This window comes from Leuresthes tenuis, unplaced genomic scaffold, assembly GCF_036924035.1.
Source record: "Leuresthes tenuis unplaced genomic scaffold, fLeuTen1.0.hap1 SCAF_23, whole genome shotgun sequence".
Lineage (NCBI taxonomy): Eukaryota > Metazoa > Chordata > Actinopteri > Atheriniformes > Atherinopsidae > Leuresthes > Leuresthes tenuis.
In genome coordinates, this window is record NW_027325377.1 from 10,856,710 (window position 1) to 10,928,798 (window position 72,089).

Below are 72,089 nucleotides of genomic sequence, written 5' to 3' on the forward strand. Positions count from 1 at the left end.
CAGGAGTGGATGTGTTCGGCTACAAGAAGGTTTGAATGTCCGAGCATAGTTTGTAAAAAGCGGGTAAGAAAAGGTTCGAATGCCGGACCATTCATCATCAAAAGCGGGAGAAGAGGTGTTCGGCTGCAAGAAGCTGTGAATGTCCAGCCATAATTACTCAAAAACGGGTAAGAAAAGGTAGTATTGCCAGACCATAAATGATCAAAACAGGGAGCGGAGGTGTTCCGCTGTAAGAAGGTGTGAATGTCCGACCATAATTGGTAAAAGCTGGTAAGAAAAGGTTAAAATACCCGACTGTACACAATCAATAGCGGGAGCGGAGTTGTTTGGCTACTAAAAGGTGTGAAAGTCCAACCATGGTTTGTAAAAAGCGGGTAAGAAAAGGTGCGAATGCCCGACAATGTATGATCAGAAGAGGGAGCGGAGGTTTTCGGCTGCAAGAAGGTCTAAATGTCCAACCATAATTTGTAAAAACCGGGGAAGAAAAGGCTCGGAAGCCCGACTATACACCATCAAAAGCGGGAGCGGAGGTGTTCAGCTGCAAGAAGGTCTGAATGTCCATCAATAATTGCTAGAAAACATGAAAAAAAATTTTCGAATATCCAACCGCACATGATCATAAGTGGGACAGGAGGTGTTCAGCTGCAAGAAGGTGTGAATGTCCACCCATAATTCCTCAAAAATGGGTAAAAAAAAGGTGCAAATGCCCAACCATACATCATCAAAAGCAGGACTGGATGTGTTTGGCTACAAGAAGGTTTTAATGTCCGAGCATAGTTTGTAAAAAGCGGGTAAGAAAAGGTTCGAATGCCCGAACATACACCATCAAAAGAGGGAGCGGAGGTGTTCCGCCATAAGAAGGTGTGAATGTCCAACCGTAGTTGGTAAAAAGTGGGTGAGAAAAGGTTAAAATGGCCGACTGTACACAATCAATAGCGGGAAGGGATGTGTTTGGCTACAAGAAGGTGTGAAAGTCCGACCATGTTTTGTAAAAAGCGGTTATGAAAAGGTGCGACTGCCCGACAATGTATGATCAAAAGAGGGAGCGGAGGTTTTCGGCTGCAAGAAGGTCTGAATGTCCAACCATAATTTGTAAAAACCGGGGAAGAAAAGGCTCGAAAGCCCGACTATACACCATCAAAAGCGGGAGCAGAGGTGTTCAGCTGCAAGAAGGTCTCAATGTCCATCAATAATTGCTAGAAAACATGAAAGAAAATTTTCGAATATCCAACCGCACATGATCATATGCGGGAGAGGAGGTGTTCAGCTGCAAGAAGGTCTGAATGTCCACCCATAATTCCTGAAAAATGGGTAACAAAAGGTGCGAATGCCCAACCATACATCATCAAAAGCAGGTGTGAATGTGAGATCATAATTTGCAAAAACCTGATGAGAAATGGTGAGAATGCCTGACTATACACCATCAAATGCGGGAGCTGAGGTGTTCGGCTGTGAGTAGGTGTGAATGTCCGACCATACTTGCTGAAAAATATGACAAAGCAGTTTTCACTTGGTTTTAGGGAAGGAATTCATTTTATATCAAAATCCGAAATTATGTAGAACTCGTGGAAATAAGTTTATTCTCAGATTCCTAAAGGTTTAGTGTTATTCTTTGATATACTGCAAAATAATACTTTCTATTTTTTTGAAACCGATTCAGACATGGATAAATATGAAGGACAAAGCAGTTTTAACTTGGTTTGAGTTAAGGAATTCATTTTATGTCAAAACCCGAAATTGTGTAGAACTGGTGAAAAGAAGCTTATTCTCGGATTCCTAAAGGTTTAGTGTTGTTCTTTGGTATACTGCAAAGTAATACTTTCTTTTTTGTTGAAACCGATTCAGACATGGATAAATATGAAGGACAAAGCAGTTTTAACTTGGATTGAGTGAAGGAATTCATTTAATATCAAAATCCGAAATTGTGTAGAACTCGTCAATCGACGCTTATTCTCGGATTCCTGAAAAGGTTTAGATTTGTTTTCTTTCCTATCCTGCAACGTACAACGTTCTTTTTTTGTTTAAAGCTATTTAGACATGGATAAATATGAAGGACAAAGCAGTTTTAACTTGGTTTGAGTGAAGGAATTCATTTTATATCAAAATCCGAAATTGTGTAGAACTCGTGAAAATAAGATTATTCTTGGATTCCTAAAGGTTTAGTGTTGTTCTTTCCTATCCTGCAAAGTACAACGTTCTTTTTTGTTTAAAGCTATTATGACATGGATGAATATGAAGGACAAAGCAGTTTTAACTTGGTTTGAGTGAAGGAATTCATTTTATATCAAAATCCAGAGTTGTGCATTATGGCAGCAGAATTGTAGTCTGAATACCTTTTATGCCAAACAGATTTGCCTTGCCAAGGGAAGTTTTATAAATGTTTATTGTTTATGTTTAAAATATATAAACTAGCAGAATAATTAATTCATCCTCCTGGTCCCTCCCACCCCGGAGAGGGCAGCCAGAGACTGGCTGCAATAGGCATCCCCGCAACCTGGGACCCAACACAGGGCAGGAGGGCCTTATGTCCACCAGGCTCAGGGCTTGCAGTCACCATATTCCGGGAGCTACTGTACCCACAGAAGGAACTGCTTTGTCCTTCATATTTATCCATGTCTAAATAGCTTTAAACAAAAAATGAACGTTGTACTTTGCAGGATAGGAAAGAACAACTAAAAACCTTTTCAGGAATCCGAGAATAAGCGTCGATTGACGAGTTCTACAAAATTTCGGATTTTGATATAAAATGAATTCCTTCACTCAAACCAAGTTAAAACTACTTTGTCCTTCATATTTATCCATGTCTGAATCGGTTTCAACAAAATAGAAAGTATTACTTTGCAGTATACCAAAGAACAACACTAAACCTTTAGGAATCCGAGAATAAACTTATTTCCACGAGTTCTACATAATTTCGGATTTTGATATAAAATGAATTCCTTCACTCAAACCAAGTGAAAACTGCTTTGTCATATTTTTCAGCAAGTATGGTCGGACATTCAGACCTACTCACAGCCGAACACCTCCGCTCCCGCATTTGATGGTGTATAGTCGGGCATTCTCACCATTTCTCATCAGGTTTTTGCAAATTATGATCTGACATTCACACCTGCTTTTGATGATGTATGGTTGGGCATTCACACCTTTTTTTACCCATTTTTCAGGAATTATGGGTGGACATTCACACCTTCTTGCAGCTGAACACCTCCTTTCCCGCATATGATCATGTGCGGTTTGATATTCGAAAATTTTCTTTCATGTTTTTTAGCAATTATTGATGGACATTGAGACCTTCTTGCAGCTGAACACCTCTTCTCCCGCTTTTGATGGTTTATAGTCGGGCTTTCGAGCCTTTTCTTCCCCGGTTTTTACAAATTATGGTTGGACATTCAGACCTTCTTGCAGCCGAAAACCTCTGCTCCCTCTTTTGATCATACATTGTCGGGCATTCGCACCTTTTCTTAACCGCTTTTTACAAAACATGGTCGGACTTTCACACCTTCTTGTAGCCGAACACATCCCTTCCCGCTATTGAATGTGTAGAGTCGGCCATTTAAACCTTTTCTTACCCGCTTTTTACCAACTACGGTCGGACATTCACACCTTATGGCGGAACACCTCCGCTCCCTCTTTTGATGGTGTATGTTCGGGCATTCAAACCTTTTCTTAACCGCTTTTTACAAACTATGCTCGGACATTAAAACCTTCTTGTAGCCGAACACATCCAGTCCTGCTTTTGATGATGTATGGTTGGGCATTTGCACCTTTTTTTGTACCCATTTTTGAGGAATTATGGGTGGACATTCACACCTTCTTGCAGCTGAACACCGCCGCTCCCACTTATGATCATGTGCGGTTTGATATTCGAAAATTTTCTTTCATTTTTCTAGCAATTATTGATGGACATTCAGACCTTCTTGCAGCTGAACCCCTCTGCTCCCGCTTTTGATGGTGTATAGTCGGGCTTTCGAGCCTTTTCTTCCCCGGTTTTTACAAATTATGGTTGGACATTAAGACCTTCTTTTAGCCGAAAACCTCCGCTCCCTCTTTTGATCATACATTGTCGGGCATTCGCACCTTTTCTTACCCGCCATTTACAAAACATGGTCGGACTTTCACACCTTCTTGTAGCCGAACACATTCGCTCCCGCTATTGATTGTGTACAGTCGGGTATTTTAACCTTTTCTTACCCACTTTTTACCAACTACGGTCGGACATTCACACCTTCTTATGGCGCAACACCTCCGCTCCCTCTTTTAATCATGTATGGTTGGGCATTCGAACCTTTTCTTACCCGCTTTTTACAAACTATGCTCGGACATTCAAACCTTCTTGTAGCCGAACACATCTAGTCCTAATTTTGATGATGTATGGTTGGGCATTCGCAACTTTTTTTTTACCCATTTTTGAGGAATTATGGGTGGACATTCACACCTTCTTGCAGCTGAACACCTCCTCTCCCACTTATGATCATGTGCGGTTGGATATTGGAAAATTTTTTTTCATGTTTTCTAGTAATTATTGATGGACATTGAGACCTTCTTGCAGCTGAACACCTCCGCTCCCGCTTTTGATGGTGTATAGTCGGGCTTCCGAGCCTTTTCTTCCCCGGTTTTTACAAATTATGGTTGGACATTTAGACCTTCTTGCAGCCGAAAACCTCCGCTCCCTCTTCTGATCATACATTGTCGGGCATTCGCACCTTTTCTTACACGCTTTTTACAAACCATGGTTGGACTTTCACACCTTTTAGTAGCCAAACAACTCCGCTCCCGCTATTGATTGTGTACAGTCGGGTATTTTAACCTTTTCTTACCAGCTTTTTACCAATTATGGTCGGACATTCACACCTTCTTACAGCGGAACACCTCCGCTCCCTGTTTTGATCATTTATGGTCTGGCAATACTACCTTTTCTTACCCGTTTTTGAGTAATTATGGCTGGACATTCACAGCTTCTTGCAGCCGAACACCTCTTCTCCCGCTTTTGATGATGAATGGTCCGGCATTCTTACCTTTTCTAACACATTTTCCAGCAATTATTGTCGGTCATTCACACCTTTCTCATCAGCTTTTTGCAAATTATGATCTGACATTCACACCTACTTGCAGCCGAACACCTCGGCTTCCGCTTTTGATGGTGTATATTTTGGCATTCGAACCTTTTCTTACCCGCTTTTTACAAACCATGGTCGGACTTTCACACCTTCTTTTAGACGAAAAACTCCGCTCCCGCTATTGATTGTGTAGAGTCGGGTATTTTAACCTTTTCTTACCCGCTTTTTACCAACTATGGTCGGACATTCACACCTTCTTACAGCGGAACACCTCCGCTCCCTCTTTTGATGGTGTATGTTCTGGCATTCGAACCTTTTCTTACCCACTTTTTACAAACTATGCTCGGACATTCACACCTTGCAGCGAAACACCTCCGCTCCCTCTTTTGATTGTGTATGTTCGGGCATTCGAACCTTTTCTTACCCGCCTTTTACAAACTATGGTCGGACATTCAAACCTTCTTGAGGCCGAACACATCCACTTCTGCTTTTGATGATGTATAGTTGGGCATTCACACCTTTTCTTACCCATTTTTCAGTAATTATTGGTGGACATTCAGACCTTCTTCCAGCTGAACACCTCTTCTCCCGCTTTTGATGGTGTATAGTCGGGCTTTCGAGGCTTTTCTTCAACGGTGTTTAAAAATTATGGTTGGAAATTCAGACCTTGCAGCCGAACACCTCCGCTCCCTCTTTTGATCATACATTGTCGGGCATTCGCACCTTGTCTTACCCGCGTTTTACAAACCATGGTCGGACCTTCACACCTTCTTGTAGCCGAACAACTCCACTCCCGCTATTGATTGTGTACAGTCGGGTATTTTAACCTTTTCTTACCCGCTTTTTACTAATTATGGTCGGACATTCACACCGTCTTACAGTGGAACACCTCCGCTCCCTCTTTTGATGGTGTATGTTCGGGCATTCGAACTTTTTCTTACCCACTTTTTACAAACTATGGTCGGACATTCAAACCTTCTTGTAGCAGAACACATCCACTTCTTCTTTTGATGATTTATGGTTGGGCATTCGCACCTTTTCTTACCCATTTTTCAGGAATTATGGGTGGACATTCACACCTACTTGCAGCCGAAAACCTCTGCTCCCTCTTTTGATCATACATTGTCGGGCATTCGCACCTTTTCTTAACCGCTTTTTACAAAACATGGTCGGACTTTCACACCTTCTTGTAGCCGAACACATCCCTTCCCGCTATTGATTGTGTAGAGTCGGCCATTTAAACCTTTTCTTACCCGCTTTTTATCAACTACGGTCGGACATTCACACCTTATGGCGGAACACCTCCGCTCCCTCTTTTGATGGTGTATGTTCGGGCATTCAAACCTTTTCTTAACCGCTTTTTACAAACTATGCTCGGACATTAAAACCTTCTTGTAGCCGAACACATCCAGTCCTGCTTTTGATGATGTATGGTTGGGCATTTGCACCTTTTTTAGTACCCATTTTTGAGGAATTATGGGTGGACATTCACACCTTCTTGCAGCTGAACACCTCCGCTCCCACTTATGATCATGTGCGGTTTGATATTCGAAAATTTTCTTTCATTTTTCTAGCAATTATTGATGGACATTCAGACCTTCTTGCAGCTGAACCCCTCTGCTCCCGCTTTTGATGGTGTATAGTCGGGCTTTCGAGCCTTTTCTTCCCCGGTTTTTACAAATTATGGTTGGACATTAAGACCTTCTTTTAGCCGAAAACCTCCGCTCCCTCTTTTGATCATACATTGTCGGGCATTCGCACCTTTTCTTACCCGCCATTTACAAAACATGGTCGGACTTTCACACCTTCTTGTAGCCGAACACATTCGCTCCCGCTATTGATTGTGTACAGTCGGGTATTTTAACCTTTTCTTACCCACTTTTTACCAACTACGGTCGGACATTCACACCTTCTTATGGCGCAACACCTCCGCTCCCTCTTTTGATCATACATTGTCGGGCATTCGCACCTTGTCTTACCCGCGTTTTACAAACCATGGTCGGACTTTCACACCTTCTTGTAGCCGAACAACTCCGCTCCCGCTATTGATTGTGTACAGTCGGGTATTTTAACCTTTTCTTACCCGCTTTTTACCAATTATGGTCGGACATTCACAAAGTCTTACAGTGGAACACCTCCGCTCCCTCTTTTGATGGTGTATGTTCGGGCATTCGAACTTTTTCTTACCCACTTTTTACAAACTATGGTCGGACATTCAAACCTTCTTGTAGCAGAACACATCCACTTCTTCTTTTGATGATTTATGGTTGGGCATTCGCACCTTTTCTTACCCATTTTTCAGGAATTATGGGTGGACATTCACACCTACTTGCAGCCGAAAACCTCTGCTCCCTCTTTTGATCATACATTGTCGGGCATTCGCACCTTTTCTTAACCGCTTTTTACAAAACATGGTTTGACTTTCACACCTTCTTGTAGCCGAACACATCCCTTCCCGCTATTGATTGTGTAGAGTCGGCCATTTAAACCTTTTCTTACCCGCTTTTTATCAACTACGGTCGGACATTCACACCTTATGGCGGAACACCTCCGCTCCCTCTTTTGATGGTGTATGTTCGGGCATTCAAACCTTTTCTTAACCGCTTTTTACAAACTATGCTCGGACATTAAAACCTTCTTGTAGCCGAACACATCCAGTCCTGCTTTTGATGATGTATGGTTGGGCATTTGCACCTTTTTTTGTACCCATTTTTGAGGAATTATGGGTGGACATTCACACCTTCTTGCAGCTGAACACCTCCGCTCCCACTTATGATCATGTGCGGTTTGATATTCGAAAATTTTCTTTCATTTTTCTAGCAATTATTGATGGACATTCAGACCTTCTTGCAGCTGAACCCCTCTGCTCCCGCTTTTGATGGTGTATAGTCGGGCTTTCGAGCCTTTTCTTCCCCGGTTTTTACAAATTATGGTTGGACATTAAGACCTTTTTTTAGCCGAAAACCTCCGCTCCCTCTTTTGATCATACATTGTCGGGCATTCGCACCTTTTCTTACCCGCCATTTACAAAACATGGTCGGACTTTCACACCTTCTTGTAGCCGAACACATTCACTCCCGCTATTGATTGTGTACAGTCGGGTATTTTAACCTTTTCTTACCCACTTTTTACCAACTACGGTCGGACATTCACACCTTCTTATGGCGCAACACCTCCGCTCCCTCTTTTGATCATGTATGGTTGGGCATTCGAACCTTTTCTTACCCGCGTTTTACAAACTATGCTCGGACATTCAAACCTTCTTGTAGCCGAACACATCTAGTCCTAATTTTGATGATGTATGGTTGGGCATTCGCAACTTTTTTTTTACCCATTTTTGAGGAATTATGGGTGGACATTCACACCTTCTTGCAGCTGAACACCTCCTCTCCCACTTATGATCATGTGCGGTTGGATATTGGAAAATTTTTTTTCATGTTTTCTAGTAATTATTGATGGACATTGAGACCTTCTTGCAGCTGAACACCTCCGCTCCCGCTTTTGATGGTGTATAGTCGGGCTTCCGAGCCTTTTCTTCCCCGGTTTTTACAAATTATGGTTGGACATTTAGACCTTCTTGCAGCCGAAAACCTCCGTTCCCTCTTTTGATCATACATTGTCCGGCATTCGCACCTTTTCTTACCTGCTTTTTACAAACCATGGTCCGACTTTCACACCTTTTAGTAGGCAAACAACTCCGCTCCCGCTATTGATTGTGTACAGTCGGGTATTTTAACCTTTTCTTACCCGCTTTTTACCAATTATGGTCGGACATTCACACCTTCTTACAGCTGAACACCTCCGCTCCCTGTTTTGATCATTTATGGTCTGGCAATACTACCTTTTCTTACCCGTTTTTGAGTAATTATGGCTGGACATTCACAGCTTCTTGCAGCCGAACACCTCTTCTCCCGCTTTTGATGATGAATGGTCCGGCATTCTTACCTTTTCTAACACATTTTTCAGCAATTATTGTCGGTCATTCACACCTTTCTCATCAGCTTTTTGCAAATTATGATCTGACATTCACACCTACTTGCAGCCGAACACCTCGGCTTCCGCTTTTGATGGTGTATATTTTGGCATTCGAACCTTTTCTTACCCGCTTTTTACAAACCATGGTCGGACTTTCACACCTTCTTTTAGCCGAAAAACTCCGCTCCCGCTATTGATTGTGTAGAGTCGGGTATTTTAACCTTTTCTTACCCGCTTTTTACCAACTATGGTCGGACATTCACACCTTCTTACAGCGGAACACCTCCGCTCCCTCTTTTGATGGTGTATGTTCTGGCATTCGAACCTTTTCTTACCCACTTTTTACAAACTATGCTCGGACATTCACACCTTGCAGCGAAACACCTCCGCTCCCTCTTTTGATTGTGTATGTTCGGGCATTCGAACCTTTTCTTACCCGCCTTTTACAAACTATGGTCGGACATTCAAACCTTCTTGAGGCCGAACACATCCACTTCTGCTTTTGATGATGTATAGTTGGGCATTCACACCTTTTCTTACCCATTTTTCAGTAATTATTGGTGGACATTCAGACCTTCTTCCAGCTGAACACCTCTGCTCCCGCTTTTGATGGTGTATAGTCGGGCTTTCGAGGCTTTTCTTCAACGGTGTTTAAAAATTATGGTTGGAAATTCAGACCTTGCAGCCGAACACCTCCGCTCCCTCTTTTGATCATACATTGTCGGGCATTCGCACCTTGTCTTACCCGCGTTTTACAAACCATGGTCGGACTTTCACACCTTCTTGTAGCCGTACAACTCCGCTCCCGCTATTGATTGTGTACAGTCGGGTATTTTAACCTTTTCTTACCCGCTTTTTACCAATTATGGTCGGACATTCACACCGTCTTACAGTGGAACACCTCCGCTCCCTCTTTTGATGGTGTATGTTCGGGCATTCGAACTTTTTCTTACCCACTTTTTACAAACTATGGTCGGACATTCAAACCTTCTTGTAGCAGAACACATCCACTTCTTCTTTTGATGATTTATGGTTGGGCATTCGCACCTTTTCTTACCCATTTTTCAGGAATTATGGGTGGACATTCACACCTACTTGCAGCCGAAAACCTCCACTCCCTCTTTTGATCATACATTGTCGGGCATTCGCACCTTTTCTTACCCGCTTTTTACAAACTATGCTCGGACATTAAAACCTTCTTGTAGCCGAACACATCCACTCCTGCTTTTGTTGATGTATGGTTGGGCATTCGAACCTACTTGTTGCCCGCTTTTCATTAATTATGGGTGGACATTCACACCTTGTCGCAGCCAAACACCTCCGCTCCCTGTTTTGATCATGTATGGTCCGACATTCGCACCTTTTCTCACCCGCTTTTTACAAACTATGGTCGGCCATTCACAGCTTCCTCTCCACCATACTTGTATGGTGGGATATTCACACCCACTTGCATCCGAAGACCTCCGCCCCCACTTTTGTTGATATTTAGTCGGTCATTCGCACTTATCCTTTTTCAACTCCTATTAATAAAAATCCATTTAATATGTAGTCCTCGCATAGAGGACATATCAGACATTAAACAGATAAGAACAGATACTACACTTGATCTTAGCCAAAAGGCCGAGAAGCGATAACTGTCCACTGGTTCACGTCCGAGGGCCCTTCCTGGCACAATGCGCACTTGTAGCGGTGTTCTTTTTATGGCCATAGTGTCACTTTGCACCTCCGCCCACCCGCTGCACTGAGCACTCTTCAGCCATTTTAAATGGTGATATGAGCTCATCAAATTAAATAAAATGTCCATTTTAGATTATATGTTCCAGATGTTTGATTCCTTTGATCTTCCACAGAGTAAAGTTTAGCATTTTTTTATTTTTCAGGATGTCAGGATTGTTCCAGATGGGTGTAAGCTTACACGGGACAAGTGAAGACTTTGTTATTTTAAGAATGTCCCACCAGGCTGTCAGAGAGGTGCTGATGTTAATGCTTTTGAAACATTTGTGATTTTTTACGTTTTGACTAATAAGTGGCAGGTCAGAGATTTCCAGATTATCACACAATGCTTGTTCTATATTTATCCATGGTTCATCTATTGGGCTAGGTTTAAACCATTTTGATATATACCGTAACCTATTGGCTAAGGAATAGTGCTGAAAATTAGGTAAATCTAATCCACCACTGTCCTTGGTCTTCTGTAGGGTTTTTAAACTAATACGTGGTGGTTTGTTTTTCCACAGAAATTTGGAGATGCATGAATCTAGTGACTTAAACCAAGTAGCAGGTGGTTTTATGGGGATCATTGAGAACAAATAGTTAACTTTTGGTAGTATCATCATTTTAATGGTTGTAACTCTCCCCATAAGTGATATAGGTAAGGACTTCCAACGAGAGAGATCGTCCTCTACTGATCGTCCTCTACTGTCTTTAATAATTGCACATTTTGCCACTGCGGATTCTTTCAGAGAGACTCAGAGAAAGCGGACGGTTCAACGTATAGTTTATTTAACCCTTTTTCATGAATTTGGAGTCGTTCGCAGGCCTTCCCTCCCGGTTCGTGCTGCCCACTCCACTTCAATCCTCCTTCCAGCTCTGAGTTTTTAAAAGAGGAGAGTGATTAGACAAGTGACTGCCGGTGTACTAATCACTCACCTAGTCCTGCTCCCCAGAGCTCTCTCCACAGCTCTCTCCTGCAGCTGATGCACCACGCCCCCTCCACATACCTCCACCGCCTGACCTTGGCCGGGGAGCGGCCCGGCCTAACCTACTCCCCCCCTACCTCGCCATGCGAGCTGGAAAGGAAGTTGGCCACCGCCATCTGTGCCCCTGGCCTATGGACCACTTTGAATTTAAAAGGCTGTAGTGCCAGATACCAGCGGGTGATCCGTGCATTGACATTTTTCATTCGGTGGAGCCACTGGTCCGAGCAGAGGGTGAATGGGCGCCCCAGCAAGTAATACCGCAGAGCACCGACCACCCACCAGATGGCAAGGCACTCCCTCTCCACCGTGTTGTATCTGGTCTCCCTCTCGGATAGTTTCCGGCTGATGTAAAGCACTGGGTGGTCAACGCCCCGCACCTGCTGGGACAGAACAGCCCCCAACCCCCTTCCCGATGCATCAGTCTGCAGGACAAATGGGAGAGAGGAGTTAGGTGTGTGGAGAAGAGGCTCCCCACAGAGGGTCTGCTTTACCCTCTCAAGTGACGCCTGGCACTGCTCCGTCCACCGGACCGGATCAGGGGCACCTTTTCGGGTAAGGTCGGTCAAGGGGCTGGTCAGCTCCGCAAAGTTGGGAATAAATCGCCGGTAATATCCGGCCAGCCCCAAAAACCGCCTCACCTCTTTTTTGGTCTTAGGTTTTGGGCAGGCTGCAATCGCTGCTGTCTTGTCTACCTGTGGACGCACCTGTCCGCCACCCAAGTGGTACCCCAGATACCGTACCTCCCTCCGTCCAACTGCACACTTCTTTGGGTTGGCCTTGAGCCCCGCCTGCCGCAGTGACTCCAGCACTGCCACCACCTTCTGAACATGCTCCGCCCAGCTGTTGCTATGTATGATGACGTCATCCAGGTAAGCGGCAGCATACGCAGCATGCGGCCGCAGGACCCGATCCATAAGGCGTTGAAATGTGGCTTGGGCCCCGAACAACCCCAACGGAAGTGTGACAAATTGGTACAACCCGTACGGAGTGGAGAAGGCCGTTTTTTCCTTAGACTCTGGAGACAAGGGGATCTGCCAGTAGCCCTTGGTCAAATCCAGTGTCGTAAAAAAACGAGCAGTGCCCAGGCGATCCAGGAGCTCGTCAACCCGGGGTATAGGATAGGCATCAAATCGTGACACATCATTCACCTTGCGATAGTCCACACAGAACCGGATAGACCCATCCGTCTTGACTACAAGAACGATGGGACTACCCCAGGCGCTGTTAGACTCCTCAATTACACCCATCTCCAGCATAGCTTCCAATTCTGCCTGAACCACTTTTCTCTTGTGCTCAGGTAACCGATAGGAACGTGAACGCACTGTCACGCCCGGGTGTGTCTCAACATGGTGTTGAATAAGGCTTGTGCGTCCTGGCAGGGGGGAGAACACATCAGCGTAATGCTGCTGCAACTGGGCTATGTCTGCTCTCTGGGACGGTGAGAGGTGCCTTGATCAGTCAGGATCTCTTTCGGGATCCCGACTCGGGAGATAACTTGAAACAGTGCCTGCGCTACACTCTTTGCAGAGATGGTGCGCAACGGCACTGCTTCTGGATATCGTGTTGCATAATCCACCAGAACTAACACAAAGCGATATCAACGTGCGCTCCGATGAAAGGGCCCGATGAGGTCCATCCCAATACGCTCAAATGGGACCTTAATCAGCGGCAATGGGCGCAAAGTGCTTTCGGGACGGCCTGTTGGTTAACCAACTGGCATTCGGAGCAGGACGCGCACCAGCGGCGCAGGTCTGCCCGAATGCCTGGCCAATAGAACCGGGCCATTATACGATTCATTGTTTTTTCATACCCCATATGCCCCGCCATCGGGTTATAATGAGCCGCCTGGAAAACGATTTCCCGACAGCTTTTCGGCACCAACAGCTGTGTTATGATTTCCTCTGTCTGAGTGTCACGACTCACTCTGTACACTCTGTCCCTGCACAATGAAAAATGCGGATATGTTAGCACTGCGTCAGGGCGCACCATATGACCATCAATTTTTATCACCTGATCCAAGGCATAGCGTAGAGTATCATCACGAGACTGCTCGAGTGGACAATCTTCCATGGAGTCGAACACGGGAACCGACGGAGCCTCCTGTGAAGGTACCGTCGGCTCCCCCTCCCCATCTGCAGTGTCGGACAACCTCGCATCATCGCTGAGGACAGCACACATATCCCATGACCCTGACGGTCGTGAGCGCACCCCCACACACTGCCCCACTAATCTATCAAACCCGGGCCAATGGGTTCCCAAAATCAGGGGGTGCGCCAGGCAGGAGCTAACCGCGGCCTTCACACTATGCTTTTTCCCCTTACAGCGAATTTAAACCGGGACCACGGGGTTTCTGTGAATATCCCCATGCACACACCTAATATCCACCCATTCTGCCTCTATCAAAGCCCCAGGTCGAATCAGTTTCTGGTGAACTATACTGTGTGCAGCCCGAGTCCACCATTACATGATGTGTACCCCCCTGAATCCTTACCGGAACGCTGTACGTCCCTCCTGGGCACTGGAGGGTCAAAAACACGAATCACCTGTCCGACCTCCATGAGCGGGCACTCGCGGCGTAAATGACCGGGCTACCCGCACCTCCAACACTCCTGCCCCGCCACCTGAGGGACCCTCTGTGGGTCGGGAGCAGGATTTGTAGCGGCTGGAACCTGGGGTGGAAAGAGAGGGCAGGAAAGGTTAGTGCGGGGAAGGGGAGACGGTCGTGCTGTTGCCAGCTGAGAGACAGCTGTTGACAGCCTCCTCCGGGGCGCTGGTGTTGGCCGGCCCAACGATGCTGGCCGAGCCTCCGGTGTCCGGCCCTGGAAAAAAACAGCCAGATGGTCCTCCGCAAGGGTGATCGCGGCCTCCAATGATAACGCTCAATATGAAGCAGCCATCCAAAGACTGTGTCAAGCCATCAAAATCAATATGTCCCACATTTACACCTGCAAACAGAAACCCGGTGAAGGGACTGATGATTTTCCTTGAGGAAGTCAGCAAGCACAGCGGTCATCAGAGACCAACGGATTTGGGTAATGAATCAGGACCATGGGAGAGTATTGCATGCAATGCAATAATTAAAGGCCTCATGCCAGATGTCGCCACTGAAGTAAAGAACATTTACGTGGGATGGTGTGAGGGTCCTCGTTTGGCTGACGTTCGCCGATATGCTCGCCATGCTCAGAACCAAGTTGAGACGCGTAAGATATAGGACAAGTGTGAAAAGGAGCTGCATTTGGCAGCCATGACCATGTATTACGCAGTTGGTGTAAACAGAGGACGAGGCCGAAGTCGAAGACGTGGACGTGTGGGAGAGGAGGTCGAAATGGGCCACGCCAGAGCTATGATCCGAATATTTGTTTTTACTGTGGCCAGACTGGACACTGGAAGAAGGACTGTCCACAGCTGAAAAGTGATGAAATTGGGCAAAAGGCTGACTGAGGGTGGGAGGCAGGTTCTGGACGTCACGCGGCAGCGGAGCCTCCACTAATGGGTGATAGCACAAACACACTCACACATTTTTCCTGCTCTGTGTAGTGAAGAAACGCTTGCCGACTGTGATTCACGTAGTAAAGTTTTGCATGCTATTTCCGTCCTAGAGCAAAGATATTTCTCTCAGAATATAGGAACTTATGTTCATCAGTAGTGACGTCAGGGCAGTTTGATTGTCCTCCAAAGTTAAGTGGAAACCACGTTTACTCTATGTCTGCATCAGGCCAGGTTGTGAAGGAGAAAATGACATCGCCCATTGCGTGTGTCACTCCCGATGGGCTCTCCTTCAAACACTCATTTTTGTTATCAGAGTTGTGTCCCATTAACCTGATGGGCTGTGATCTCATGTGTAAATTAGGCATTATTTTAACTTCTACACCAGAGGGTGTTAACGTTATGTTACAGCCTGACAAAGTTTTCACAGCAGTGCAGTTTGATTCATCTGCACTTACATATGCTTATGAGTGGAAACTTCCCAGCTCTCCTTTTTCACAACAACTAGTGGAAGAAGCAAAAGCGTTAGTTTCACCCCTTTCTGATTTCATGCAACATGCTGATTTGCACTGCACATCACACATTTCTTTGGGGCCTGACAATGACTATGAGAAGAAGTGAAAAAATATGTGCGCCTACTTTATTGGCTGTGTCGCTCACTCCAGAGCAATTCGATTTTTTTAATGTTTGTGGTACTCACCCTCAAATTTCCTTGGCCAAACCTAAACACTGGCATTGACAAGGTGTGGGAGAGTTTGTTGCTACATGTCAGAAAGAAACGGATTGGACCGTTTCACCTGCTGATCCAAATTTGATGTTTTCTGAACGATTGTCAGCATACAAAAAAACATTTTTGAGTACAATGCATTGTCAAAGAACTGTGGAATTAATTCCTACCACAGAATCACATTTTGAAGCATGTTTTTAATCTGAAAAAGATTTGTCTTCGATACCCATGTTGGCTGAAGTGCCCAATGATCTTTGGGCGAAGAGCAAATATGATGTGGGGTTGTTTATTGTTGAAACTAGATTAGAAGTAGATAAATATGAAGGACAAAGCAGTTTGAACTTGGTTTGAGAGAAGGAATTAATTTTATTGCAAAATCCGAATTCATGCATAACTCGTCAAATAGATAGTGATGTGTCGTTCGTGAGCGATTCGTTCGATATGAACAAATTTTTTATATGACTCGGGAGTAACGAGTTGTCTCAGTGAGTGATTCGTTCATTTTCATGCAGTACCCTTCCTCACCACATGGCAGGCGGCAGCTTCATAAGCTCAGTCAGCAGGACAGGAAACAGTATTGATTCGTTCATGACTCAACTCCTCGACTGACGGGTCCTCGCACAGGAAACAGTATTGATTAGTTTACGACTCAACTCCTTGGGTCTTCGTTCATTTGTCACGTTTTAAATTCTACGTTTCATTTGACAGGCTGAAGAGCAGTAGGCACAACAGTTCGTTCACAAACCGGATCATTAATCTCATAGACTATTCTACCATCAACAACTTGGAAACCACAATCGACTCTCTAGATGCATAAAAAGCATTTAATGGAGTGAACTGGAAATTTTTATTCGCAGCATAAAACAAATTCGGGTTTGGGTCACACTTCATCAACTGGATAAGGATATTATATAGCTCCCCAAATGCAAGTGTCAGGACAAATGATCAAACTTCTCCAAGCTTCAGTCTGCAGAGAGGTACAAGACAGGGTTGCTCACTTTCTCCCTCACTTTTTGCTTTTTCATCAAACCTTTAGCAGCTGCTATCAGACAAGATAGAAATATTAAAGGCATCCAACCCCAAAATATTGAGCATAAAATAAGTGTTTATGCTGATGATGTATTATTTTTCCTTCAGAACTCAGAGACGTCTCTCACTCACACGATCACACTCATAAATAAATTCTCGGCACTTTCTGACTACTCTATCAACTGGTCTAAGACCACAGTTCTGCCCATTAACTGTAGGGTCCAGAATATACCTGCGATCACTTTACAGTCAGGAAATATTAGATATTTAGGCATAAACATTTCCTCCAGGCTCTCAGAGCTAACAAAGCTAAATTATGTGCAATTATTAAAGAGAGTAGAGGACGATCTCTCTCGTTGGAAGTCCTTACCTATATCACTTATGGGGAGAGTTACAACCATTAAAATGATGATACTACCAAAAGTTAACTATTTGTTCTCAATGATCCCCATAAAACCATCTGCTACTTGGTTTAAGTCACTAGATTCATGCATCTCCAAATTTCTGTGGAAAAACAAACCACCACGTATTAGTTTAAAAACCCTACAGAAGACCAAGGACAGTGGTGGATTAGATTTACCTCATTTTCAGCACTATTCCTTAGCCAATAGGTTACAATATATATCAAAATGGTTTAAACCTTGTTGTTGTCACAGTTCCCAGAGACGTTGTAATCGTTGAGGATTCTATATTCACCCCCTCATTAGAGGCACGTGTTGCAGATTGATGACACTGAATCTTCTTCTCTGTTCATTGCTGGCATCATTCCCAGCATCGTAAGTGTTCGTGGCATTGTTAGCCTCTTCTTCTGGATCTTGATATCAAGCATCCTTTTGTATTTCTGGTTTGTAAGTCCTCTCTCTTCGTTCACCGGAGTCTTCGTCTCTTTGTCCTTGAGTTTGGTGATTTTTTCTTCTTTTGATGCCTTGACACAGTGTGACAGGTGATACCACGTGTGAGATCCTTTAACTTGGACTGATGTCCCTGTGCTGCGAAATGGCTGTGCTGCTCAAATGGTCTCTCCTTCATCATATACACAGTTATTTATACATCACCTTCCACCATGAAGCGTTGTCCCTTTTTGTTTCTCTCTTTGTTCTTAAAATGCTGTTATGCATGTCTAAACCAATCCATTAAACCAGATCATTTTGGCAGTAAAGCGATCTACAATGTGCTTGGTCGCAAAGCTGCTCATCTGTGGTAAACAGCTCTTCAGAAAGGCATTCTTCAATTGATTTCACTAATTTTATGTAATAATTTTGTGATTTCCTACAAAACTACACTTCTTCTCCCATCTGTCTGAGTATTTAATATTGTCTGGGTCCCGTTAAAACATGTATTTTTCCCATCTAATTCCTTGTTTGCTTTAAAACAAGTATTCCCCATTTTCTATCCCTTCAGTAGCCAACCAGTTTGTATGGAGTACACTGGAGCAACTTGACTGATCAGTAAAACACTGCTTTTGTTGTCACCGCAAGGCTTCCCCCGTCGGTTGTTTCACTGAGACACTACTGAGTAACTACAACTCAACACAGTTTATACACATAACATTCATATACATACTAACATACAAACAAACAATAATTTATCGCAATTTTCTCATCTCTGTTTGAACGTACACCCAGGTAAATATTCCTGTAGTCTTCTCATACCGACTATGGACCCATTCATTGTTTAACTTCACTGTTTTGCAAATCCTAATTGAATATTACACATTGACATTGAACTTTACTGGATAAGCAGGTCTTCATTGCATTCAGCAGCCTATATGTGAGCATTTATGTGTAAGCTGTTCTTCTTTGCATTTATCAGCAGCAAGCAATTCTTCACTGCACATGCATATGTAAATAGTAAAACAATTCCAATGTGTTAGCGAAACCTTCTATATCACAGTGGTTTCTAAGGTCTATTTTAAGTTCTTTGCCATCAGTGAGATGACATTGTTTACAAAGTGTGTCAAATTATCACTGAAGATCTTTTCAGGAATTTCAAATCTAGAAATGAGTTATTTTACGCGTGATTTTGCTACTGAGAGTGCATCTGCTTGTGCACATGGAAATATTTCAGACCATTTGGTAAAAACCTCTGTTGTCACTGAGCAGAATCGTTTCCCTTAACATTAATTTAGTTCAATGAAATCTACAAAATAATGAAATAATGAAATCCAAACAAATATGTTGAAAAAGATACACTGGCTTAGGGAATTATCTTCGTTTTGGTCTTAGATTGCCCTGTGGAATGTATTTTGCACATATTTGACCTGCTAGACAAAACTTTATTCATTTATTTATTCTAAAAAATTTTTTTTAATAATTAGTAAAACCATATGCTGTAAAAACCTGGTTCATTATTGCTTCCATCCCTCCTGTTGAGACATGACATGGTCCGTGGCTCAATACTGCAGCATATTTAAACAGATTCTTTGGCAGTATGGTTTTCCTTCCGGTCATTCATACGAGTCTATTGTAGATGGCAATTGAATAACATCTAATAATGCTAAAATATTTGTAGTTTATACATTTAGCTGTGGATGTCAACATACCTGTTTTTCCAATGCAGTGTTAACACATGTACAATTGAGAAGGCATACTGACTGTCAGTGTAAACGTTAACAACCTTTTTGTTATTTAATTTACAAGCTTCAGTTAAAGCTACCAATTCGACTGCTTGAACAGAGTAATTTTTTGGTAGTGGTTGTTTCAAGAAAACTTCAGTTTCTGTTACTACTGCAAATCCTGTAGCATTTGTGCCATCAGGGTTTTTTTCCTTGATCTGTTGAATAGATATAGTTATTTCTGCATTTTCATAACGTATATCAGTTAAGTCTGGCCTGGGTAAAACACTGATGGTTATTTCTGACATGCAATCATGAGGCTTTCCATCTGTGGGGTAGGTAGCAGTGTGGATGGATTAAGTGTAGCACATCTCTCGACAACAAGGTGTGGCTGTGAAAGAAGAACTGTTATGTAGGAGAGATGTCTGGTAAAGATATTTTGTTAAGTAACCATATCACAGCCACTGCATGAGGTACCTTAAGTGTTAATGGGTGAAATAACACCATTATTGTTGATGCCTGCACTGCCAATGGCTTCTGGCCATTGATTCAAAAGTACGATCTCGTCCCTTTTTCCCCCTTTCAGTGGACACTGGCCCCTAATTACCGCAATTCAGCAGGGGGTCTTTCATTAGGAGTACTGGACTCCCCCGTGCACGGTTTCAGCTCCGACCCTGGACAGCGGAAAAAACGTTGAGATCTGGTTTGAGGACCCAATTGTTGAGAAAAGTCTCTCAATGAGACTCAGAGTTGCTGGAGTCAGTTAATGCAAAGGTTTAATCTTGCAGCAAGTTCAAGAATGTGTGTGTGTATGGGTGTATGTGTGCGAACGTGTGTGAGTTTGTGTGTGTGAGAGTTTAAAGAACCTGTTATCCACAGGCAGGTCTTAACTAGTATGGCACGGGTCCAGCCTGTCTCATCTTTTTTGGAAGGTCCAGCGCTCGGCCGTAACCCTTCTGTCTGTTTGGACTCTCACATACATTCGGTTAATCATAGAAAAACGAGAACAAAACTTTTTAGCCCCTTAAATTCATAAAACAGACATGGTGCAGTTATTTCCATTCTAGAAAATAAGAGTAATCACCACAATTCCTATAAATTCTGGATATTCTAACAATCTGAATCTTTTTTAAATGTTCGATGAAGCCCTTTGCTGTTCTGTTTAGAGACTCAGCTGATCATAAACCAAGTTTTGCTCTTGAACCAAGCTTCTAAACTCTTCACCTTTTTCATTTCTCAGTTAGTATTCACTTTAAAACTGATTAAAAGAAAAATTAAATGAATGCCTATCAACAAATGTGGGATCTAAACTCTAGTGCTTCCTCTAAAATAATTTCCTTTCTCAATTCAGAAATGTGTGTGTGTAAGTCACAACACCCGTGACACCAAAACGGCTTTCTTTTCTCTCTTTTCTCTACACTCTGCACTGTGAGCACACACAACAAATCAGAAAGGCTTTTTTCTCTCTTTTCTACATTATGGACTGTGGGGACACAAAACCGCTCTCTCTTTTTTTTTTTTTGATTGTGTGCCAGGGCGTTGTCTCACATATTAGATTATGCTTAAGATACGACTGGACATATTTATCCATGTCTAAATAGCTTTAAACAAAAAAAGAACGTAGTACTTTGCAGGATAGGAAAGAACAACACTAATTTTTTTCAGGAATCCGAGAATAAGCTTCTTATCACGAGTTCTACACAATTCCGGATTTTGATATACAATGAATTCCTTCACTCAAACCAAGTTCAAACTGCTTTGTCATATTTTTCAGCAAGTATGGTCGGACATTCACACCTACTCACAGCCGAACACCTCCGCTCCCGCATTTGATGGTGTATAGTCGGGCATTCTCACCATTTCTCATCAGGTTTTTGCAAATTACGATCTGACATTCACACCTGCTTTTGATGTTGTATGGTTGGGCATCCGCACCTTTTTTTACCCATTTTTCAGGAATTATGGGTGGACATTCACACCATCTTGCAGCTGAACACCTCCTCTCCCGCATATGATCATGTGCGGTTTGATATTCGAAAATTTTCTTTCATGTTTTCTAGCAATTATTGATGGACATTGAGACCTTCTTGCAGCTGAACACCTCTGCTCCCGCTTTTGATGGTGTATAGTCGGGCTTTTGAGCCTTTTCTTCCCCGGTTTTTACAAATTATGGTTGGACATTCAGACCTTCTTTTAGCCGAAAACCTCCGCTCCCTCTTTTGATCATACATTGTCGGGCATTCGCACCTTTTCTTACCCGCTATTTACAAAACATGGTCGGACTTTCACACCTTCTTGTAGCCGAACACATTCGCTCCCGCTATTGATTGTGCACAGTCGGGTATTTTAACCTTTTCTTACCCACTTTTTACAAACTACGGGCGGACATTCACACCTTCTTATGGCGGAACACCTCCGCTCCCTCTTTTGATGGTGTATGTTCGGGCATTCGAATCTTTTCTTACCCGCTTTTTACAAACTATGCTTGGACATTCAAACCTTCTTGTAGCCGAACACATCCAGTCCTGCTTTTGATGATGTATGGTTGGGCATTCGCACCTTTTTTTTTACCCATTTTTGAGGAATTATGGGTGGACATTCACACCTTCTTGCAGCTGAACACCTCCTCTCCCACTTATGATCATGTGCGGATTGATTTTCGAAAATTTTCTTTCATGTTTTCTAGCAATTAATAATGGACATTTAGACCTTCTTGCAGCTGAACACCTCCGCTCCCTCTTTTGATCATACATTGTCAGGCATTTGCACCTTGTCTTCACACCGTCTTACAGCGGAACACCTTCGCTCCCTCTTTTGATGGTGTATGTTCGGGCATTCGAACCTTTTCTTACCCGTTTTTTACAAACTATGCTCGGACATTCAAACCTTCTTGTAGCCGAACACATCCACTCCTGCTTTTGATGATGTATGGTTGGTTATTCGAACCTACTTGTTGCCCGCTTTTCATTAATTATGGGTGGACATTCACACCTTGTCGCAGCCAAACACCTCCGCTCCCTGTTTTGATCATGTATGGTTGGACATTCGCACCTTTTCTCACCCGCTTTTTGCAAACTATGGTCGGCCATTCACAGCTTCCTCTCCACCATACTTGTATGGTGGGATATTCACACCCACTTGCATCCGAAGTCCTCCGCCCCCACTTTTGTTGATATTTAGTCGGTCATTCGCACCTAACCCGCTTTTGGCAAACTATGGCCTTCTTGCAGCCAAAAACCTCTGATCTCGCTTTTGATGATGTAAGGTTGGGCATTCAAACCTTGCTTCACCTGCTTTTCACCAAATATAGTCGGACATTCACACCTTCTTGCAGCCGAACACTTCCGCTCCACCTTTTAGTTTTCTATGGGGCATTCACACCTTTTTTTTCACTGCATTTTATAAAAACACCACAGGAACACCGTATTGAGGCTTTGTTCTGACCGCTCATTCGGTGTCGTGTTTCTTTCAAGCAATTCTCCTGGTTAGCCCGCACTCGGCTCGCTCCCAGAGCCGTGTTAAAGTCTACTTCGCATTCACTCTCTTTTCTCAGCAGACTAAAAGAAACTTCCACCCTGCACCGCTGTTTGCTTTTTCACAAGAGCAGAGGAGAGCGCACCGTTCCCAGCGGCACTGCAGTACCGGGTCGATGCTTGGAGTGAACGGAGCAAGCTCCTTTTTCAACTCCTATTGATACAAATCCATTTAATATGTAGTCCTTGCATAGACATATCACATATTAAACTGATAAGTACAGATACTACACTTGATCTTAGCCAAAAGGCCGAGAAGCGATATCTGCCCACTGGTTCACGTCCGAGGGCCCTTCCTGGCACAATGCGCACTTGTAGCGGTGTTCTTTTTATGGCCATAGTGTCACTTTGCACCTCCACCCACCCGCTGCATTGAGCACTCTTCAACCCTTTTAAATGGTATACTTTTACACTACCGCACGCTCCAGCGAGCACCATTCAAGCAACATCGGCACAGTCGCAACAAGTAAGGCGACTCTACTCAGAGAAGTCACTCTGCACAGTAACAAGATTTCTTTTGCACAGACAGAAAGGGCTTCACCCCCAAAGGTAAAGCCTGCCAAAAATAGAAACAATTCATTAGTGCTGCTCTCCACAGAAGTCTTTAGTAAAAGGCGAAGGACTTGTACGTTATGAAGAGAAACCAGAGTACAATTATCCATCACTGCGGGAGCAGGGCATCAGGCTAGTTGGCATAGCCACCTTCCCCATGGTGAGCTTTGCTTGGTTGAGACACTTGCTCCCCCCCCTTTCTCCTCGGCTGACCAAGTAGGAACAATCGGGCCCTATTCGATGGCTGCCTTTTCTTTTACTCTGTGCAAAAGACAAGGCAGCCACAAACAACACGGGAACACCGTATTGAGGCTTTGTTCTGACCGCTCATTCGGTGTCGCATTTCTTTCAAGCAATTCTCCCGGTTAGCCCGCACACGGCTCGATCCCAGAGCCGTGTTAAAGTCTGCTTCGCATTCACTCTCTTTTCTCAGCAGATTAAAAGAAAGTTTCATCTTGGGCTCCCTGAAACTTCCATCCTGCACCGCTGTTTGCTTTTTCACAAGAGCAGAGGAGAGCGCACCGTTCCCAGCGGCACTGCAGTACTGGGTCGATGCTTGGAGTGAACGGAGCAAGCTCCTTTTTCAACTCCTATTGATACAAATCCATTTAATATGTAGTCCTCGCATAGAGGACATATCAGACATTAAACTGATAAGAACAGATACTACACTTGATCTTAGCCAAAAGGCCGAGAAGCGATAACTGTCCACTGGTTCACGTCCGAAGGCCCTTCCTGGCACAATGTGCATCTGCTTGTGCACATGGAAATATTTCAGACCATTTGCTAAAAACCTCTGTTGTCACTGAGCAGAATCGTTTCCCTTAACATTAATTTATTTCAATGAAATCTACACAATAATGAAATAATGAAACGACATATATGTTGAAAAAGATACACTGGCTTAGGGAATTATCTTCGTTTTGGTCTTAGATTGCCCTGTGGAATGTATTTTGCACATATTTGACCTGCTAGACAAAACGTTATTCATTTATTTATTCTAAAAAAAAAATTTCAATAATTAGTAAAACCATATGCTGTAAAAACCTTGTTCATTATTGCTTACATCCCTCCCGTTGAGACATGACATGGTCCGTGGCTCAATACTGCAGCATATTTAAACAAATTCTTTGGCAGTATGGTTTTCCTTCCGGTCATTCATACGAGTCTATTGTAGATGGCAATTGAATAACATCTAATAATGCTAAAATATTTGTAGTTTATACATTTAGCTGTGGATGTCAACATACCTGTTTTTCCAATGCTGTGTTAACACATGTACAGTTGAGAAGGCATACTGACTGTCAGTGTAAACGTTAACAACCTTTTTGTTATTTAATTTACAAGCTTCAGTTAAAGCTACCAATTCGACTGCTTGAACAGAGTAATTTTTTGGTAGTGGTTGTTTTAAGAAAACTTCAGTTTCTGTTACTACTGCAAATCCTGTAGCATTTGTGCATCAGGGTTTTTTTCTTGACCTGTTGAATAAATATAGTTATTTCTGCATTTTCATAACGTATATCAGTTAAGTCTGGCCTGGGTAAAACACTGATGGTTATTTCTGACATGCAATCATGAGGCTTTCCATCTGTGGGGTAGGTAGCAGTGTGGATGGATTAAGTGTAGCACATCTCTCGACAACAAGGTGTGGCTGTGAAAGAAGAACTGTTATGTAGGAGAGATGTCTGGTAAAGATATTTTGTTAAGTAACCATATCACAGCCACTGCATGAGGTACCTTAAGTGTTAATGGGTGAAATAACACCATTATTGTTGATGCCTGCACTGCCAATGGCTTCTGGCCATTGATTCAAAAGTATGATCTCGTCCCTTTTTCCCCCTTTCAGTGGACACTGGCCCCTAATTACCGCAATTCAGCAGGGGGTCTTTCATTAGGAGTACTGGACTCCCCCGTGCACGGTTTCAGCTCCGACCCTGGAAAGCGGAAAAAACGTTGAGATCTGGTTTGAGGACCCAATTGTTGAGAAAAGTCTTTCAATGAGACTCAGAGTTGCTGGAGTCAGTTAATGCAAAGGTTTAATCTTGCAGCAAGTTCAAGAATGTGTGTGTGTATGGGTGTATGTGTGCGAACGTGTGTGAGTTTGTGAGAGTTTAAAGAACCTGTTATCCACAGGCAGGTCTTAACTAGTATGGCACGGGTCCAGCCTGTCTCATCTTTTTTGGAAGGTCCAGCGCTCGGCCGTAACCCTTCTGTCTGTTTGGACTCTCACATACATTCGGTTAATCATAGAAAAACGAGAACAAAACTTTTTAGCCCCTTAAATTCATAAAACAGAAATGGTGCAGTTATTTCCATTCTAGAAAATAAGAGTAATCACCACCATTCCTATAAATTCTGGATATTCTAACAATCTGAATCTTTTTTAAATGTTCGATGAAGCCCTTTGCTGTTCTGTTTAGAGACTCAGCTGATCATAAACCAAGTTTTGCTCTTGAACCAAGCTTCTAAACTCTTCACCTTTTTCATTTCTCAGTTAGTATTCACTTTAAAACTGATTAAAAGAAAAATTAAATGAATGCCTATCAACAAATGTGGGATCTAAACTCTAGTGCTTCCTCTAAAATAATTTCCTTTCTCAATTCAGAAATGTGTGTGTGTAAGTCACAACACCCGTGACACCAAAACGGCTTTCTTTTCTCTCTTTTCTCTACACTCTGTACTGTGAGCACACACGCCAAATCAGAAAGGCTTTTTTCTCTCTTTTCTACATTATGGACTGTGGGGACACAAAACTGCTCTCTCTTTTTTTTTTTTTGATTGTGTGCCAGGGCGTTGTCTCACGTATTAGATTATGCTTAAGATACGAATGGGTTTATCAGTCACATCAGAATCCATACATACTGATCCTCCCGTAATAAAATGGTCGGATCTTATCAAACACACTTTGTTTCTTGTGACAAGTCAGCAAAACAGCGTATACACGTCAAGACACTGAATCAAGTTTGCCACAAGAACTCATAAGTTTGGCATTATTGCTCTGCCGTCAGCAATCATACACCCATTTTATTTTCATGAGACATGTGCAGGCACCTGTTCATCTACTGTTCTATCACTATGAATTAGTTTATCTATTATCAATAAGGATACTTCTACAACTACTATCAAAGTATGTCCGGACTTCTTATGTTGTCAGTTGCTATATATGAATAAGTGGGTTGCTACTGAAAAGCATTAAGCATGTCACACAGCCCAAACATATAACATTTCAAGACACACCACACAGGTAATAACCACAGTGAAGCGTGTCAAAGCCCAAACATGTAACATTCAACAGGACACTTACACAACACATTCAAATCAAACAGTCAGAGAACATACAAGAACCTATACCCCAGCCGGCATTGCTCCCTGCCTATTTTCCTACAACTCACTATGTGTGCGCACACCTTTATTCACAAACTCTTCAACTTATACTCTTTTACCGAAGCTGCTACAGCTCGATTGGCTAAATACCCTTAGATCCTATTTCGGTGAATTTGACATCTGCCTTGCATGTAACAGATTAGCGGTTTAGCAGTTTTAATTTAGTTTGAGTGAAGGAATTCATTTTATAGCAAAATCCAAAATCGTGAAGAACTCATGGAAGTAAGCTTATTCTCGGATTCCTGGATCTTTAGATTTGCTCTTTCCTTTACTGCAAAGTACAACGTTGAGCAGCACTAATGAGTTATTTCTATTTTTGGCAGGCTTTACCTTTGCGGATGAAGCCCTTTCTGTCTGTGCAAAAGAAATCTTGTTACTGTGCAGAGTGACTTCTCTGAGTAGAGTCGCCTTACTTGTTGTGACTGTGCCGATGTTCGAAGGTGGAGTGCAAAGTTGTTGCTTGAATGGTGCTCGCTGGAGCGTGCGGTAGTGTAAAGTTATACCATTTAAAAGGGCTGAAGAGTGCTCAGTGCAGCGGGTGGGCGGAGGTGCAAAGTGACACTATGGCCATAAAAAGAACACCGCTACAAGTGCCCATTGTGCCAGGAAGGGCCCTCGGACGTGAACCAGTGGACAGATATCGCTTCTCGGCCTTTTGGCTAAGATCAAGTGTAGTATCTGTACTTATCAGTTTAATATGTGATATGTCTATGCAAGGACTACATATTAAATGGATTTTTATCAATAGGAGTTGAAAAAGGAGCTTGCTCCGTTCACTCCAAGCATCGACCCGGTACTGCAGTGCCGCTGGGAACGGTGCGCTCTCCTCTGCTCTTGTGAAAAAGCAAACAGCGGTGCAGGATGGAAGTTTCTTTTAGTCTGCTGAGAAAAGAGAGTGAATGCGAAGTAGACTTTAACACGGCTCTGGGAGCGAGCCGAGTGCGGGCTAACCAGGAGAATTGCTTGAAAGAAACGCGACACCGAATGAGCGGTCAGAACAAAGCCTCAATACGGTGTTCCTGTGGTGTTTTTATAAAATGCGGTGAAAATAAAGCTGTGAATGCCCCATAGAAAACTAAAAGATGGAGCGGAAGTGTTCGGCTGCAAGAAGGTGTGAATGTCCGACTATATTTGGTGAAAAGCAGGTGAAGCAAGGTCTGAATGCCCAACCTTACATCATCAAAAGCGAGATCAGAGGTTTTTGGCTGCAAGAAGGCCATAGTTTGCCAAAAGCGGGTAAGGTGCGAATGACCGACTAAATATCAACAAAAGTGGGGGCGGAGGTCTTCGGATGCAAGTGGGTGTGAATATCCCACCATACAAGTATGGTGGAGAGGAAGCTGTGAATGGCCGACCATAGTTTGCAAAAAGCGGGTGAGAAAAGGTGCGAATGTCCAACCATACATGATCAAAACAGGGAGCGGAGGTGTTTGGCTGCGACAAGGTGTGAATGTCCACCCATAATTAATGAAAAGCGGGCAACAAGTAGGTTCGAATGCCATACCATACATCATCAAAAGCAGGAGTGGATGTGTTCGGCTACAAGAAGGTTTGAATGTCCGAGCATAGTTTGTAAAAAGCGGGTAAGAAAAGGTTCGAATGCCCGCTCATACACCATCAAAAGAGGGAGCGGAGGTGTTCCGCCATAAGAAGGTGTGAATGTCCGACCGTAGTTGGTAAAAAGTGGGTATGAAAAGGTTCGAATGCCCAAATTCGGCCGCAAAAAACTGTGTTCGGCTGCAAAAAGGTGTGATTGTTCGACTAAAGTTTGTAAAAAGCGGTTAAGACAAGGTGCGAATGCCTGACAATGTATGATCAAAAGCGGGAGCGGAGGTGTTAAGCTGCAAGAAGGTCTAAATGTCCATTATTAATAGCTAGAAAACATGAAAGAAAATTTTCGAAAATCAATCCGCACATGATCATAAGTGGGAGAGGAGGTGTTCAGTTGCAAGAAGGTGTGAATGTCCTACCATAATTGCTGAAAAATGTGTTAGAAACGGTAAGAATACCGGACCATACATCATCAAAAGCTAGAGAGGTGGTGTTCGGCTGCAAGTAGGTGTGAATGTCTGACTAAAGTTCAAATATATTAACAAAAGTGGGAGGAGAGGTCTTCGGATGAGTGGTTGAGAATTTCCAACCATAATCTATAAAATGCGATGAAAAAAAAGGTGTGATAGAAACCTAAAAGGTGGAGCGGAAGTGTTCGGCTGCAAGAAGGTGTGAATGTCCATCTATAGTTGGTGAAAAGCAGGAAAAGCAAGGTCTGAATGCCCAATCTTACATCATCAAAAGCGAGATCAGAGGTGTTTGGCGGCAAGAAAACGGGTAAGGTGTGAATGACCGACTAAATATCAACAAAAGTGGGGGGCGGAGATCTTCGGATGCAAGTGGGTGTGAATATCCCACCATACAAGTGTGGTGGAGAGGAAGCTGTGAATGGCCGACCATAGTTTGCAAAAAGCGGGTGAGAAAAGGTGCGAATGTCCAACCATACATGATCAAAACAGGGAGCGGAGGTGTTTGGCTGCGACAAGGTGTGAATGTCTACCCATAATTAATGAAAAGCGGGCAACAAGTAGGTTCGAATGCCCAACCATACATCAACAAAAGCAGGAGTGGATGTGTTTGGCTACAAGAAGGTTTGAATGTCCGAGCATAGTTTGTAAAAAGCGGGTAAGAAAAGGTGCGAATGCCCGACAAAGTATGATCAAAAGAGGGAGCGGAGGTTTTCGGCTACAAGGAGGTTTGAATGTCTGACCATAGTTTGTAAAAAGCGGGTAAGAAAAGGTGCGAATGCCTGAACATACACCATCAAAAGAGGGAGCGGAGGTTTTCGGCTACAAGAAGGTTTGAATGTCCGACCATAGTTTGTAAAAAGCGGGTAAGAAAAGGTGCGAATGCCTGAACATACACCATCAAAAGAGGGAGCGGAGGTGTTACGCTGAAAGACGGTGTGAATGTCCGACCATAGATGGTAAAAAGCGGGTAAGAAAAGGTTCGAATGCCCGAATATATACCATCAAAAGCGGAAGCGGAGGTGTTCGGCTGCAAGAAGGTGTGAACGTCCGACCAAAGTTTGTAAAAAGCAGTTAAGAAAAGGTTCGAATATCCAACCAAACATAATCAAAAGTGGGAACAGAGCCGTTCGACTGCAAGTAGGTGTGAATGTCCACCCATAATTCCTGAAAAATGGGTAAAAAAAGGTGCGAATGCCCAACCATACATCATCAAAAGAAGAAGTGGATGTGTTCTGCTACAAGAAGGTTTGAATGTCCGACCATAGTTTGTAAAATGTGGCTAAGAAAAAGTTCGAATGCCCGAACATACACCATCAAAAGAGGGAGCGGAGGTGTTCCGCTGTAAGATGCTGCGAATGTCCGACCATAGTTGGTAAAAAGCGGGTAAGAAAAGGTTAAAAAACCCGACTGTACACAATCAATAGCGGGAGCGGAGTTGTTCGGCTACAAGAAGGTGTGAAAGTCCGACCATGGTTTGTAAAACGCGGGTAAGACAAGGTGCGAATGCCCGACACTGTATGATCAAAAGAGGAAGCAGAGTTGTTCGGCTGCAAGGTCTGAATTTCCAACCATAATTTGTAAACACCGTTGAAGAAAAGCCTCGAAAGCCCGACTATACACCATTAAAAGCGGGAGCGGAGGTGTTCAGCTGCAAGAAGGTCTGAATGTCCACCAATAATTACTGAAAAATGGGTAAGAAAAGGTGGGAATGCCCAACTATACATCATCAAAATAAGAAGTGGATGTGTTCGGCCACAAGAAGGTTTGAATGTCCGACCATAGTTTGTAAAAGGCGGGTAAGAAAAGGTTCGAATGCCCGAACATACACAATCAAAAGAGGGAGCGGAGGTGTTTCACTGCAAGAAGGTGTGAATGTCCGAGCATAGTTTGTAAAAAGTGGGTAAGAAAAGGTTCGAATGCCAGAACATACACCATCAAAAGAGGGAGCGGAGGTGTTCCGCTGTAAGAAGGTGTGAATGTCCGACCATAGTTGGTAAAAAGCGGGTAAGAAAAGGTTAAAATACCCGACTCTACACAATCAATAGCGAGAGCGGAGTTGTTCGGCTAAAAGAAGGTGTGAAAGTCCGACCATGGTTTGTAAAAAGCGGGTAAGAAAAGGTTCGAATGCCAAAATATACACCATCAAAAGCGGAAGCCGAGGTGTTCGGCTGCAAGTAGGTGTGAATGTCAGATCATAATTTGCAAAAAGCTGATGAGAAAGGTGTGAATGACCGACAATAATTGCTGAAAAATGTGTTAGAAAAGGTAAGAATGCCGGACCATTCATCATCAAAAGCGGGAGAAGAGGTGTTCGGCTGCAAGAAGCTGTGAATGTCCAGCCATAATTACTCAAAAATGGGTAAGAAAAGGTAGTATTGCCAGACCATAAATGATCAAAACAGGGAGCGGAGGTGTTCCGCTGTAAGAAGGTGTGAATGTCCGACCATAATTGGTAAAAAGCGGGTAAGAAAAGGTTAAAATACCCGACTGTACACAATCAATAGCGGGAGCGGAGTAATTTGGCTACTAAAAGGTGTGAAAGTCCGACCATGGTTTGTAAAAAGCGGGTAAGAAAAGGTGCGAATGCCGGAAAATATATGATCAAAAGAGGGAACGGAAGTCTTCGGCTGCAAGAAGGTCTAAATGTCCAACCATAATTTGTAAAAACCGGGGAAGAAAAGGTTCGGAAGCCCGACTATACACCATCAAAAGCGGGAGCGGAGGTGTTCAGCTGCAAGAAGGTCTGAATGTCCATCAATAATTGGTAGAAAACATGAAAAAAAATGTTCGAATATCCAACCTACATGATCATAAGTGGAAGAGGAGGTGTTCAGCTGCAAGAAGGTGTGAATGTCCACCCATAATTCCTCAAAAATGGGTAAAAAAAAAGGTGCGAATGCCCAACCATACATCATCAAAAGCAGGACTGGATGTGTTCGGCTACTAGAAGGTTTGAATGTCCGAGCATAGTTTGTAAAAAGCGGGTAAGAAAAGGTTCGAATGCCCGAACATACACCATCAAAAGAGGGAGCGGAGGTGTTCCGCCATAAGAAGGTGTGAATGTCCGACCGTAGTTGGTAAAAAGTGGGTAAGAAAAGGTTAAAATACCCGACTGTGCACAATCAATAGCGGGAGCGAATGTGTTCGGCTACAAGAAGGTGTGAAAGTCCGACCATGTTTTGTAAAAAGTGGGTAAGAAAAGGTTCGAATGCCAGAACATACACCATCAAAAGAGGGAGCGGAGGTGTTCCGCTGTAAGAAGGTGTGAATGTCCGACCATAGTTGGTAAAAAGCGGGTGAGAAAAGGTGCGAATGTCCAACCATACATGATCAAAACAGGGAGCGGAGGTGTTTGGCTGCGACAAGGTGTGAATGTCTACCCATAATTAATGAAAAGCGGGCAACAAGTAGGTTCGAATGCCCAACCATACATCAACAAAAGCAGGAGTGGATGTGTTTGGCTACAAGAAGGTTTGAATGTCCGAGCATAGTTTGTAAAAAGCGGGTAAGAAAAGGTGCGAATGCCCGACAAAGTATGATCAAAAGAGGGAGCGGAGGTTTTCGGCTACAAGGAGGTTTGAATGTCTGACCATAGTTTGTAAAAAGCGGGTAAGAAAAGGTGCGAATGCCTGAACATACACCATCAAAAGAGGGAGCGGAGGTTTTCGGCTACAAGAAGGTTTGAATGTCCGACCATAGTTTGTAAAAAGCGGGTAAGAAAAGGTGCGAATGCCTGAACATACACCATCAAAAGAGGGAGCGGAGGTGTTACGCTGAAAGACGGTGTGAATGTCCGACCATAGATGGTAAAAAGCGGGTAAGAAAAGGTTCGAATGCCCGAATATATACCATCAAAAGCGGAAGCGGAGGTGTTCGGCTGCAAGAAGGTGTGAACGTCCGACCAAAGTTTGTAAAAAGCAGTTAAGAAAAGGTTCGAATATCCAACCAAACATAATCAAAAGTGGGAGCAGAGCCGTTCGACTGCAAGTAGGTGTGAATGTCCACCCATAATTCCTGAAAAATGGGTAAAAAAAGGTGCGAATGCCCAACCATACATCATCAAAAGAAGAAGTTGATGTGTTCTGCAACAAGAAGGTTTGAATGTCCGACCATAGTTTGTAAAATGTGGCTAAGAAAAAGTTCGAATGCCCGAACATACACCATCAAAAGAGGGAGCGGAGGTGTTCCGCTGTAAGATGCTGCGAATGTCCGACCATAGTTGGTAAAAAGCGGGTAAGAAAAGGTTAAAAAACCCGACTGTACACAATCAATAGCGGGAGCGGAGTTGTTCGGCTACAAGAAGGTGTGAAAGTCCGACCATGGTTTGTAAAACGCGGGTAAGACAAGGTGCGAATGCCCGACAATGTATGATCAAAAGAGGAAGCAGAGTTGTTCGGCTGCAAGGTCTGAATTTCCAACCATAATTTGTAAACACCGTTGAAGAAAAGCCTCGAAAGCCCGACTATACACCATTAAAAGCGGGAGCGGAGGTGTTCAGCTGCAAGAAGGTCTGAATGTCCACCAATAATTACTGAAAAATGGGTAAGAAAAGGTGGGAATGCCCAACTATACATCATCAAAATAAGAAGTGGATGTGTTCGGCCACAAGAAGGTTTGAATGTCCGACCATAGTTTGTAAAAGGCGGGTAAGAAAAGGTTCGAATGCCCGAACATACACAATCAAAAGAGGGAGCGGAGGTGTTTCACTGCAAGAAGGTGTGAATGTCCGAGCATAGTTTGTAAAAAGTGGGTAAGAAAAGGTTCGAATGCCAGAACATACACCATCAAAAGAGGGAGCGGAGGTGTTCCGCTGTAAGAAGGTGTGAATGTCCGACCATAGTTGGTAAAAAGCGGGTAAGAAAAGGTTAAAATACCCGACTCTACACAATCAATAGCGAGAGCGGAGTTGTTCGGCTAAAAGAAGGTGTGAAAGTCCGACCATTATTTGTAAAAAGCGGGTAAGAAAAGGTTCGAATGCCAAAATATACACCATCAAAAGCGGAAGCCGAGGTGTTCGGCTGCAAGTAGGTGTGAATGTCAGATCATAATTTGCAAAAAGCTGATGAGAAAGGTGTGAATGACCGACAATAATTGCTGAAAAATGTGTTAGAAAAGGTAAGAATGCCGGACCATTCATCATCAAAAGCGGGAGAAGAGGTGTTCGGCTGCAAGAAGCTGTGAATGTCCAGCCATAATTACTCAAAAATGGGTAAGAAAAGGTAGTATTGCCAGACCATAAATGATCAAAACAGGGAGCGGAGGTGTTCCGCTGTAAGAAGGTGTGAATGTCAAACCATAATTGGTAAAAAGCGGGTAAGAAAAGGTTAAAATACCCGACTGTACACAATCAATAGCGGGAGCGGAGTTGTTTGGCTACTAAAAGGTGTGAAAGTCCAACCATGGTTTGTAAAACGCGGGTAAGAAAAGGTGCGAATGCCGGAAAATATATGATCAAAAGAGGGAACGGAAGTTTTCGGCTGCAAGAAGGTCTAAATGTCCAACCATAATTTGTAAAAACCGGGGAAGAAAAGGCTCGGAAGCCCGACTATACACCATCAAAAGCGGGAGCGGAGGTGTTCAGCTGCAAGAAGGTCTGAATGTCCATCAATAATTGGTAGAAAACATGAAAAAAAATGTTCGAATATCCAACCTACATGATCATAAGTGGAAGAGGAGGTGTTCAGCTGCAAGAAGGTGTGAATGTCCACCCATAATTCCTCAAAAATGGGTAAAAAAAAAGGTGCGAATGCCCAACCATACATCATCAAAAGCAGGACTGGATGTGTTCGGCTACTAGAAGGTTTGAATGTCCGAGCATAGTTTGTAAAAGGCGGGTAAGAAAAGGTTCGAATGCCCGAACATACACCATCAAAAGAGGGAGCGGAGGTGTTCCGCCATAAGAAGGTGTGAATGTCCGACCGTAGTTGGTAAAAAGTGGGTAAGAAAAGGTTAAAATACCCGACTGTGCACAATCAATAGCGGGAGCGAATGTGTTCGGCTACAAGAAGGTGTGAAAGTCCGACCATGTTTTGTAAAAAGTGGGTAAGAAAAGGTTCGAATGCCAGAACATACACCATCAAAAGAGGGAGCGGAGGTGTTCCGCTGTAAGAAGGTGTGAATGTCCGACCATAGTTGGTAAAAAGCGGGTGAGAAAAGGTGCGAATGTCCAACCATACATGATCAAACAGGGAGCGGAGGTGTTTGGCTGCTACAAGGTGTGAATGTCTACCCATAATTAATGAAAAGCGGGCAACAAGTAGGTTCGAATGCCCAACCATACATCAACAAAAGCAGGAGTGGATGTGTTTGGCTACAAGAAGGTTTGAATGTCCGAGCATAGTTTGTAAAAAGCGGGTAAGAAAAGGTGCGAATGCCCGACAAAGTATGATCAAAAGAGGGAGCGGAGGTTTTCGGCTACAAGGAGGTTTGAATGTCTGACCATAGTTTGTAAAAAGCGGGTAAGAAAAGGTGCGAATGCCTGAACATACACCATCAAAAGAGGGAGCGGAGGTTTTCGGCTACAAGAAGGTTTGAATGTCCGACCATAGTTTGTAAAAAGCGGGTAAGAAAAGGTGCGAATGCCTGAACATACACCATCAAAAGAGGGAGCGGAGGTGTTACGCTGAAAGACGGTGTGAATGTCCGACCATAGATGGTAAAAAGCGGGTAAGAAAAGGTTCGAATGCCCGAATATATACCATCAAAAGCGGAAACGGAGGTGTTCGGCTGCAAGAAGGTGTGAACGTCCGACCAAAGTTTGTAAAAAGCAGTTAAGAAAAGGTTCGAATATCCAACCAAACATAATCAAAAGTGGGAGCAGAGCCGTTCGACTGCAAGTAGGTGTGAATGTCCACCCATAATTCCTGAAAAATGGGTAAAAAAAGGTGCGAATGCCCAACCATACATCATCAAAAGAAGAAGTGGATGTGTTCTGCTACAAGAAGGTTTGAATGTCCGACCATAGTTTGTAAAATGTGGCTAAGAAAAAGTTCGAATGCCCGAACATACACCATCAAAAGAGGGAGCGGAGGTGTTCCGCTGTAAGATGCTGCGAATGTCCGACCATAGTTGGTAAAAAGCGGGTAAGAAAAGGTTAAAAAACCCGACTGTACACAATCAATAGCGGGAGCGGAGTTGTTCGGCTACAAGAAGGTGTGAAAGTCCGACCATGGTTTGTAAAACGCGGGTAAGACAAGGTGCGAATGCCCGACAGTGTATGATCAAAAGAGGAAGCAGAGTTGTTCGGCTGCAAGGTCTGAATTTCCAACCATAATTTGTAAACACCGTTGAAGAAAAGCCTCGAAAGCCCGACTATACACCATTAAAAGCGGGAGCGGAGGTGTTCAGCTGCAAGAAGGTCTGAATGTCCACCAATAATTACTGAAAAATGGGTAAGAAAAGGTGGGAATGCCCAACTATACATCATCAAAATAAGAAGTGGATGTGTTCGGCCACAAGAAGGTTTGAATGTCCGACCATAGTTTGTAAAACGCGGGTAAGACAAGGTGCGAATGCCCGACAGTGTATGATCAAAAGAGGAAGCAGAGTTGTTCGGCTGCAAGGTCTGAATTTCCAACCATAATTTGTAAACACCGTTGAAGAAAAGCCTCGAAAGCCCGACTATACACCATTAAAAGCGGGAGCGGAGGTGTTCAGCTGCAAGAAGGTCTGAATGTCCACCAATAATTACTGAAAAATGGGTAAGAAAAGGTGGGAATGCCCAACTATACATCATCAAAATAAGAAGTGGATGTGTTCGGCCACAAGAAGGTTTGAATGTCCGACCATAGTTTGTAAAAGGCGGGTAAGAAAAGGTTCGAATGCCCGAACATACACAATCAAAAGAGGGAGCGGAGGTGTTTCACTGAAAGAAGGTGTGAATGTCCGAGCATAGTTTGTAAAAAGTGGGTAAGAAAAGGTTCGAATGCCAGAACATACACCATCAAAAGAGGGAGCGGAGGTGTTCCGCTGTAAGAAGGTGTGAATGTCCGACCATAGTTGGTAAAAAGCGGGTAAGAAAAGGTTAAAATACCCGACTCTACACAATCAATAGCGAGAGCGGAGTTGTTCGGCTAAAAGAAGGTGTGAAAGTCCGACCATGGTTTGTAAAAAGCGGGTAAGAAAAGGTTCGAATGCCAAAATATACACCATCAAAAGCGGAAGCCGAGGTGTTCGGCTGCAAGTAGGTGTGAATGTCAGATCATAATTTGCAAAAAGCTGATGAGAAAGGTGTGAATGACCGACAATAATTGCTGAAAAATGTGTTAGAAAAGGTAAGAATGCCGGACCATTCATCATCAAAAGCGGGAGAAGAGGTGTTCGGCTGCAAGAAGCTGTGAATGTCCAGCCATAATTACTCAAAAATGGGTAAGAAAAGCTAGTATTGCCAGACCATAAATGATCAAAACAGGGAGCGGAGGTGTTCCGCTGTAAGAAGGTGTGAATGTCCGAACATAATTGGTAAAAAGCGGGTAAGAAAAGGTTAAAATACCCGACTGTACACAATCAATAGCGGGAGCGGAGTAATTTGGCTACTAAAAGGTGTGAAAGTCCGACCATGGTTTGTAAAAAGCGGGTAAGAAAAGGTGCGAATGCCGGAAAATATATGATCAAAAGAGGGAACGGAAGTTTTCGGCTGCAAGAAGGTCTAAATGTCCAACCATAATTTGTAAAAACCGGGGAAGAAAAGGCTCGGAAGCCCGACTATACACCATCAAAAGCGGGAGCGGAGGTGTTCAGCTGCAAGAAGGTCTGAATGTCCATCAATAATTGCTAGAAAACATGAAAAAAAATGTTCGAATATCCAACCTACATGATCATAAGTGGAAGAGGAGGTGTTCAGCTGCAAGAAGGTGTGAATGTCCACCCATAATTCCTCAAAAATGGGTAAAAAAAAAGGTGCGAATGCCCAACCATACATCATCAAAAGCAGGACTGGATGTGTTCGGCTACTAGAAGGTTTGAATGTCCGAGCATAGTTTGTAAAAAGCGGGTAAGAAAAGGTTCGAATGCCCGAACATACACCATCAAAAGAGGGAGCGGAGGTGTTCCGCCATAAGAAGGTGTGAATGTCCGACCGTAGTTGGTAAAAAGTGGGTAAGAAAAGGTTAAAATACCCGACTGTGCACAATCAATAGCGGGAGCGAATGTGTTCGGCTACAAGAAGGTGTGAAAGTCCGACCATGTTTTGTAAAAAGTGGGTAAGAAAAGGTTCGAATGCCAGAACATACACCATCAAAAGAGGGAGCGGAGGTGTTCCGCTGTAAGAAGGTGTGAATGTCCGACCATAGTTGGTAAAAAGCGGGTAAGAAAAGGTTGAAATACCCGACTCTACACAATCAATAGCGAGAGCGGAGTTGTTCGGCTAAAAGAAGGTGTGAAAGTCCGACCATGGTTTGTAAAAAGCGGGTAAGAAAAGGTTCGAATTCCAAAATATACACCATCAAAAGCGGAAGCCGAGGTGTTCGGCTGCAAGTAGGTGTGAATGTCAGATCATAATTTGCAAAAAGCTGATGAGAAAGGTGTGAATGACCGACAATAATTGCTGAAAAATGTGTTAGAAAAGGTAAGAATGCCGGACCATTCATCATCAAAAGAGGGAGAAGAGGTGTTCGGCTGCAAGAAGCTGTGAATGTCCAGCCATAATTACTCAAAAATGGGTAAGAAAAGGTAGTATTGCCAGACCATAAATGATCAAAACAGGGAGCGGAGTTGTTCCGCTGTAAGAAGGTGTGAATGTCCGACCATAATTGGTAAAAAGTGGGTAAGAAAAGGTTAAAATACCCGACTGTACACAATCAATAGCGGGAGCGGAGTAATTTGGCTACTAAAAGGTGTGAAAGTCCGACCATGGTTTGTAAAAAGCGGGTAAGAAAAGGTGCGAATGTCGGACAATATATGATCAAAACAGGGAACGGAAGTTTTCGGCTGCAAGAAGGTCTAAATGTCCAAACATAATTTGTAAAAACCGGGGAATAAAAGGCTCGGAAGCCCGACTATACACCATCAAAAGCGGGAGCGGAGGTGTTCAGCTGCAAGAAGGTCTGAATGTCCATCAATAATTGGTAGAAAACATGAAAAAAAATGTTCGAATATCCAACCTACATGATCATAAGTGGAAGAGGAGGTGTTCAGCTGCAAGAAGGTGTGAATGTCCACCCATAATTCCTCAAAAATGGGTAAAAAAAAAGGTGCGAATGCCCAACAATACATCATCAAAAGCAGGACTGGATGTGTTCGGCTACAAGAAGGTTTGAATGTCCGAGCATAGTTTGTAAAAAGCGGGTAAGAAAAGGTTCGATTGTCCGAACATACACCATCAAAAGAGGGAGCGGAGGTGTTCCGCCATAAGAAGGTGTGAATGTCCGACCGTAGTTGGTAAAAAGTGGGTAAGAAAAGGTTAAAATACCCGACTGTGCACAATCAATAGCGGGAGCGAATGTGTTCGGCTACAAGAAGGTGTGAAAGTCCGACCATGTTTTGTAAATAGCGGGTAAGACAAGGTGCGAATGCCCGACAATGTATGATCAAAAGAGGGAGCGGAGGTTTTCAGCTGCAAGAAGGTCTGAATGTCCAACCATAATTTGTAAAAACCGGGGAAGAAAAGGCTCGAAAGCCCGACTATACACCATCAAAAGCGGGAGCAGAGGTGTTCAGCTGCAAGAAGGTCTCAATGTCCATCAATAATTGCTAGAAAACATGAAAGAAAATTTTCGAATATCAAACCGCACATGATCATATGCGGGAGAGGAGGTGTTCAGCTGCAAGATGGTGTGAATGTCCACCCATAATTCCGGAAAAATGGGTAAAAAAAGGTGCGAATGCCCAACCATACAACATCAAAAGCAGGTGTCAATGTCAGATCATAATTTGCAAAAACCTGATGAGAAATGGTGAGAATGCCCGACTATACACCATCAAATGCGGGAGCGGAGGTGTTCGGCTGTGAGTAGGTGTGAATGTCCGACCATACTTGCTGAAAAATATGACAAAGCAGTTTTCACTTGGTTTGAGTGAAGGAATTCATTTTATATCAAAATCCGAAATTGTGTACAACTCGTGGAAATAAGTTTATTCTCGTATTCCTAAAAGTTTAGTGTTGTTCTTTGGTATACTGCAAAGTAATACTTTCTATTTTGTTGAAACCGATTCAGACATGGATAAATATGAAGGACAAAGCAGTTTTAACTTGATTTGAGTGAAGGAATTCGTTTTATATAAAAATCCAGAGTTGTGCATTATGGCAGCAGAATTGTAGTCTGAATACCTTTTATGCCAAACAGATTTGTCTTGCCAAGGGAAGTTTTATAAATGTTTATTGTTTATGTTTAAAATATATAAACTAGCAGAATAATTAATTCATCCGCCTGGTCCCTCCCACCCCGGAGAGGGCAGCCAGAGACTGGCTGCAATAGGCATCCCCGCAACCTGGGACCCAACACAGGGCAGGAGGGCCTTATGTCCACCAGGCTCAGGGCTTGCAGTCACCATATTCCGGGAGCTACTGTACCCACAGAAGGAACTGCTTTGTCCTTCATATTTATCCATGTCTAAATAGCTTTAAACAAAAAATGAAAGTTGTACTTTGCAGGATAGGAAAGAACAACTAAAAACCTTTTCAGGAATCCGAGAATAAGCGTCGATTGACGAGTTCTACACAATTTCGGATTTTGATTTAAAATGAATTCCTTCACTCAAACCAAGTTAAAACTGCTTTGTCCTTGATATTTATCCATGTCTGAATCGGTTTCAACAAAATAGAAAGTATTACTTTGCAGTATACCAAAGAACAACACTAAACCTTTAGGAATCCGAGAATAAACTTATTTCCACGAGTTCTACACAATTTCGGATTTTGATATAAAATGAATTCCTTCACTAGAACCAAGTGAAAACTGCTTTGTCATATTTTTCAGCAAGTATGGTCGGCCATTCACAGCTTCCTCTCCACCATACTTGTATGGTGGGATATACACACCCACTTGCATCCGAAGACCTCCGCCCCCACTTTTGTTGATATTTAGTCGGTCATTCGCACTTATCCTTTTTCAACTCCTATTGATAAAAATCCATTTAATATGTAGTCCTCGCATAGAGGACATATCAGACATTAAACTGATAAGAACAGATACTACACTTTATCTTAGCCAAAAGGCCGAGAAGCGATAACTGTCCACTTGTTCACGTCCGAGGGCCCTTCCTGGCACAATGCGCACTTGTAGCGGTGTTCTTTTTATGGCCATAGTGTCACTTTGCACCTCCGCCCACCCGCTGCACTGAGCACTCTTCAGCCATTTGAAATGGTGATATGAGCTCATCAAATTAAATAAAATGTCCATTTTAGATTATATGTTCCAGATGTTTGATTCCTTTGATCTTCCACAGAGTAAAGTTTAGCATTTTTTTGTTTTGCAGGATGTCAGGATTGTTCCAGATGGGTGTAAGCTTACACGGGACAAGTGAAGACTTTGTTATTTTAAGAATGTCCCACCAGGCTGTCAGAGAGGTGCTGATGTTAATGCTTTTGAAACATTTGTGATTTTTTACGTTTTGACTAATAAGTGGCAGGTCAGAGATTTCCAGATTATCACACAATGCTTGTTCTATATTTATCCATGGTTCATCTATTGGGCTAGGTTTAAACCATTTTCATATATACCGTAACCTATTGGCTAAGGAATAGTGCTGAAAATTAGGTAAATCTAATCCACCACTGTCCTTGGTCTTCTGTAGGGTTTTTAAACTAATACGTGGTGGTTTGTTTTTCCACAGAAATTTAAACTTAAACCAAGTAGCAGGTGGTTTTATGGGGATCATTGAGAACAAATAGTTAACTTTTGGTAGTATCATCATTTTAATGGTTGTAACTCTCCCCATAAGTGATATAGGTAAGGACTTCCAACGAGAGAGATGGTCCTCTACTGATCGTCCTCTACTGTCTTTAATAATTGCACATTTTGCCACTGCGGGTTCTTGCAGAGAGACTCAGAGAAAGCGGACGGTTCAACGTATAGTTTATTTAACCCTTTTTCATGAATTTGGAGTCGTTCGCAGGCCTTCCCTCCCGGTTCGTGCTGCCCACTCCACTTCAATCCTCCTTCCAGCTCTGAGTTTTTAAAAGAGGAGAGTGATTAGACAAGTGACTGCCGGTGTACTAATCACTCACCTAGTCCTGCTCCCCAGAGCTCTCTCCACAGCTCTCTCCTGCAGCTGATGCACCATGCCCCCTCCACATACCTCCACCGCCTGACCTTGGCCGGGGAGCGGCCCGGCCTAACCTACTCCCCCCCCCACCTCGCCATGCGAGCTGGAAAGGAAGTCGGCCACCGCCATCTGTGCCCCCGGCCTATGGACCACTTTGAATTTAAAAGGCTGTAGTGCCAGATACCAGCGGGTGATCCGTGCATTGACATTTTTCATTCGGTGGAGCCACTGGAGGGGAGCATGGTCCGAGCAGAGGGTTAATGGGCGCCCCAGCAAGTAATACCGCAGAGCACCGACCACCCACCAGATGGAGAGGCATTCCCTCTCCACCGTGTTGTATCTGGTCTCCCTCTCGGATAGTTTCCGGCTGATGTAAAGCACTGGGTGGTCAACGCCCCGCACCTGCTGGGACAGAACAGCCCCCAACCCCCTTCCAGATGCATCAGTCTGCAGGACAAATGGGAGAGAGGAGTTAGGTGTGTGGAGAAGAGGCTCCCCACAGAGGGTCTGCTTTACCCTCTCAAGTGACGCCTGGCACTGCTCCGTCCACCGGACCGGATCAGAGGCACCTTTTCGGGTAAGGTCGGTCAAGGGGCTGGTCAGCTCCGCAAAGTTGGGAATAAATCGCCGGTAATATCCGGCCAGCCCCAAAAACCGCCTCACCTCTTTCTTGGTCTTAGGTTTTGGGCAGGCTGCAATCGCTGCTGTCTTGTCTACCTGTGGACGCACCTGTCCGCCGCCCAAGTGGTACCCCAGATACCGTACCTCCCTCCGTCCAACTGCACACTTCATTGGGTTGGCCGTGAGCCCCGCCTGCCGCAGTGACTCCAGCACTGCCGCCACCTTCTGAACATGCTCCGCCCAGCTGTTGCTATGTATGATGACGTCATCCAGGTAAGCGGCAGCATACGCAGCATGCGGCCGCAGGACCCGATCCATAAGGCGTTGAAATGTGGCTTGGGCCCCGAACAACCCCAACGGAAGTGTGACAAATTGGTACAACCCGTACGGAGTGGAGAAGGCCGTTTTTTCCTTAGACTCTGGAGACAAGGGGATCTGCCAGTAGCCCTTGGTCAAATCCAGTGTCGTAAAAAAACGAGCAGTGCCCAGGCGATCCAGGAGCTCGTCAACCCGGGGTATAGGATAGGCATCAAATCGTGACACATCATTCACCTTGCGATAGTCCACACAGAACCGGATAGACCCATCCGTCTTGACTACAAGAACGATGGGACTACCCCAGGCGCTTTTAGACTCCTCAATTACACCCATCTCCAGCATAGCTTCCAATTCTGCCTGAACCACTTTTCTCTTGTGCTCAGGTAACCGATAGGAACGTGAACGCATTGTCACGCCCGGGTGTGTCTCAACATGGTGTTGAATAAGGCTTGTGCGTCCTGGCAGGGGGGAGAACACATCAGCGTAATGCTGCTGCAACTGGGCTATGTCTGCTCTCTGGGACGGTGAGAGGTGCCTTGATCAGTCAGGATCTCTTTCGGGATCCCGACTCGGGAGATAACTTGAAACAGTGCCTGCGCTACACTCTTTGCAGAGATGGTGCGCAACGGCACTGCTTCTGGATATCATGTTGCATAATCCACCAGAACTAACACAAAGCGATATCCACGTGCGCTCCGATGAAAGGGCCCGATGAGGTCCATCCCAATACGCTCAAATGGGACCTCAATCAGCGGCAATGGGCGCAAAGTGCTTTCGGGACGGCCTGTTGGTTAACCAACTGGCATTCGGAGCAGGACGCGCACCAGCGGCGCAGGTCTGCCCGAATGCCTGGCCAATAGAACCGGGCCATTATACGGTTCATTGTTTTTTCATACCCCATATGCCCCGCCATCGGGTTATAATGAGCCGCCTGGAAAACGATTTCCCGACAGCTTTTCGGCACCAACAGCTGTGTTATGATTTCCTCTGTCTGAGTGTCATGACTCACTCTGTACACTCTGTCCCTGCACAATGAAAAATGCGGATATGTTAGCACTGCGTCAGGGCGCACCATATGACCATCAATTTTTATCACCTGATCCAAGGCATAGCGTAGAGTATCATCACGAGACTGCTCGAGTGGACAATCTTCCATGGAGTCGAACACAGGAACCGACGGAGCCTCCTGTGAAGGTACCGTCGGCTCCCCCTCCCCGTCTGCAGTGTCGGACAACCTCGAGTCACCGCTGAGGACAGCACACATATCCCATGACCCTGACGGTCGTGAGCGCACCCCCACACACTGCCCCACTAATCTATCAAACCTGGGCCAATGGGTTCCCAAAATCAGGGGGTGCGCCAGGCAGGAGCTAACCGCGGACTTCACACTATGCTTTTTCCCCTTACAGCGAATTTCAACCGGGACCACGGGGTATCTGTGAATATCCCCATGCACACACCTAATATCCACCCATTCTGCCTCTATCAAAGCCCCAGGTCGAATAAGATTCTGGTGAACTATACTGTGTGCAGCCCGAGTCCACCATTGCCTGATGTGTACCCCCCTGAATCCTTACCGGAACACTGTACGTCCCTCCTGGGCACTGGAGGGTCAAAAACACGAATCACCTGTCCGACCTCCATGAGCGGGCACTCGCGGCGTAAATGACCGGGCTGCCCGCACCTCCAACACTCCTGCCCCGCCACCTGAGGGACCCTCTGTGGGTCGGGAGCAGGATTTGTAGCCGCTGGAACCTGGGGTGGAAAGAGAGGGCAGGAAAGGTTAGTGCGGGGAAGGGGAGACGGTCGTGCTGTTGCCAGCTGAGAGCCAGCTGTTGACAGCCTCCTCCGGGGCGCTGGTGTTGGCCGGCCCAACGATGCTGGCCGAGCCTCCGGTGTCCGGCCCTGGAAAAAAACAGCCAGATGGTCCTCCGCAAGGGTGATCGCGGCCTCCAATGATAACGCTCAATATGAAGCAGCCATCCAAAGACTGTGTCAAGCCATCAAAATCAATATGTCCCACATTTACACCTGCAAACAGAAACCCGGTGAAGGGACTGATGATTTTCCTTGAGGAAGTCAGCAAGCACAGCGGTCATCAGAGACCAACGGATTTGGGTAATGAATCAGGACCATGGGAGAGTATTGCATGCAATGCAATAATTAAAGGCCTCATGCCAGATGTCGCCACTGAAGTAAAGAACATTTACGTGGGATGGTGTGAGGGTCCTCGTTTGGCTGACGTTCGCCGATATGCTCGCCATGCTCAGAACCAAGTTGAGACGCGTAAGATATAGGACAAGTGTGAAAAGGAGCTGCATTTGGCAGCCATGACCATGTATTACGCAGTTGGTGTAAACAGAGGACGAGGCCGAAGTCGAAGACGTGGACGTGTGGGAGAGGAGGTCGAAATGGGCCACGCCAGAGCTATGATCCGAATATTTGTTTTTACTGTGGCCAGACTGGAAAATGGAAGAAGGACTGTCCACAGCTGAAAAGTGATGAAATTGGGCAAAAGGCTGACTGAGGGTGGGAGGCAGGTTCTGGACGTCACGCGGCAGCGGAGCCTCCACTAATGGGTGATAGCACAAACACACTCACACATTTTTCCTGCTCTGTGTAGTGAAGAAACGCTTGCCGACTGTGATTCACGTAGTAAAGTTTTGCATGCTATTTCCGTCCTAGAGCAAAGATATTTCTCTCAGAATATAGGAACTTATGTTCATCAGTAGTGACATCAGGGCAGTTTGATTGTCCTCCAAAGTTAAGTGGAAACCACGTTTACTCTATGTCTGCATCAGGCCAGGTTGTGAAGGAGAAAATGACATCGCCCATTGCGTGTGTCACTCCCGATGGGCTCTCCTTCAAACACTCATTTTTGTTATCAGAGTTGTGTCCCATTAACCTGATGGGCTGTGATCTCATGTGTAAATTAGGCATTATTTTAACTTCTACACCAGAGGGTGTTAACGTTATGTTACAGCCTGACAAAGTTTTCACAGCAGTGCAGTTTGATTCATCTGCACTTACATATGCTTATGAGTGGAAACTTCCCAGCTCTCCTTTTTCACAACAACTAGTGGAAGAAGCAAAAGCGTTAGTTTCACCCCTTTCTGATTTCATGCAACATGCTGATTTGCACTGCACATCACACATTTCTTTGGGGCCTGACAATGACTATGAGAAGAAGTGAAAAAATATGTGCGCCTACTTTATTGGTGTGTCGCTCACTCCAGAGCAATTCGATTTTTTTAATGTTTGTGGTACTCACCCTCAAATTTCCTTGGCCAAACCTACACACTGGCATTGACAAGGTGTGGGAGAGTCTGTTGCTACATGTCAGAAAGAAACGGATTGGACCGTTTCACCTGCTGATCCAAATTTGATGTTTTCTGAACGATTGTCAGCATACAAAAAAACATTGATCATATGCGGGAGAGGAGGTGTTCAGCTGCAAGAAGGTGTGAATGTCCACCCATAATTCCTGAAAAATGGGTAAAAAAAGGTGCGAATGCCCAACCATACATCATCAAAAGCAGGTGTGAATGTCAGATCATAATTTGCAAAAACCTGATGAGAAATGGTGAGAATGCCCGACTATACACCATCAAATGCGGGAGCGGAGGTGTTCGGCTGTGAGTAGGTGTGATTGTCCGACCATACTTGCTGAAAAATATGACAAAGCAGTTTTAACTTGGTTTGAGTGAAGGAATTCATTTTATATCAAAATCCGAAATTGTGTAGAACTCGTCAATCGACGCTTATTCTCGGATTCCTGAAAAGGTTTAGAGTTGTTCTTTCCTATCCTGCAAAGTACAACGTTATTTTTTTGTTTAAAGCTATTTAGACATGGATAAATATGAAGGACAAAGCAGTTCCTTCTGTGGGTACAGTAGCTCCCGGAATATGGTGACTGCAGGCCCTGAGCCTGGTGGACATAAGGCCCTCCTGCCCTGTGTTGGGTCCCAGGTTGCGGGGATGCCTATTGCAGCCAGTCTCTGGCTGCCCTCTCCGGGGTGGGAGGGACCAGGCGGATGAATTAATTATTCTGCTAGTTTATATATTTTAAACATAAACAATAAACATTTATAAAACTTCCCTTGGCAAGACAAATCTGTTTGGCATAAAAGGTATTCAGACTACAATTCTGCTGCCATAATGCACAACTCTGGATTTTGATATAAAATGAATTCCTTCACTCAAACCAAGTTAAAACTGCTTTGTCCTTCATATTTATCCATGTCATAATAGCTTTAAACAAAAAAAGAAGGTTGTACTTTGCAGGATAGGAAAGAACAACACTAAACCTTTAGGAATCCGAGAATAATCTTATTTTCACGAGTTCTACACAATTTCGGATTTTGATATAAAATGAATTCCTTCACTCAAACCAAGTTAAAACTGCTTTGTCCTTCATATTTATCCATGTCTAAATAGCTTTAAACAAAAAAAGAACGTAGTACTTTGCAGGATAGGAAAGAACAACTCTAAACCTTTTCAGGAATCCGAGAATAAGCGTCGATTGACGAGTTCTACACAATTTCGGATTTTGATATAAAATGAATTCCTTCACTCAAACCAAGTTAAAACTGCTTTGTCCTTCATATTTATCCATGTCTGAATAGGTTTCAACAAAAAAGAAAGTATTACTTTGCAGTATACCAAAGAACAACACTAAACCTTTAGGAATCCGAGAATAAGCTTCTTGTCACCAGTTCTCCACATTTCGGATTTTGATATAAAATGAATTCCTTCACTCAAACCAAGTTAAAACTGCTTTGTCCTTCATATTTACCCATGTCTAAATAGCTTTAAACAAAAAAGAACGTAGTACTTTGCAGGATAGGAAAGAACAACTCTAATTTTTTTCAGGAATCCGAGAATAAGCTTCTTTTCACGAGTTCTACACAATTCCGGATTTTGATATAAAATGAATTCCTTCACTCAAACCAAGTTAAAACTGCTTTGTCCTTCATATTTATCCATGTCATAATAGCTTTAAACAAAAAAAGAACGTTGTACTTTGCAGGATAGGAAAGAACAACACTAAACCTTTAGGAATCCGAGAATAATCTTATTTTCACGAGTTCTACACAATTTCGGATTTTGATATAAAATGAATTCCTTCACTCAAACCAAGTTAAAACTGCTTTTTCCTTCATATTTATCCATGTCTAAATAGCTTTAAACAAAAAAAGAACGTAGTACTTTGCAGGATAGGAAAGAACAACTCTAAACCTTTTCAGGAATCCGAGAATAAGCGTCGATTGACGAGTTCTACACAATTTCGGATTTTGATATAAAATTAATTCCTTCACTCAAACCAAGTTAAAACTGCTTTGTCCTTCATATTTATCCATGTCTGAATAGGTTTCAACAAAAAAGAAAGTATTACTTTGCAGTATACCAAAGAACAACACTAAACCTTTAGGAATCCGAGAATAAGCTTCTTGTCACCAGTTCTCCACATTTCGGATTTTGATATAAAATGAATTCCTTCACTCAAACCAAGTTAAAACTGCTTTGTCCTTCATATTTACCCATGTCTAAATAGCTTTAAACAAAAAAGAACGTAGTACTTTGCAGGATAGGAAAGAACAACACTAATTTTTTTCAGGAATCCGAGAATAAGCTTCTTTTCACGAGTTCTACACAATTCCGGATTTTGATATAAAATGAATTCCTTCACTCAAACCAAGGTAAAACTGCTTTGTCCTTCATTGTTATCCATGTCTGAATCGGTTTCAACAAAATAGAAAGTATTACTTTGCAGTATACCAAAGAACAACACTAAACCTTTAGGAATACGAGAATAAACTTATTTCCACGAGTTCTACACAATTTCGGATTTTGATATAAAATGAATTCCTTCACTCAAACCAAGTGAAAACTGCTTTGTCATATTTTTCAGCAAGTATGGTCAGACATTCACACCTACTCACAGCCGAACACCTCCTCTCCCGCATTTGATGGTGTATAGTCGGGCATTCTCACCATTTCTCATCAGGTTTTTGCAAATTATGATCTTACATTCACACCTGCTTTTGATGTTGTATGGTTGGGCATTCGCACCTTTTTTTTATCCATTTTTCAGGAATTATGGGTGGACATTCACACCATCTTGCAGCTGAACACCTCCTTTCCCGCATATGATCATGTGCGGTTTGATATTCGAAAATTTTCTTTCATGTTTTTTAGCAATTATTGATGGACATTGAGACCTTCTTGCAGCTGAACACCTCTGCTCCCGCTTTTGATGGTGTATAGTCGGGCTTTCGAGCCTTTTCTTCCCCGGTTTTTACAAATTATGGTTGGACATTCAGACCTTCTTTTAGCCGAACACAGTTTTTTGCAGCCGAATTTGGGCATTCGAACCTTTTCATACCCACTTTTTACCAACTATGGTCGGACATTCACACCGTCTTACAGCGGAACACCTCCGCTCCCTCTTTTGATGGTGTAAGTTCGGGCATTCGAACCTTTTCTTACCCGCTTTTTACAAACTATGCTCGGACATTCAAATCTTCTTGTAGCCGAACACATCCACTCCTGCTTTTGATGATGTATGGTTGGGCATTCGAACCTACTTGTTGCCCGCTTTTCATTAATTATGGGTGGACATTCACACCTTGTCGCAGCCAAACACCTCCGCTCCCTGTTTTGATCATGTATGGTTGGACATTCGCACTTTTCTCATCCGCTTTTTGCAAACTATGGTCGGCCATTCACAGCTTCCTCTCCACCATACTTGTATGGTGGGATATTCACACCCACTTGCATCCGAAGATCTCCGCCCCCACTTTTGTTGATATTTAGTCGGTCATTCACACCTTACCCGTTTTCTTGCCGCCAAACACCTCTGATCTCGCTTTTGATGATGTAAGATTGGGCATTCAGACCTTGCTTAACCTGCTTTTCACCAACTATAGATGGACATTCACACCTTCTTGCAGCCGAACACTTCCGCTCCACCTTTTAGGTTTCTATCACACCTTTTTTTTCACCGCATTTTATAGATTATGGTTGGAAATTCTCAACCACTCATCCGAAGACCTCTCCTCCCGCTTTTGTTAATATATTTGAACTTTAGTCAGACAATCACACCTACTTGCAGCCGAACACCACCTCTCTAGCTTTTGATGATGTATGGTCCGGCATTCTTACCGTTTCTAACACATTTTTCAGCAATTATGGTAGGACATTCACACCTTCTTGCAGCTGAACACCTCCTCTCCCACTTATGATCATGTGCGGATTGATTTTCGAAAATTTTCTTTCATGTTTTCTAGCAATTAATAATGGACATTTAGACCTTCTTGCAGCTGAACACCTCCGCTCCCGCTTTTGATCATACATTGTCAGGCATTCGCACCTTGTCTTACCCGCTTTTTACAAACTTTAGTCGAACATTCACACCTTTTTGCAGCCGAACACAGTTTTTTGCAGCCGAATTTGGGCATTCGAACCTTTTCATACCCACTTTTTCCAACTATGGTCGGACATTCACACCGTCTTACAGCGGAACACCTCCGCTCCCTCTTTTGATGGTGTAAGTTCGGGCATTCGAACCTTTTCTTACCCGCTTTTTACAAACTATGCTCGGACATTCAAACCTTCTTGTAGCCGAACACATCCACTCCTGCTTTTGATGATGTATGGTTGGGCATTCGAACCTACTTGTTGCCCGCTTTTCATTAATTATGGGTGGACATTCACACCTTGTCGCAGCCAAACACCTCCGCTCCCTGTTTTGATCATGAATGGTTGGACATTCGCACCTTTTCTCATCCGCTTTTTGCAAACTATGGTCGGCCATTCACAGCTTCCTCTCCACCATACTTGTATGGTGGGATATTCACACCCACTTGCATCCGAAGATCTCCGCCCCCACTTTTGTTGATATTTAGTCGGTCATTCACACCTTACCCGTTTTCTTGCCGCCAAACACCTCTGATCTCGCTTTTGATGATGTAAGATTGGGCATTCAGACCTTGCTTAACCTGCTTTTCACCAACTATAGATGGACATTCACACCTTCTTGCAGCCGAACACTTCCGCTCAACCTTTTAGGTTTCTATCACACCTTTTTTTTCACCGCATTTTATAGATTATGGTTGGAAATTCTCAACCACTCATCCGAAGACCTCTCCTCCCGCTTTTGTTAATATATTTGAACTTTAGTCAGACAATCACACCTACTTGCAGCCGAACACCACCTCTCTAGCTTTTGATGATGTATGGTCCGGCATTCTTACCGTTTCTAACACATTTTTCAGCAATTATGGTAGGACATTCACACCTTCTTGCAGCTGAACACCTCCTCTCCCACTTATGATCATGTGCGGATTGATTTTCGAAAATTTTCTTTCATGTTTTCTAGCAATTAATAATGGACATTTAGACCTTCTTGCAGCTGAACACCTCCGCTCCCGCTTTTGATCATACATTGTCAGGCATTCGCACCTTGTCTTACCCGCTTTTTACAAACTTTAGTCGAACATTCACACCTTTTTGCAGCCGAACACAGTTTTTTGCAGCCGAATTTGGGCATTCGAACCTTTTCATACCCACTTTTTACCAACTATGGTCGGACATTCACACCGTCTTACAGCGGAACACCTCCGCTCCCTCTTTTGATGGTGTATGTTCGGGCATTCGAACCTTTTCTTACCCGCTTTTTACAAACTATGCTCGGACATTCAAATCTTCTTGTAGCCGAACACATCCACTCCTGCTTTTGATGATGTATGGTTGGGCATTCGAACCTACTTGTTGCCCGCTTTTCATTAATTATGGGTGGACATTCACACCTTGTCGCAGCCAAACACCTCCGCTCCCTGTTTTGATCATGTCGCAGCTTTTCTCACCCGCTTTTTGCAAACTATGGTCGGCCATTCACAGCTTCCTCTCCACCATACTTGTATGGTGGGATATTCACACCCACTTGCATCCGAAGATCTCCGCCCCCACTTTTGTTGATATTTAGTCGGTCATTCACACCTTACCCGTTTTCTTGCCGCCAAACACCTCTGATCTTGCTTTTGATGATGTAAGATTGGGCATTCAGACCTTGCTTTTCCTGCTTTTCACCAACTATAGTCGGACATTCACACCTTCTTGCAGCCGAACACTTCCGCTCCACCTTTTAGTATTCTATGGGGCATTCACACCTTTATTTTCACCGCATTTTATAAAAACACCACAGGAACACCGTATTGAGGCTTTGTTCTGACCGCTCATTCGGTGTCGCGTTTCTTTCAAGCAATTCTCCTGGTTAGCCCGCACTCGGCTCGCTCCCAGAGCCGTGTTAAAGTCTACTTCCCATTCACTCTCTTTTCTCAGCAGACTAAAAGAAACTTCCATCCTGCACCGCTGTTTGCTTTTTCACAAGAGCAGAGGAGAGCGCACCGTTCCCAGCAGCACTGCAGTACCGGGTCGATGCTTGGAGTGAACGGAGCAAGCTCCTTTTTCAACTCCTATTGATAAAAATCCATTTAATATGTAGTCCTTGCATAGACATATCACATATTAAACTGATAAGTACAGATATGGATTATGTGCAATTATTAAAGAGAGTAGAGGACGATCTCTCTCGTTGGAAGTCCTTACCTATATCACTTATGGGGAGAGTTACAACCATTAAAATGATGATACTACCAAAAGTTAACTATTTGTTCTCAATGATCCCCATAAAACCATCTGCTACTTGGTTTAAGTCACTAGATTCATGCATCTCCAAATTTCTGTGGAAAAACAAATTTGAGGAAATACCTCATTTTCAGCACTATTCTTTAGCCAATAGGTTACAATATATATCAAAATGGTTTAAACCTTGTTGTTGTCACAGTTCCCAGAGACGTTGTAATCGTTGAGGATTCTATATTCACCCCCTCATTAGAGGCACGTGTTGCAGATTGATGACACTGAATCTTCTTCTCTGTTCATTGCTGGCATCATTCCCAGCATCGTAAGTGTTCGTGGCATTGTTAGCCTCTTCTTCTGGATCTTGATATCGAGCATCCTTTTGTATTTCTGGTTTGTAAGTCCTCTCTCTTCGTTCACTGGAGTCTTCGTCTCTTTGTCCTTGAGTTTGGTGATTTTTTCTTCTTTTGATGCCTTGACACAGTGTGACAGGTGATACCACGTGGGAGATCCTTTAACTTGGACTGCTGTCCCTGTGCTGCGAAATGGCTGCGCTGCTCAAATGGTCTCTCCTTCATCATATACACAGTTATTTATACATCACCTTCCACCATGAAGCGTTGTCCCCTTTTTTTTTCTCTTTTTGTTCTTAAAATGCTGTTATGCATGTCTAAACCAATCCATTAAACTAGATCATTTTGGCAGTAAAGCGATCTACAATGTGCTTGGTCGCAAAGCTGCTCATCTGTGGTAAACAGCTCTTCAGAAAGGCATTCTTCAATTGATTTCACTAATTTTATGTAATAATTTTGTGATTTCCTACAAAATTACACTTCTTCTCCCATCTGTCTGAGTATTTAATATTGTCTGGGTCCCGTTAAAACATGTATTTTTCCCATCTAATTCCTTGTTTGCTTTAAAACAAGTATTCCCCATTTTCTATCCCTTCAGTAGCCAACCAGTTTGTATGGAGTACACTGGAGCAACTTGACTGATCAGTAAAACACTGCTTTTGTTGTCACCGCAAGGCTTCCCCCGTTGGTTGTTTCACTGAGACACTACTGAGTAACTACAACTCAACACAGTTTATACACATAACATTCATATACATACTAACAAACAAACAAACAATAATTTATCGCAATTTTCTCATCTCTGTTTGAACGTACACCCAGGTAAATATTCCTGTAGTCTTCTCATACCGACTATGGACCCATTCATTGTTTAACTTCACTGTTTTGCAAATCCTAATTGAATATTACACATTGACATTGAACTTTACTGGATAAGCAGGTCTTCATTGCATTCAGCAGCCTATATGTGAGCATTTATGTGTAAGCTGTTCTTCTTTGCATTTATCAGCAGCAAGCAATTCTTCACTGCACATGCATATGTAAATAGTAAAACAATTCCAATGTGTTAGCGAAACCTTCTATATCACAGTGGTTCTAAGGTCTATTTTAAGTTCTTTGCCATCAGTGAGATGACATTGTATACAAAGTGTGTCAAATTATCACTGAAGATCTTTTCAGGAATTTCAAATCTAGAAATGAGTTATTTTACGCGTGATTTTGCTACTGAGAGTGCATCCGCTTGTGCACATGGAAATATTTCAGACCATTTGGTAAAAACCTCTGTTGTCACTGAGCAGAATCGTTTCCCTTAACATTAATTCAGTTCAATGAAATCTACAAAATAATGAAATAATGAAATCCAAACAAATATGTTGAAAAAGATACACTGGCTTAGGGAATTATCTTCGTTTTGGTCTTAGATTGCCCTGTGGAATGTATTTTGCACATATTTGACCTGCTAGACAAAACTTTATTCATTTATTTATTCTAAAAAATTTTTTTTAATAATTAGTAAAACCATATGCTGTAAAAACCTGGTTCATTATTGCTTCCATCCCTCCTGTTGAGACATGACATGGTCCGTGGCTCAATACTGCAGCATATTTAAACAAATTCTTTGGCAGTATGGTTTTCCTTCCGGTCATTCATACAAGTCTATTGTAGATGGCAATTGAATAACATCTAATAATGCTAAAATATTTGTAGTTTATACATTTAGCTGTGGATGTCAACATACCTGTTTTTCCAATGCTGTGTTAACACATGTACAGTTGAGAAGGCATACTGACTGTCAGTGTAAACGTTAACAACCTTTTTGTTATTTAATTTACAAGCTTCAGTTAAAGCTACCAATTCGACTGCTTGAACAGAGTAATTTTTTGGTAGTGGTTGTTTTAAGAAAACTTCAGTTTCTGTTACTACTGCAAATCCTGTAGCATTTGTGCCATCAGGGTTTTTTTCCTTGATCTGTTGAATAAATATAGTTATTTCTGCATTTTCATAACGTATATCAGTTAAGTCTGGCCTGGGTAAAACACTGATGGTTATTTCTGACATGCAATCATGAGGCTTTCCATCTGTGGGGTAGGTAGCAGTGTGGATGGATTAAGTGTAGCACATCTCTCGACAACAAGGTGTGGCTGTGAAAGAAGAACTGTTATGTAGGAGAGATGTCTGGTAAAGATATTTTGTTAAGTAACCATATCACAGCCACTGCATGAGGTACCTTAAGTGTTAATGGGTGAAATAACAGCATTATTGTTGATGCCTGCACTGCCAATGGCTTCTGGCCATTGATTCAAAAGTACGATCTCGTCCCTTTTTCCCCCTTTCAGTGGACACTGGCCCCTAATTACCGCAATTCAGCAGGGGGTCTTTCATTAGGAGTACTGGACTCCCTCGTGCACGGTTTCAGCTCCGACCCTGGACAGCGGAAAAAACGTTGAGATCTGGTTTGAGGACCCAATTGTTGAGAAAAGTCTCTCAATGAGACTCAGAGTTGCTGGAGTCAGTTAATGCAAAGGTTTAATCTTGCAGCAAGTTCAAGAATGTGTGTGTGTATGGGTGTATGTGTGCGAACGTGTGTGAGTTTGTGTGTGTGAGAGTTTAAAGAACCTGTTATCCACAGGCAGGTCTTAACTAGTATGGCACGGGTCCAGCCTGTCTCATCTTTTTTGGAAGGTCCAGCGCTCGGCCGTAACCCTTCTGTCTGTTTGGACTCTCACATACATTCGGTTAATCATAGAAAAACGAGAACAAAACTTTTTAGCCCCTTAAATTCATAAAACAGACATGGTGCAGTTATTTCCATTCTAGAAAATAAGAGTAATCACCACCATTCCTATAAATTCTGGATATTCTAACAATCTGAATCTTTTTTAAATGTTCGATGAAGCCCTTTGCTGTTCTGTTTAGAGACTCAGCTGATCATAAACCAAGTTTTGCTCTTGAACCAAGCTTCTAAACTCTTCACCTTTTTCATTTCTCAGTTAGTATTCACTTTAAAACTGATTAAAAGAAAAATTAAATGAATGCCTATCAACAAATGTGGGATCTAAACTCTAGTGCTTCCTCTAAAATAATTTCCTTTCTCAATTCAGAAATGTGTGTGTGTAAGTCACAACACCTGTGACATCAAAACGGCTTTCTTTTCTCTCTTTTCTCTACACTCTGCACTGTGAGCACACACAACAAATCAGAAAGGCTTTTTTCTCTCTTTTCTACATTATGGACTGTGGGGACACAAAACCGCTCTCTCTTTTTTTTTTTTTTGATTGTGTGCCAGGGCGTTGTCTCACGTATTAGATTATGCTTAAGATACGAATGGGTTTATCAGTCACATCAGAATCCATACATACTGATCCTCCCGTAATAAAATGGTCGGATCTTATCAAACACACTTTAGCGTATACACGTCAAGACACTGAATCAAGTTTGCCACAAGAACTCATAAGTTTGGCAGTATTGCTCTGCCGTCAGCAATCATACACCCATTTTATTTTCATGAGACATGTGCAGGCACCTGTTCATCTACTGTTCTATCACTATGAATTAGTTTATCTATTATCAATAAGGATACTTCTACAACTACTATCAAAGTATGTCCGGACTTCTTATGTTGTCAGTTGCTATATATGAATAAGTGGGTTGCTACTGAAAAGCATTAAGCATGTCACACAGCCCAAACATATAACATTTCAGGACACACCACACAGTTAACAACCACAGTGAAGCGTGTCAAAGCCCAAACATGTAACATTCAACAGGACACTTACACAACACATTCAAATCAAACAGTCAGACAACATACAAGAACATATACCCCAGCCGGCATTGCTCCCTGCCTATTTTCCTACAACTCACTATGTGTGCGCACACCTTTATTCACAAACTCTTCAACTTATACTCTTTTACCAAAGCTGCTACAGCTCGATTGGCCAAATACCCTTAGATCCTATTTCGGTGAATTTGACATCTGCCTTGCATTTAACAGATTAGCGGTTTTGCAGTTTTAATTTAGTTTGAGTGAAGGAATTCATTTTATAGCAAAATCCAAAATCGTGAAGAACTCATGAAAGTAAGCTTATTCTCGGATTCCTGAAACTTTAGATTTGCTCTTTCTTTCACTGCAAAGTACAACGTTGAGCAGCACTAATGAGTTGTTTCTATTTTTGGCAGGCTTTACCTTTGCGGATGAAGCCCTTTCTGTCTGTGCAAAAGAAATCTTGTTACTGTGCAGAGTGACTTCTCTGAGTAGAGTCGCCTTACTTGTTGCGACTGTGCCAATGTTCGAAGCTGGAGTGCAAAGTTGTTGCTTGAATGGTGCTCGCTGGAGCGTGCGGTAGTGTAAAGTTATACCATTTAAAAGGGCTGAAGAGTGCTCAGTGCAGCGGGTGGGCGGAGGTGCGGAATGCGAAGTAGACTTTAACACGGCTCTGGGAGCGAGCCGAGTGCGGTCTAACCAGGAGAATTGCTTGAAAGAAACGCAACACCGAATGAGCGGTCAGAACAAAGCCTCAATACGGTGTTCCTGTGGTGTTTTTATAAAATGCGGTGAAAAAAAAGGTGTGAATGCCCCATAGAAAACTAAAAGGTGGAGCGGAAGTGTTCGGCTGCAAGAAGGTGTGAATGTCCGACTATATTTGGTGAAAAGCAGGTGAAGCAAGGTCTGAATGCCCAACTTTGCATCATCAAAAGCGAGATCAGAGGTTTTTGGCTGCAAGAAGGCCATAGTTTGCCAAAAGTGGGTAAGGTGTGAATGACCGACTAAATATCAACAAAAGTGGGGGCGGAGGTCTTCGGATGCAAGTGGGTGTGAATATCCCACCATACAAGTATGGTGGAGAGGAAGCTGTGAATGGCCGACCATAGTTTGCAAAAAGCGGGTGAGAAAAGGTGCGAATGTCCAACCATACATGATCAAAACAGGGAGCGGAGGTGTTTGGCTGCGACAAGGTGTGAATGTCCACCCATAATTAATGAAAAGCGGGCAACAAGTAGGTTCGAATGCCCAACCATACATCAACAAAAGCAGGAGTGGATGTGTTCGGCTACAAGAAGGTTTTAATGTCCGAGCATAGTTTGTAAAAAGCGGGTAAGAAAAGGTGAGAATGCCCGACAATGTATGATCAAAAGAGGGAGTGGAGGTTTTCGGCTACAAGAAGGTTTGAATGTCCGACCATAGTTTGTAAAAAACGGGTAAGAAAAGGTGCGAATGCCCGAACATACACCATCAAAAGCGGAAGCGGAGGTGTTCGACTGCAAGTAGGTGTGAATGTCCACCCATAATTCCTGAAAAATGGGTAAGAAAAGGTGCGAATGCCCAACCATACATCATCAAAAGAAGAAATGGATGTGTTCTGCTACAAGAAGGTTTGAATGTCCGACCATAATTTGTAAAAAGTGGGTAAGAAAAAGTTCGAATGCCCAAACATACACCATCAAAAGAGGGAGCGGAGGTGTTCGGCTGCAAGGATTGAATTTCCAACCATAATTTGTAAACACCGTTGAAGAAAGGCCTCGAAAGCCCGACTATACACCATCAAAAGCGGGAGCAGAGGTGTTCAGCTGCAAGAAGGTCTGAATGTCCACCAATAATTACTGAAAAATGGGTAAGAAAAGGTGTGAATGCCCAACTATACATCATCAAAAGCAGAAGTGGATGTGTTCGGCCACAAGAAGGTTTGAATGTCCGACCATAGTTTGTAAAAGGCGGGTAAGAAAAGGTTCGAATGCCCGAACATACACAATCAAAAGAGGGAGCGGAGGTGTTCCGCTGTAAGAAGGTGTGAATGTCCGACCATAGTTTGTAAAAAGCGGGTAAGAAAAGGTTAAAATACCCGACTCTACACAATCAATAGCGGGAGCGGAGTTGTTCGGCTAAAAGAAGGTGTGAAAGTCCGACCATGGTTTGTAAAACGCGGGTAAGACAAGGTGCGAATGCCCGACAATGTATGATCAAAAGAGGGAGCGGAGTTGTTCGACTGCAAGGTCTGAATTTCCAACCATAATTTGTAAACACCGTTGAAGAAAAGCCTCGAAAGCCCAACTATACACCATCAAAAGCGGGAGCGGAGGTGTCCAGCTGCAAGAAGGTCTGAATGTCCACCAATAATTACTGAAAAATGGGTAAGAAAAGGTGTGAATGCCCAACTATACATCATCAAAAGCAGAAGTGGATGTGTTCGGCCACAAGAAGGTTTGAATGTCCGACCATAGTTTGTAAAAGGCGGGTAAGAAAAGGTTCGAATGCCCGAAGATACACAATCAAAAGAGGGTGCGGAGGTGTTTCGCTGCAAGAAGGTGTGAATGTCCGAGCATAGTTTGTAAAAAGTGGGTAAGAAATGGTTCGAATGCCAGAACATACACCATCAAAAGAGGGAGCGGAGGTGTTCCGCTGTAAGAAGGTGTGAATGTCCGACCATAGTTGGTAAAAAGCGGGTAAGAAAAGGTTGAAATACCCGACTCTACACAATCAATAGCGGGAGCGGAGTTATTCGGCTAAAAGAAGGTGTGAAAGTCCGACCATGGTTTGTAAAAAGCGGGTAAGAAAAGGTTCGAATGCCAAAATATACACCATCAAAAGCGGAAGCCGAGGTGTTCGGCTGCAAGTAGGTGTGAATGTCAGATCATAATTTGCAAAAAGCTGATGAGAAAGGTGTGAATGACCGACAATAATTGCTGAAAAATGTGTTAGAAAAGGTAAGAATGCCGGACCATTCATCATCAAAAGCGGGAGAAGAGGTGTTCGGCTGCAAGAAGCTGTGAATGTCCAGCCATAATTACTCAAAAATTGGTAAGAAAAGGTAGTATTGCCAGACCATAAAAGATCAAAACAGGGAGCGGAGGTGTTCCGCTGTAAGAAGGTGTGAATGTCCGACCATAATTGGTAAAAAGCGGGTAAGAAAAGGTTAAAATACCCGACTGTACACAATCAATAGCGGGAAGGGATGTGTTCGGCTACAAGAAGGTGTGAAAGTCCGACCATGTTTTGTAAATAGCGGGTAAGAAAAGGTGCGAATGCCCGACAATGTATGATCAAAAGAGGGAGCGGAGGTTTTTGGCTAAAAGAAGGTCTGAATGTCCAACCATAATTTGTAAAAACCGGGGAAGAAAAGGCTCGAAAGCCCGACTATACACCATCAAAAGTGGGAGCAGAGGTGTTCAGCTGCAAGAAGGTCTCAATGTCCATCAATAATTGGTAGAAAACATGAAAGAAAATTTTCGAATATCAAACCGCACATGATCATATGCGGGAGAGGAGGTGTTCAGCTGCAAGATATTGTGAATGTCCACCCATAATTACTGAAAAATGGGTAAAAAAAAGGGGCGAATGCCAAACCATACAACATCAAAAGTAGGTGTGAATGTCAGATCATAATTTGCAAAAACCTGATGAGAAATGGTGAGAAATCCCGACTATACACCATCAAATGCGGGAGCGGAGGTGTTCGGCTGTGAGTAGGTGTGAATGTCCGACCATACTTGCTGAAAAATATGACAAAGCAGTTTTCACTTGGTTTGAGTGAAGGAATTCATTTTATATCAAAATCCGAAATTGTGTAGAACTCGTGGAAATGTTTTTTCTCGGATTCCTAAAGGATTAGTGATGTTCTTTGGTATACTGCAAAGTAATACTTTCTTTTTTGTTGAAACCTATTCAGACATGGATAAATATTAAGGACAAAGCAGTTTCAACTTGGTTTGAGTGAAGGAATTCATTTTATATCAAAATCCGGAATTGTGTAGAAGTCGTGAAAAGAAGCTTATTCTTGGATTCCTGTCAAAAAATTTGTGTTGTTCTTTCCTATCCTTCAAAGTAGTACGTTCTTTTTTGTTTAAAGCTATTTAGACAAGGGTAAATATGAAGGACAAAGCAGTTTTAACTTGGTTTGAGTGAAGGAATTCATTTTATATCAAAATCCGAAATTGTGTAGAACTGGTGACAAGAAGCTTATTCTCGGATTCCTAAAGGTTTAGTGTTGTTCTTTGGTATACTGCAAACTAATACTTTCTTTTTTGTTGAAACCTATTCAGACATGGATAAATATGAAGCACAAAGCAGTTTTAACTTGGTTTGAGTGAAGGAATTCATTTTATATCAAAATCCGAAATTGTGTAGAACTGGTGACAAGAAGCTTATTCTTGGATTCCTAAAGGTTTAGTGTTGTTCTTTGGTATACTGCAAAGTAATACTTTCTTTTTTGTTGAAACCTATTCAGACATGGATAAATATGAAGGACAAAGCAGTTTTAACTTGGTTTGAGTGAAGGACTTCATTTTATATCAAAATCCGAAATTGTGTAGAACTCGTCAATCGACGCTTATTGTCGGATTCCTGAAAAGGTTTAGAGTTGTTCTTTCCTATCCTGCAAAGTACAACGTTCTTTTTTGTTTAAAGCTATTTAGACATGGATAAATATGAAGGACAAAGCAGTTTTAACTTGGTTTGAGTGAAGGAATTCATTTTATATCAAAATCCGAAATTGTGTAGAACTGGTGAAAAGAAGCTTATTCTCGGATTACTAAAGGTTTAGTGTGGTTCTTTGGTATACTGCAAAGTAATACTTTCTTTTTTGTTGAAACCTATTCAGACATGGATAAATATTAAGGACAAAGCAGTTTTAACTTGGTTTGAGTGAAGGAATTCATTTTATATCAAAATCCGGAATTGTGTAGAACTCGTGAAAAGAAGCTTATTCTCGGATTCCTGAAAAAAATTTGTGTTGTTCTTTGGTATACTGCAAAGTACTACGTTCTTTTTTGTTTAAAGCTATTTAGACAAGGGTAAATATGAAGGACAAAGCAGTTTTAACTTGGTTTGAGTGAAGGAATTCATTTTATATCAAAATCCGAAATTGTGTAGAACTGGTGACAAGAAGCTTATTCTCGGATTCCTAAAGGTTTAGTGTTGTTCTTTGGTATACTGCAAAGTACAACGTTCTTTTTTTGTTTAAAGCTATTTCGACATGGATAAATATCAAGGACAAAGTAGTTTTAACTTGGTTTGAGTGAAGGAATTCATTTTATATCAAAATCCGAAATTGTGTAGAACTCGTGAAAATAAAATTATTCTCGGATTCCTAAAGGTTTAGTGTTGTTCTTTCCTATCCTGCAAAGTACAACGTTCTTTTTTGTTTAAAGCTATTTAGACAAGGGTAAATATGAAGGACAAAGCAGTTTTAACTTGGTTTGAGTGAAGAAATTAATTTTATATCAAAATCCAGAGTTGTGCATTATGGCAGCAGAATTGTAGTCTGAATACCTTTTATGCCAAACAGATTTGCCTTGCCAAGGGAAGTTTTATAAATGTTTATTGTTTATGTTTAAAATATATAAACTAGCAGAATAATTAATTCATCCGCCTGGTCCCTCCCACCCCGGAGAGGGCAGCCAGAGACTGGCTGCAATAGGCATCCCCGCAACCTGGGACCCAACACAGGGCAGGAGGGCCTTATGTCCACCAGGCTCAGGGCCTGCAGTCACCATATTCCGGGAGCTACTGTACCCACAGAAGGAACTGCTTTGTCCTTCATATTTATCCATGTCTAAATAGCTTTAAACAAAAAAAGAACGTTGTACTTTGCAGGATAGGAAAGAACAACTCTAAACCTTTTCAGGAATCCGAGAATAAGCGTCGATTGACGAGTTCTACACAATTTCGGATTTTGATATAAAATGAATTCCTTCACTCAAACCAAGTTAAAACTGCTTTGTCCTTGATATTTATCCATGTCTGAATCGGTTTCAACAAAATAGAAAGTATTACTTTGCAGTATACCAAAGAACAACACTAAACCTTTAGGAATCCGAGAATAAACTTATTTCCACGAGTTCTACACAATTTCGGATTTTGATATAAAATGAATTCCTTCACTCAAACCAAGTTAAAACTGCTTTGTCCTTCATATTTACCCTTGTCTAAATAGCTTTAAACAAAAAAGAACGTAGTACTTTGCAGGATAGGAAAGAACAACACAAATTTTTTTCAGGAATCCGAGAATAAGCTTCTTTTCACGAGTTCTACACAATTCCGGATTTTGATATAAAAATGAATTCCTTCACTCAAACCAAGTTAAAACTGCTTTGTCCTTAATATTTATCCATGTCTGAATAGGTTTCAACAAAAAAGAAAGTATTACTTTGCAGTATACCAAAGAACCACACTAAACCTTTAGTAATCCGAGAATAAGCTTCTTTTCACCAGTTCTACACAATTTCGGATTTTGATATAAAATGAATTCCTTCACTCAAACCAAGTTAAAACTGCTTTGTCCTTCATATTTATCCATGTCTAAATAGCTTTAAACAAAAAAGAACGTTGTACTTTGCAGGATAGGAAAGAACAACTCTAAACCTTTTCAGGAATCCGAGAATAAGTGTCGATTGACGAGTTCTACACAATTTCGGATTTTGATATAAAATGAAGTCCTTCACTCAAACCAAGTGAAAACTGCTTTGTCATATTTATTAGTATTCACACCTACTCACAGCCGAACACCTCCACTCCCGCATTTGATGGTGTATGATCTGACATTCACACCTGCTTTTGATGATGTATGGTTCGGCATTCGCACCTTTTTTAACCCATTTTTCAGGAATTATGGATGGACATTCACACCTTCTTGCAGCTGAAAACCTCCTCTCCCGCATATGATCATGTGCGGTTTGATATTCGAAAATTTTCTTTCATGTTTTTTAGCAATTATTGATGGACATTGAGACCTTCTTGCAGCTGAACACCTCTGCTCCCGCTTTTGATGGTGTATAGTCGGGCTTTCGAGCCTTTTCTTCCCCGCTTTTTACAAATTATGGTTGGACATTCAGACCTTCTTGCAGCCGAAAACCTCCGCTCCCTCTTTTGATCATACATTGTCGGGCATTCGCACCTTTTCTTAACAGCTTTTTACAAAACATGGTTGGACTTTCACACCTTCTTGTAGCCGAACACATCCCTTCCCGCTATTGATTGTGTACAGTCGGCCATTTTAACCTTTTCTTACCCGCTTTTTACCAACTACGGTCGGACATTCACACCTTCTTATGGTGGAACACCTCCGCTCCCTCTTTTGATGGTGTATGTTCGGGCATTCGAACCTTTTCTTACCCGCTTTTTACAAACTATGCTCGGACATTCAAACCTTCTTGTAGCCGAACACATCCAGTCCTGCTTTTGATGATGTATGGTTGGGCATTCGCACCTTTTTTTTTACCCATTTTTGAGGAATTATGAGTGGACATTCACACCTTCTTGCAGCTGAACACCTCCGCTCCCACTTATGATCATGTGCGGTTTGATATTCGAAAATTTTCTTTCATGTTTTCTAGCAATTATTGATGGACATTCAGACCTTCTTGCAGCTGAACCCCTCTGCTCCCGCTTTTGATGGTGTATAGTCGGGCTTTCAAGCCTTTTCTTCCCCGGTTTTTACAAATTATGGTTGGACATTCAGACCTTCTTTTAGCCGAAAACCTCCGCTCCCTCTTTTGATCATACATTGTCGGGCATTCGCACCTTTTCTTACCCGCTATTTACAAAACATGGTCGGACTTTCACACCTTCTTGTAGCCGAACACATTCACTCCCGCTATTGATTGTGTACAGTCGGGTATTTTAACCTTTTCTTACCCACTTTTTACCAACTACGGTCGGACATTCACACCTTCTTATGGCGGAACACCTCCGCTCCCTCTTTTGATGGTGTATGTTCGGGCATTCAAACCTTTTCTTACCCGCTTTTTACAAACTATGGTCGGACATTCAAACCTTCTTGTAGCCGAACACATCCAGTCCTGCTTTTGATGATGTATGGTTGGGCATTCGCACCTTTTTTTTTACCCATTTTTGAGGAATTATGGGTGGACATTCACACCTTCTTGCAGCTGAACACCTCCTCTCCCACTTATGATCATGTGCGGTTGGATATTCGAAATTTTTTTTTCATGTTTTCTAGCAATTATTGATGGACATTCAGACCTTCTTGCAGCTGAACACATCCGCTCCCGCTTTAGATGGTGTATAGTCGGGCTTACGAGCCTTTTCTTCCCCGGTTTTTACAAATTATGGTTGGACATTTAGACCTTCTTTTAGCCGAAAACCTCCGTTCCCTCTTTTGATCATACATTGTCCGGCATTCACACCTTTTCTTACCCGCTTTTTACAAACCATGGTCGGACTTTCACACCTTTTAGTAGCCAAACAACTCCGCTCCCGCTATTGATTGTGTATAGTCGGGTATTTTAACCTTTTCTTACCTGCTTTTTACCAATTATGGTCGGACATTCACACCTTCTTACAGCAGAACACCTCCGCTCCCTGTTTTGATCATTTATGGTCTGGCAATACTACCCTTTCTTACCCGTTTTTGAGTAATTATGGCTGGACATTCACAGCTTCTTGCAGCCGAACACCTCTTCTCCCGCTTTTGATGATGAATGGTCCGGCATTCTTACCTTTTCTAACACATTTTTCAGCAATTAATGTCGGTCATTCACACCTTTCTCATCAGCTTTTTGCAAATTATGATCTGACATTCACACCTACTTGCAGCCGAACACCTCGGCTTCCGCTTTTGATGGTGTATATTTTGGCATTCAAACCTTTTCTTACCCGCTTTTTACAAACCATGGTCGGACTTTCACACCATCTTTTAGCCAAACAACTCCGCTCCCGCTATTGATTGTGTAGAGTCGGGTATTTTAACCTTTTCTTACCCGCTTTTTACCAACTATGGTCGGACATTCACACCTTCTTACAGCGGAACACCTCCGCTTCCTCTTTTGATTGTGTATGTTCGGGCATTCGAACCTTTTCTTACCCGCCTTTTACAAACTATGGTCGGACATTCAAATCTTCTTGTGGCCGAACACATCCACTTCTGCTTTTGATGATGTATAGTTGGGCATTCACACCTTTTCTTACCCATTTTTCAGTAATTATTGGTGGACATTCAGACCTTCTTGCAGCTGAACACCTCTGCTCCCGCTTTTGATGGTGTATAGTCGGGCTTTCGAGGCTTTTCTTCAACGGTGTTTACAAATTATGGTTGGAAATTCAGACCTTGCAGCCGAACACCTCCGCTCCCTCTTTTGATCATACATTGTCGGGCATTCACACCTTGTCTTACCCGCGTTTTACAAACCATGGTCGGACTTTCACACCTTCTTGTAGCCGAACAACTCCGCTCCCGCCATTGATTGTGTACAGTCGGGTATTTTAACCTTTTCTTTCCCGCTTTTTACCAATTATGGTCGGACATTCACACCGTCTTACAGCGGAACACCTCCGCTCCCTCTTTTGATGGTGTATGTTCGGGCATTCGAAATTTTTCTTACCCACTTTTTACGAACTATGGTCGGACATTCAAACCATCAAAGAACACATCCACTTCTTCTTTTGATGATGTATGGTTGGGCATTCGCACCTTTTCTTACCCATTTTTCAGGAATTATGGGTGGACATTCACACCTACTTGCAGCCGAACACCTCGGCTTTCGCTTTTGATGGTGTATATTTTGGCATTCGAACCTTTTCTTACCCGCTTTTTACAAACCATGGTCGGACTTTCACACCTTCTTTTAGCCGAACAACTCCACTCCCGCTATTGATTGTGTAGAGTCGGGTATTTTAACCTTTTCTTACCCGCTTTTTACCAACTATGGTCGGACATTCACACCTTCAACAAGCCCTTCAATGTCCACAATTTTGGCGTCACGAACAGGATCCCTCGACTGGTGTCTCTGGACCGGACCGCAGTGCATGGCCAGCCTGGACTGAAGTAGCTGTTCCAGCCTCATACCTCCAAGGCCTTTTCTGAGAGAGAGGACTGGCAGGTCCTTTTCCTGAATACCAGCGCTGGGATCATTTTTTAAATATGATAGTCTGAGACGATAGGACTGCTTTTTAGTTTTTATTTGAATAAAAGAGGGTTTCCCGGTTGTGTCATTAGTGAGACAGAGATTTCATGGGTAAGTGAAACTTTTGAAGCAGTCCGAAGAAGTGTGAAGTACTCCGAAGAAGTGTGAGTACAGATTAAGGTCCTCATTGGAGACGTCCTTTGAGTGAAGGAATATATTTCCCCATTCCAAGTCTGAGAATGGGAAACAGTAGGTCTCAGACTTTTGACCCTACCGGGGGACCTAAGCATGATGAAATGAAAAAGAAATATGGTCCAGAGGTTTTCCACCTGAAGGTTCTTTTAGTATGTTAGAAATAAGAAAATTAGAAGAAAAGTTTTGCAAATATGAGAAAGAGATGAAGCAAAAAAAAGAAAATTAAGTTTAAATAAGAAGTAAGAAAGGTATAGAATGTTGGAAAAAATAAAGTGTATTAAGAGAAAGAAAGGAAAATGTTAAACAAATGCCATGACGGAATGATGATAATAATTTAGTATGTGGACGAAAAGATAATTCAGCTCTGATTAAGACTGAATCTTCTTTTAAACCACCACCATATTCCACTGATAACACTTTTTCTCCTTCTGCACTTCTTTACCCCACCCTGAGCGCTCTCGCTGTGCCGGATCCAGACCTGGACTCCTGCCCTCCACGACGCCTGCAACAACAACAGCCAGCCCTGCCACAAGCCTCTGGCTCTCGGGAAGAAGGGACTTCTTCCATCCTCCCTCGGGAAGAAATTCCATCATCCTCACAACATCAGTTACATAGGTCTGATGATGAGGAAAAGGAAGACGTTTGGTTCTCCAGCGTACCTGCTCAAGAACTTTTAACGCAAGTGACAAAAATCCTTTACCCACAATCTGGACTTCAGAGATCTAAACGTGAGAAAAAACAAAACCAGATTCAAACCATGCCTATGGTTAAAGTTGCAGTTCCCACTGGACCATTACTGGTTTATCGACCCTGGACTGAGACTGACATCATGGAAGCATAACAATGCTTACCAGATCCAGAGATTTCTGGACCCCATTTTGCTGACGAGTTGCGAGATTTCTGCGCACAATTCTGCCCGACCGGGGTTGAATTGCGTCGCATATTGGCAAAAAAGTTCAAACTGACCGACCTCTGCAAAATAGAGGCCAGTATGCTACAACTGGATTTGCGACCTACCAACAGTGAACGAGGACATAATGATAACGCTCAATATGAAGCAGCCATCCAAAGACTGTGTCAAGCCATCACCACTCAATTTCCAACCAAAATCAATATGTCCCACATTTACACCTGCAAACAGAAACCCGGTGAAGGGACTGATGATTTTGTACACCGCATCCTTGAGGAAGTCAGCAAGCACAGCGGTCATCAGAGACCAACGGATTTGGGTAATGAATCAGGACCATGGGAGAGTATTGCATGCAATGCAATAATTAAAGGCCTCATGCCAGATGTCGTCACTGAAGTAAAGAACATTTACGTGGGATGGTGTGAGGGTCCTCGTTTGGCTGACGTTCGCCGATATGCTCGCAATGCTCAGAACCAAGTTGAGACGCGTAAGATATAGGACAAGTGTGAAAAGGAGCTGCATTTGGTAGCCATGACCATGTATTACGCAGTTGGTGTAAACAGAGGACGAGGCCGAAGTCGAAGACGTGGACGTGTGGGAGAGGAGGTCGAAATGGGCCACGCCAGGGCTATGATCTGAATATTTGTTTTTACTGTGGCTGTGTCCACAGCTGAAAAGTGATGAAATTGGGCAAAAGGCTGACTGAGGGTGGGAGGCAGGTTCTGGACGTCACGCGGCAGCGGAGCCTCCACTAATGGGTGATAGCACAAACACACTCACACATTTTTCCTGCTCTGTGTAGTGAAGAAACGCTTGCCGACTGTGATTCACGTAGTAAAGTTTTGCATGCTATTTCCGTCCTAGAGCAAAGATATTTCTCTCAGAATATAGGAACTTATGTTCATCAGTAGTGACGTCAGGGGAGTTTGATTGTCCTCCAAAGTTAAGTGGAAACCACGTTTACTCTATGTCTGCATCAGGCCAGGTTGTGAAGGAGAAAATGACATCGCCCATTGCGTGTGTCACTCCCGATGGGCTCTCCTTCAAACACTCATTTTTGTTATCAGAGTTGTGTCCCATTAACCTGATGGGCTGTGATCTCATGTGTAAATTAGGCATTATTTTAACTTCTACACCAGAGGGTGTTAACGTTATGTTACAGCCTGACAAAGTTTTCACAGCAGTGCAGTTTGATTCATCTGCACTTACATATGCTTATGAGTGGAAACTTCCCAGCTCTCCTTTTTCACAACAACTAGTGGAAGAAGCAAAAGCATTAGTTTCACCCCTTTCTGATTTCATGCAACCTGCTGATTTGCACTGCACATCACACATTTCTTTGGGGCCTGACAATGACTATGAGAAGAAGTGAAAAAATATGTGCGCCTACTTTATTGGCTGTGTCTCTCACTCCAGAGCAATTCGATTTTTTTAATGTTTGTGGTACTCGCCCTCACATTTCCTTGGCCAAACCTACACACTGGCATTGACAAGGTGTGGGAGAGTTTGTTGCTACATGTCAGAAAGAAACGGATTGGACCGTTTCACCTGCTGATCCAAATTTGATGTTTTCTGAACGATTGTCAGCATACAAAAAAACATTTTTGAGTACAATGCATTGTCAAAAAACTGTGGAATTAATTCCTACCACAGAATCACATTTTGAAGCATGTTTTTAATCTGAAAAAGATTTGTCTTCGATACCCATGTTGGCTGAAGTGCCCAATGATCTTTGGGCGAAGAGCAAATATGATGTGGGGTTGTTTATTGTTGAAACTAGATTAGAAGTAGATAAATATGAAGGACAAAGCAGTTTGAACTTGGTTTGAGAGAAGGAATTAATTTTATTGCAAAATCCGAATTCATGCATAACTCGTCAAATAGATAGTGATGTGTCGTTTGTGAGCGACAACTCCTCGACTGACGGGTTTACGACTCAACTCCTTGGGTCTTCGTTCATTTGTCACGTTTTAAATTCTACGTTTCATTTGACAGGCTGAAGAGCAGTAGGCACAACAGTTCGTTCACAAACCGGATCATTAATCTCATAGACTATTCTACCATCAACAACTTGGAAACCACAATCGACTCTCTAGATGCAGAAAAAGCATTTAATGGAGTGAACTGGAAATTTTTATTCGCAGCATAAAACAAATTCGGGTTTGGGTCACACTTCATCAACTGGATAAGGATATTATATAGCTCCCCAAATGCAAGTGTCAGGACAAATGATCAAACTTCTCCAAGCTTCAGTCTGCAGAGAGGTACAAGACAGGGTTGCTCACTTTCTCCCTCACTTTTTGCTATTTTCATCAAACCTTTAGCAGCTGCTATCAGACAAGATAGAAATATTAAAGGCATCCAACCCCAAAATATTGAGCATAAAATAAGTCTTTATGCTGATGATGTATTATTTTTCCTTCAGAACTCAGAGACGTCTCTCACTCACACGATCACACTCATAAATAAATTCTCGGCACTTTCTGACTACTCTATCAACTGGTCTAAGACCACAGTTCTGCCCATTAACTGTAGGGTCCAGAATATACCTGCGATCACTTTACAGTCAGGAAATATTAGATATTTAGGCCTAAACATTTCCTCCAGGCTCTCAGAGCTAACAAAGCTAAATTATGTGCAATTATTAAAGAGAGTAGAGGACGATCTCTCTCGTTGGAAGTCCTTACCTATATCACTTATGGGGAGAGTTACAACCATTAAAATGATGATACTACCAAAAGTTAACTATTTGTTCTCAATGATCCCCATAAAACCATCTGCTACTTGGTTTAAGTCACTAGATTCATGCATCTCCAAATTTCTGTGGAAAAACAAACCACCACGTATTAGTTTAAAAACCCTACAGAAGACCAAGGACAGTGGTGGATTAGATTTACCTCATTTTCAGCACTATTCCTTAGCCAATAGGTTACAATATATATCAAAATGGTTTAAACCTTGTTGTTGTCACAGTTCCCAGAGACGTTGTAATCGTTGAGGATTCTATATTCACCCCCTCATTAGAGGCACGTGTTGCAGATTGATGACACTGAATCTTCTTCTCTGTTCATTGCTGGCATCATTCCCAGCATCGTAAGTGTTCGTGGCATTGTTAGCCTCTTCTTCTGGATCTTGATATCGAGCATCCTTTTGTATTTCTGGTTTGTCAGTCCTCTCTCTTCGTTCACCGGAGTCTTCGTCTCTTTGTCCTTGAGTTTGGTGATTTTTTCTTCTTTTGATGCCTTGACACAGTGTGACAGGTGATACCACGTGGGAGATCCTTTAACTTGGACTGCTGTCCCTGTGCTGCGAAATGGCTGTGCTGCTCAAATGGTCTCTCCTTCATCATATACACAGTTATTTATACATCACCTTCCACCATGAAGCGTTGTCCCTTTTTGTTTCTCTCTTTGTTCTTAAAATGCTGTTATGCATGTCTAAACCAATCCATTAAACTAGATCATTTTGGCAGTAAAGCGATCTACAATGTGCTTGGTCGCAAAGCTGCTCATCTGTGGTAAACAGCTCTTCAGAAAGGCATTCTTCAATTGATTTCACTAATTTTATGTAATAATTTTGTGATTTCCTACAAAACTACACTTCTTCTCCCATCTGTCTGAGTATTTAATATTGTCTGGGTCCCGTTAAAACATGTATTTTTCCCATCTAATTCCTTGTTTGCTTTAAAACAAGTATTCCCCATTTTCTATCCCTTCAGTAGCCAACCAGTTTGTATGGAGTACACTGGAGCAACTTGACTGATCAGTAAAACACTTTTTGTTGTCACCGCAAGGCTTCCCCCGTCGGTTGTTTCACTGAGACACTGAGACCGGTCCTGTAGTCTTCTCATACCGACTATGGACCCATTCATTGTTTAACTTCACTGTTTTGCAAATCCTAATTGAATATTACACATTGACATTGAACTTTACTGGATAAGCAGGTCTTCATTGCATTCAGCAGCCTATATGTG

At 42.9% G+C, this 72,089-nt stretch overlaps 4 non-coding genes and 3 pseudogenes across 4 annotated transcripts; 1 reads left to right on the plus strand and 6 right to left on the minus strand.

Annotated features, from left to right (window-relative positions):
• Positions 1 to 10,519: 10,519 nt before the first annotated feature.
• LOC140283382 (U2 spliceosomal RNA) lies at positions 10,520 to 10,664 on the minus strand (annotated as a pseudogene).
• Positions 10,665 to 23,135: 12,471 nt separating this feature from the next.
• Positions 23,136 to 23,323, minus strand: LOC140283347 (U2 spliceosomal RNA). Its single transcript, XR_011910051.1, has one exon. It is a non-coding gene; the product is annotated as a U2 spliceosomal RNA (small nuclear RNA).
• Positions 23,324 to 23,598: 275 nt separating this feature from the next.
• On the minus strand, positions 23,599 to 23,712 carry LOC140283539 (U5 spliceosomal RNA). Its single transcript, XR_011910136.1, has one exon. It is a non-coding gene; the product is annotated as a U5 spliceosomal RNA (small nuclear RNA).
• Positions 23,713 to 24,123: 411 nt separating this feature from the next.
• Positions 24,124 to 24,314, minus strand: LOC140283315 (U2 spliceosomal RNA). Its single transcript, XR_011910022.1, has one exon. It is a non-coding gene; the product is annotated as a U2 spliceosomal RNA (small nuclear RNA).
• A 3,321-nt stretch (positions 24,315 to 27,635) lies between these two features.
• On the plus strand, positions 27,636 to 27,823 carry LOC140283332 (U2 spliceosomal RNA). The gene has a single exon (XR_011910037.1). It is a non-coding gene; the product is annotated as a U2 spliceosomal RNA (small nuclear RNA).
• A 13,249-nt stretch (positions 27,824 to 41,072) lies between these two features.
• On the minus strand, positions 41,073 to 41,183 carry LOC140283381 (U2 spliceosomal RNA; annotated as a pseudogene).
• An 11,373-nt stretch (positions 41,184 to 52,556) lies between these two features.
• On the minus strand, positions 52,557 to 52,735 carry LOC140283386 (U2 spliceosomal RNA; annotated as a pseudogene).
• Positions 52,736 to 72,089: the final 19,354 nt, after the last annotated feature.